At 37.5% G+C, this 72089-nt stretch overlaps 1 protein-coding gene and 2 long non-coding RNA genes across 3 annotated transcripts; all 3 read right to left on the bottom strand.

Annotated features, from left to right (window-relative positions):
• Window positions 1-34855: 34855 nt before the first annotated feature.
• LOC107777530 (uncharacterized) lies at window positions 34856-36426 on the bottom strand. The gene is made up of 3 exons (XR_001646199.2): window positions 36292-36426; window positions 35660-35786; window positions 34856-34973 (listed from the first exon to the last, which is right to left on the bottom strand). It is a non-coding gene; the product is annotated as an uncharacterized LOC107777530 (long non-coding RNA).
• Window positions 36427-41825: 5399 nt separating this feature from the next.
• LOC107777529 (uncharacterized) lies at window positions 41826-43675 on the bottom strand. Its single transcript, XR_001646198.2, has 2 exons — window positions 43481-43675; window positions 41826-42156 (listed from the first exon to the last, which is right to left on the bottom strand). It is a non-coding gene; the product is annotated as an uncharacterized LOC107777529 (long non-coding RNA).
• A 10492-nt stretch (window positions 43676-54167) lies between these two features.
• Window positions 54168-54998, bottom strand: LOC142165372 (uncharacterized). The gene has a single exon (XM_075223940.1). It carries the CDS (start codon window positions 54996-54998, stop codon window positions 54168-54170), a length of 831 nt encoding a protein of 276 aa, XP_075080041.1.
• Between the last annotated feature and the right edge of the window lie 17091 nt (window positions 54999-72089).

Below are 72089 nucleotides of genomic sequence, written 5' to 3'. Positions count from 1 at the left end.
GTAATGCCGGGTCAGTGGGCAATTTTTGAACCACTAGATTGGTACTTAAGCCCGGCATGTCGTCGTATGACCATGCAAAATGTTTTGAATTCAGTAAGTGCTTTGATTAGTTCTTCCCTGATGTTTGGTTCCATGTGGATGCTTATCTTAGCTTCCCTGATGTGATCCGCATCCCCTAGATTGATGGCTTCCGTGTCATTTGAGTTGGGCTCTTTTTTTCAAATTGGCTCAACTCTCTGTTAATTTCTTCGAAGGCTTCATCCTTATTGTATTCCGACTTATCATCACAATCTTGTACTATAAGTTCGAAATCAGATTGATTTTTTTTTAGACTAGGTTGAAGATCCGTCGTGCATGCCATGTCATTAGAACCAGTAGAAAGAGAACTGTTCAGAAGAGAAAAATAAGAAGAAAAATTAAAACAAAATAGGAATGAGGAAAAAAAACTTTCACTTTATTAAAATAAGGGATAACAAGGTTTCACACTTTGGTGAGCACAAGAAAGATCTGGATTACAACCCTGGAATAATCCAGACAACAAAAAAAAGAAAATCAGAGCCCACTACCAAGACTCCCTTCGTATAAGAAGAGGAGTAGCCATTCAATTGTTGATTTTTGCTTTCAACCCTACAAACTGCACATCTGCCTTATTGGACCCTTTTTCCAACACCATAACTGGCTTGTCATCCACCTTTTCCAACTATACCACCGCTTTCCCACTGGTTAACATTTCTTTTGAACCGACACGGATCATCATCACTGTTTGTGAGGGTTTCTTTAGCTTCCCTCCTTCGCGCATTAGCTCAATCATGTGGGTTTCAAGGTGTGCCGGCAACGGGTTCTGATTGATGTTGGGTGCCTCTGGTGTCTGAACCTCAATCTTGTTGGTGTCAATAAGATTCTGTACTGCATGTTTCAACTTCCAACATTTCTCGGTATCATGTCCGGGAGCCCCCGAACAATACTCACAGCTTACCGAGTGGTCCATATTTTTGGGAAGGGGATTTGGCAATCTGGGCTCAATAGGACTCAACAAGCCTAACTGCCTTAATTTGTGGAACACGGCAGTATAGGTTTCTCCCAACTCAGTGAATGTTCTTTGTATTCTTTCATTTCTGAAAGCCTGATTTCCCCGGAAACCTGCCCCTTGAGGGTTCCTGTAAGCTCTTGGCGGTGGATAGGTGTTTTGCGATGGTGTATGTGTGTTCTGGGGAGCCGGCGCGCGCCATTGCGGGCGAACCGGAGGCTGAGTGTATGTTTGGGCTTGGTTAATGGAAGAATGAGGCTCTGAAGGGTGATAGTAGTGTTGGGATGAATTGTGGTGGTAAGTTGATTGGCGAGGTCGTTGTTGATTATAGTAAGGCGGTGAACCTTTGGGTCCCGACCAAATTCCTGAATCAACTACCGCTGCTTCCTCTCTCTTCTTTCTTCTGATTTCTCCTACCCCGCCTTGAATAGCTTGAGTAGCTGCCTTAATTGCTGAATAGCTCATAATTTTATTTGTCTTGAGGCCTTCTTCCACCATACCTCCCATCTTCACTACCTCGTTGAATGATTTCCCTACCGCTGAAACCAAATGGGCATAGTAAGTTGGTTCCAAGGCTTGGAGGAAGTAGTCTACCATTTCACTCTCCTTCATAGGAGGATCCACTCTTGCTACCTGTTCTCTCCACCGGAAGCCATACTCTCTGAAACTTTCATTGTGTTTCTTCTCAAATTTTGTCAAAGATAGTCGATCTGGGATGATTTCCAGATTGTATTGGAAATGGTGTGCGAATGCCTGTGCTAGGTCATCCCAGGTGTACCATCTCCCATGGTCCTGGCGTGTATATCACTCCAAAGCTGATCCGCTTAAACTTTGACTGAAGTAAGTCATCAATAATTTGTCTTTTCCCCCAGCTCCTCGCATCTTGCTGCAGAAACCCCTTAAGTGGGCTACTGGGTCGTCGTGCCCATTGTATAGGTCAAATTTAGGCATCTTGAAGCCAACTGGTAATTGTACATTTGGGAACAAGCACAAATCCTTGTATGCTACACTGACTTGCCCACCTAACCCTCGCATGTCTCGGAAATATTGTTCTAGACTTTTGACCTTCCTGAACATCTCTTCTTGTTCATCATTTTTGGCTGGCTTGTCACTTTCGGTTGGGAGGTCAAAACGAGGAGTAGTTGAATGAATTTCGGAGGCTTTGAGGGTGGCCTCCGGGGGGTAATATTGGGTGTCCTAGGCCTGGAATGTAGGCTCATTAGGAGATTTGTGGAATGTAGCCGGGGGAGGTGCTACGAAAACAGGAGTCACAGGTGGAGGAAAGTATGAAACTGGTTTCGGAGGTGGAGACTGCGGTATCTGAGAGGTGGTTCCTCGGTAGTGTTGGTAAATGGGGAAATTTGGGGATAATTCAGTGGTAATATTATCCTGAGTTTGGGTCATTGATGGAGCAGGGTTAGTTGGGTAAGATGGGGGTAGCTGTCCTGTAGACCAGGCTTGGTACATCTCAGCCATTTGCTGCTTGAGTTTAAACATCTCTTCTTTCATTTTCCCGACATCCATCTCCTCTAGCTCAATACTTGTGTCAACATCTGGGATAGACATACTTTCGGGTATTGGTCCTTTTGATCTCGTGTGATAATGATAATATGCCAGTATACTCTTTAAAGAAACTAACTGCTTGAATTCTGAAAATGAACAAACTTGTTAGTTTTGAGAATTTAACACATATATAATTACACGTTGAGATGCAATGCTCCTAGACAAATATCCCCTTTCTATTATGCATTTGCTCGACTGCTTGTATCGTCCCAGCTTTCTTGAAAATTTTATTCACTTTTATTTTATTCTATTTTCTTATATATATATTTTATTGTGGTGGTCGAATCTTATAGAGATTGCCTACGTATCATGCCCCCGCATGAATCAGACATTGCGTAGTTCGGACCAGTAAAAGATAAGCAATACTAATCATTTTTTTTTCAATTTTCATATTGGGTTTCAAAGGTTTAAAAATGACCTGCAAACTTGAAAATCAAACGACCCACATATTATAATCAAAAGTTTTACAAACTCCAAAACAAACGGCCAGCTTCCTTTCTCCATTTGACAAATGCAACCAAACGGTTATTTTTGCAAATATGGCCCCTTCCAAATTTTGAGGCCGGAGAGGATTATTTTATGACACTTTACACACTTGTCCATTCTTTTACGAAAATAGCCTTTCGACAACTGAAAGATACTCTGAGGCTATTTTGGCAAGAACGGTTTAAGACGCGGCCGAAGCTGGCTCGGCTTATTATGACAAAATTCAAACGGTATTCACCTGACCGCTGACTCTTTGTTTTGTTTTTTCAAATTACAATAAAAACCAGGTGTTGCAACACGGCCCTTCAGCGCCTTGGGGACGAAGATTTTTTAAGGCTGTGTGGGTCAACTGGACCAAATTTTTAAAAAATGACCCAAAGGTGGCTGTTTATGCAAAGTCAGCCTTCCGGCGTCCCTTTCGGGAACATTCGGCTATGCCTTGATAAAACAGCGTCACCCGACTTCTTTATGACAAAATTAAAATTTGACATATTTTTTTTGGCTATTTTTTAGCAAAAGGGGAGGCTGGACACTGCCCGACTTATTTATGACAAAATTAAAATTTTGACACGTTTTTATTTATTTATTGGTTTTTGGCTTATTTTAGCAAAAAAGGGGGTTGGACCCGATGAGGGTTGCCTACGTATCTCACATCCGGTGAGAATCAAACCCGCGTAGTTCGGCCTAATTAACCGAACTATTTTAAAACAGGATTTTTTTTTCTTTTTCAGCAACAAATAACAAAACCACTTTCAAAGCACGACTCTTTTCATTTTCATTTTGAATTTTTCAGAAACAAATAAATAAAACTATTTTAAAAGTAAGACTCTTTTTCATTGTCATTTTCAGGGGAAGACAAACTATTTTCCTTTTTATATATTTTTTATATTTTTTTTTAAAAAAAATAAGACAGAACAACGACTTTTTTTTCTTTGCTTTTAGTAAAATAAACTAATAAAACATTTTTTTCATTTTCTCGAAATTTCGGTAGAGGTTTGACAATATTTAGGCATTGAGTTTTTTTTTAAAAAAAATAAACAATCAATTCCCTAACCGCTATTTCTTTTTTCATTTCAAAATATTGTTCTTGATATTCAAAAGTCAGTCAATACACAAGTCCGAATCAAATAAATGCGCAAGTAGGAGCAAGTAAGATGCATCAGGATGGTCATTTTCATTTTTGGTACACCTGTCCTAGACAGACCCAACCCCTATGTTGAGCCTCCAAAGTCAAATGCACGTGATGCAAACAAACGTTCCTACTAGGGACCCGACATGTAGCTGAGTTATTCTAAGTGAAAAACCTGAGGCATATTGTTCTAACCCTGGCTTACCCAAGTGGACAGCTTGAGCCGAAATGGGGGCAACGTACCGGGAGCACGAAAGTCTGCCCGGCCTAGTTACTTGTCCCAACTTCGTCTTATTTGGTATGACTTCTAACAGAAAGGTGGGCCACGCGCACGTGTACACCATAAATTTAGAAGACTCAGAAAGAAGAAGGGTTTCGTAGCAGTTTTATATACACAATTCAGATAATATTAAAGCGGTAAAAGCATCATTTAGCACATTAAGCATATATCATGTAAAAATCAGATAATAAATAAAGCCAACTATAACAGTTATTTTAAGCTCGAATTCTTGAACCCTGAACCAGTGGTTCTGGGTCTAGTCCCCAGCAGAGTCGCCAGAGCTGTCGCACCTCCTTTTTCCGCACCCGCGAGGGTGCAAGGGAGGTTTTTTTTCAATTAAAGGACAATCGAAACGGGATTTGTTTATTTATTTCAGAGTCGCCACTTGAGAGATTTAGGGTGTCCCAAGTCACCAATTTTAATCCCGAATCGAGGAAAAGAATGACTCCATATTACAATCTGCGCACCAGAAATCCGGATAAGGAATTCTGTTAACCCGGGAGAAGGTGTTAGGCATTCCCGAGTTCCGTGGTTCTAGCACGGTCGCTCAACTGTTATATTCGGCTTGATTATCTGATTTTATACAAATATGAACTTATGTGCAAAATTTTATCTTTTTACCGATTTCTTACTTATTGTTATTATTTTACGAGAATTGCAACGTCGTGGAAACATATCTCGAACCACGTTACATCAATGCACCCATAGTTGTTTGGCATATCTCGACTCGGTTGAAATTTGGATTTGGGTCACATAAATGTGCACCCGAGTTTAAGGAGATAACATTATTAAATACGCGCCTAAAGCGACTAGCACAGGGTTATTTTGAGAAAAGGCCGTGAAGTTCGCTAAGCGGCCGATCCCGAGTTCTAAGTAATTAACACATACATTTGTGAGGGCCCCGCAATCTATACATTTTACTAGGCGAGGCTCATCTCATTTATTTTAAATGGACAAATCCTAAAGCGACTACATCTTTTCTATTAAAATTAATCTCTAAAATAAATAAAGAAAATCCTAATTAATTACGAGCTTTTTTTTTTTAAGAAAGCATGGAATACTAATTGCTATATTAATACAAATATTGATGAACAAGAATTTTACTTAAAAAAAATTCGAAATTATAAATAAAATAAAAATTCGACAACTAATATTCAAAAGAATCAAATATAGTTAGATTGAAGCTCGCATTGTTATATATAAAAAAAACTATTGGAATTAATTATTCACAACCATTTGAAACTGGATTTAACCATAATTACTAAAGCTTAATAGAAAGTTTATTAGACTTAAACGTTCTTCTAATTTTATTTGAACTCAAATCATGCCTTAATACCTAATTCACGAAATTTAGTTCAAATTCATGTCTTAGCTAAGTTTAAGTACTTGTTCACGATTAACCTACTGTTGATAATCTTAGAACCTTCGTAGCTAGTGAATTAACCCGTTTTGCCAAGCCGATTCATTAAAGACTAACTTATGTTATTTTCTCTTATTCCAATTATTATTCAATAATACATAAAATAACCTAAATACAATCAATAAAAGGAACAGAGAAAAAGCGAAATTAAAACTTCAAAATTCGATTCTTCATATGTATTCATGCTTCCACATTTTTAGCTTGCAATAACTAGTATTACATTCGTGTACCTGGTATTGGAAAACAAGAGAAGATGAAGATGAGAAGCAGCAACAATAGTAACAATGCAGCACAGCAACGACAGTCCAGCAACACAGGAATAGACCAGTAACAGTAGGAATAGCAGAAAACCCAGGAGACTATAAACGACTCCAAGTATAGAGAAGAAGTAAAAGGCAGGAAGGTTCTGACTATTTCAGATACTAAGCGAGGCAATGAAACAGTAACTATTCTTTTTCAACTTCAAAACTCTCCAAAATGAATTCTGCCCCTGTATATTCAGTGTATCCAGAATGTATATAGGGTGTATACTTCTCACTCCGCCCCCTCTTTTTTTCTTCTCTCTATCTAGTTTTTCCTCTTTTTTTTCCACCCCTTCTTCCTAAATTTTCTCTTCTATTTATAGCAAAAGTTTCGAAATTTTCAGATTTTTTATTATTATTTTATTATTTTATTATTTAAAAGAAATCCCACTTACAAATTGCTTTTATTTTTTTAGAAAAAGAAATCCCACCTTTATTTACTTTTATTTTTAAAGTTCCAACTTTAATTACTTTATCTTATTTAAAATCCCACTTTTTATTTTTTTTAAAAGAGAATCTCACTTTATTTAACTTTTCTTTAAAAAACAAACCACTATATTTTCTTTTTCTTTTAAAAATGCTACTTTCAATTACTTTAAATTTTTTTAAATTTTCAGATACCTTTATATTTATTTTTTAATTCCAACCTTCTTTTACTTTTAAATTTTTTTTTAAAACTTTTTATTTTATTTTTTTAAATTTTCTACATTCTTTTACTTTTTTTAAAAAAATCATTCCCGAAATTATTATATATGTTTTTTAAAAAAAATAAAAATAAAAAAAAATAAAAAAAAATATTTTCGGATTTTTTTTATATATATAAAAAATAAAAAATAAAACTATTAATAGTGATAATTCACCTTTTATTTTTTATTTTTTTGGTTTTGTTTTGTGTTGGACAAAAATGAAGATGGGGTGTTGGGTTAATGGAGCGGACCGGGTCGACCCGGTTTGACACGGACCGGGTCATGGGGAAAGTTGGGCAATTATTTGGGCCTGTGGTTTGAAATTGAAGAAGTGACCCAATCCGATTTTTCTTTGTATTTTTGTTCTCTTTTCTTCTTTTATTTTTCTAAAACTAAATTATAAAAGTACTTAAATTATTATTAAGAACTAAATTAAGTTATAAAAGCGCAAATTAACTTCCAATAACAATTAACACACAATTAAGTAATAATTAAGCATAAAATTGTTCATTTGGACATTAAATGCTAAAAATGCAAAAGATGCCTATTTTTGTATTTTTTTTATTAATTTAACAAATAAACATGAATAGACAAACATACAAATAGTTACACAAAATATCACAAAAATTGCACACAAAGAAAAATTATTTTATTTTTTGAATTTTTTGGGAGTAATTCTCATATAGGGCAAAAATCACGTGCTTACAAAGGAATCTCAACTTCTGCAGGAATTACTGCTTCAGTGCCATATACCAACAAATAAGGAGTTGCTCCTACTGAAGTGCGAACAGTAGTGCGGTATCCCAATAATGCAAATGGTAATTTTTCATGCCATTGTCTTGAACCTTCTACCATTTTCCGAAGTATCTTCTTTATGTTTTTGTTGGCTGCCTCGACTGCTCCATTCGCCTTGGGCCGATATGGGGTAGAGTTGCGATGTGTAATCTTAAACTGTTGACATACTTCCTTCATTAAGTTGTTGTTAAGATTAGCACCGTTATCTGTGATGATCACCTTTGGGATTCCTAATCGACATATGATTTTTTAGTGGACAAAATCGACCACAGCTTTCTTGGTCACCGATTTGAATGTCTTGGCCTCAACCCATTTGGTAAAATAATCAATGGCTACCAGAATGAACCTGTGCCCATTGGATGCTGTCTGCTCAATTGGTCCAATCACATCCATGCCCCAGGCAACGAAGGGCCATGGTGCCGACATTGTGTGTAACTCGGATGGTGGAGAATGAATCAAATCTCCGTGTATCTGGCATTGATGACACTTGCGCACAAAACTGATACAATCTCGCTCCATGGTAAGCCAATAGTAACCAGCTCGGAGGATTTTCTTTGCCAACACATATCCACCCATGTGGGGTCCGCAAACTCCCGAATGTACTTCAGACATGACAGCTGTAGCTTGTCTGGCATCTATGCATCTTAATAATCCAAGATCTGGTGTTCTTTTATACAAAACTCCTCCGCTTAAGAAGAATTCATTTGCCAATCGCCTAATGGCCCTCTATATCTCCTGTGGCTTGTGTGGGATATATCCCCATTCTGATATACTCCTTGATGTCGTGGAACCACGGTTCACCGTCCAATTCCTCTTTAACCATATTGCAATAAGCCGTGCTGATCGTGGACTTGAATATGTATCGGATCTACATAAGCTTTGTCCGGATGGTGCAACATTGATGCCAGGGTAGCCAATGCATCGGCAACCTCATTATGGATTCTTGGAATATGTTGGAACTCCACTGATTGAAACCGCTGACAAAGATCATGTAAACATTGTCGGTATGGTATGAGCTTCAAGTCTCGGGTTTCCCATTCTCCTTGAATTTGATGTACCAAAAGATCCGAATCTCCCATGACTAAGATTTCTCGGATACCCATGTCTATGGCTAGCCTTAACCCCAAAATGCAAGCTTCATATTCAGCCATATTATTGGTGCAATAAAACTGCAATTGAGCCGTAACAGGATAGTGATGCCCTATTTCAGAAATGATTACAGCTCCTATCCCGACTCCTTTCATGTTAGCAGCCCCATCAAAGAAAAGTTTCCAGCCAGGTTTTTCAATCTGCTCCATCTCATCAATATGCATTATTTCTTCATCGGGAAAATAGGTTTTCAAAGGCTCGTACTCCTCGTCGACCGGGTTTTCAGCTAAATGATCAGTCAGTGCTTGGGCTTTCATTGCAGTCCGAGTCACATAGATGATGTCAAATTCTGTGAGCAATATCTGCCACTTTGCAAGTCTTCCCGTTGGCATAGGCTTTTGAAAAATATATTTCAATGGATCCAGACGAGAAATGAGGTAAGTAGTGTAGGATGACAAATAGTGTTTCAATTTTTGAGCTACCCAAGTCAGGGCGCAACTGGTCTTCTCCAGATGAGTATACTTAACCTCATAAGTTGTGAGCTTCTTGCTAAGGTAGTAGATGGCATGTTCTTTTCTGCCGGTGAGGTCATGTTGCCCCAATACACAACTAAATGAATTTTCCAAGACCGTCAAGTAAAGAATCAAATGTCTTTCTGGCTCTGGCGGGACCAACACGGGTGGGTTCGACAAGTACCCTTTTATTTTATCGAACGCTTCTTGACACTCATCGGTCCATTTGATCGCAGCATCCTTTTTCAACAATTTGAAAATTGGCTCACAGGTTGTTGTGAGCTGAGCAATAAACCTGCTGATGTAATTTAACCTTCCCAACAAACTCATTACTTCAGTTTTGTTCCTTGGAGGTGGCAATTCTTGGATGGCTTTGATTTTTAATGGGTCTAGCTCGATACCTCGTCGACTGACTATGAATCCCAGCAACTTTCCAGATGGAACTCCAAATGCGCATTTGGCATGGTTAAGCTTGAGGTTGTACCTGCGAAGTCTTAAGAAGAATTTCCTTAAGTCCCCAACGTGGTCAGATTGATGCTTTGATTTTATGATCACATCGTCCACGTATACCTCAATCTCTTTGTGTATCATATCATGAAACACTATGGTCATCGCTCTCATATAGGTTGCTCTGGCGTTCTTCAAACCGAATGGCATTACTCGGTAGCAATAAGTTCCCCATGGTGTGATGAATGCCGTCTTTTCTGAGTCTTCTTCATCCATTAGAATTTGATGATACCCGGCATAACAATCCACGAAAGATCCTATATCATGCTTGGCACAATTATCGATCAAAATATGGATATTGGGTAATGGGAAATTATCCTTTGGACTTGCTTTGTTGAGATTGCGGTAGTCGACGCATACTCTAATTTTGCCGTCTTTCTTTGGTACAGGAACGATATTAGCCAACCAAACAGGATATCGAGTGACTCGAATGACCTTTGCTTCCAACTGTTTGGCGATTTCTTCCTTAATTCTCACACTCATATCGGGCTTGAATTTTCTCAGCCTCTGCTTGACAGGAGGCACCGTTGGATCGGTGGGCAATTTGTGAACCACTAAATCAGTGCTCAGGCCCGGCATGTCGTCATATGACCATGCAAAAACATCTTTGAATTCTATGAGTGCTTTAATTAACTCTTCTCTGATCTTTGGTTCGAGATGGACACTTATTTTAGTTTCCCGGACATTACTCGTGTCCCCTATATTGATGTCTTCGGTATCACTCAAGTTAGGTTTGATTTTTTCCTCAAAGTGAATTAACTCTTTACTAATCTCTTCAAAAACATCTTCATCATATTCTGATTCATAATCACAATATATTTCTTGAATTATTACTTCGGAACCAGATTGATTTTTAAGACTGGGCTGAGGATTCCTCATGCATGCCATATCACTAGAGCCAGCGTAAAAAGAACTGTACAGAAAAAAGAAGAAATGGAGAAAGAAAACTATCAGGAATGATAATGAAAAAGGAAACTGTATTTTATTGGATGATGAAAGATAACAAGGTTTGCACACTTCAAACAAACTGTAAGATAAGCATTGGGATTACAATCGTGAGGTAACCCAAACAAACTGAAAGAAAATCAAAATAAACTACCAAGACTCCTTTCGAATGGGGAGAGGAGTGACTTTCCAATTATTAAGCTTTGTTTCTGGCCCAATGAATTGAACTTCTGCGTTGCTACACCCTTCTCCGCTTTCCAACATATTCACATCATCAAACAATTTCTCGAATCTTTTAATCAATTCCTCCTCAGGATTGACCCGGGATTTAGGAATTGTTGTTATCGGGCGATTTTTAGCACCAGTCTTGACAAAAGACTTTGATAGAGGTAGGACTGGTTTTGGAAGATCCCATGCCTAGTGTTTCAGCTTTCTGGCCTTTTTCACATCGGTGATAGTGGGTATAAATCCCAAACCAAATGTTCCCCAGTTCTCGGGGAGAGATACTGGTTGTATAATTCCTTGCAAAGATGAGCCTAGCCCTTTGCCGGGTATAAAACCATTTTTAACATTTCATAGGCTACCATGACTGACGCAGAGGTTATCTTTGGATTCGGAAGGTACTTCCCTTCTGGAATTTTCTCTACCGACACTGTATCGGACACTTGGTATACCCATGGTCCCTGGTCATTTTCTATTCCCTCGACCGGTACAATGGCACTGCTGCGAGTATTTAAACTTTCTTCCCCATGCACAACTATTTCCTGATGATCCCATTCAAACTTGACAGCCTGATATAGCGTTGACGGGACTGCTTTAGCAGCATGGATCCATGGTCGACCCAACAACAAGTTGTAAGAAACAGTTATGTCCAACACTTGAAATTCCATTGTGAATTCAACTGGCCCTATTGTTAGTTCCAACACTATGTCGCCAAATGAATCTCTGCTTCCACCGTCAAACCCCCGTATGCAAATACTATTCTTCTGGATCCTCTCCTCTTTAATTTTTAATTTGCTTAAAGTGGAGAGAGGGAAGATGTTTGCACTTGACCCATTGTCAACCAATACCCGGGTTACTATGGAATTTTCACATTTCACGGTGAGGTAAAGAGCTCTGTTGTGCTCGGTACCTTCCACAGGCAATTCATCGTCAGAAAATGTAATTCTGTTCGCCTCAAAGATTCTGTTGGCTATTCTTCCCAAATGATTTACAGAGATTTTCTCAGGAACATGAGCCTCATTCAGGATTTTCATCAAAGCCAGACGGTGCTCCTCTGAATGGATTAGTAATGACAACAATGAAATTTGAGCGGGCGTCTTCTTCAATTGATCCACAACAGAATAATCATGGAGTTTCATTTTTCTTAAAAACTCTTCCGCTTCTTCTTCCGTCACAGCTTTATTTGTTGGTGTTGGATTATTTTTAGTTTTTCTTAACTCTTCGGGCGTAAAACATCTTCCCGAACGAGTCAAGCCTTGCACCTCACACACTTCTTCCTTGACTTCTTTTCCCTTGTACATTACAGTCACCCGTTCATAGTTCCATGGGATGGCTTTGTTGTTGATGACTGGCAGCTGGGTTACAGGTGTGATAATAACCCGATCTGTATGGGCTCCTTCCACGAATACAATGGGTTTGTTAGCAACCCCTGGTACTATCACTTTCGGTCTTTCTTGTTTTGTGGAAACTTTGCTCGATGATCTCTCCTCGACTATCATAGATGGTTCATCACCATTTCTGTTCTGCTTAGGTACCGGCTTCTCCTCTGTTAACTGCTTATCTGGCTTGGCTTCATGAGACTTGATCATCATGACAGTTTGTGACGGCTTCTTTGTCTCCCCATCAGCTTGTATGATTTCTATCATATTGGCCTCTTAATGGGCTGGCATTGGATTTCTATTGATATTGGGAGCTTCGGGGGTTTGAACCTCGATTTTATTAGTATCAATCAGCTCTTGTATTGCATTTTTCAAATGCCAGCATTTCTCCGTATCATGGCCTGGTGCACCGGAGCAATACTCACAGATAATGGTGTAGTCCAGATTCTTTGGAGGAGGATTGGGTAGCTTGGATTGTATTGGTCTTAGCATGTCTAGCTGTCTCAGCCTGTGGAACAGACTAGTGTAAGACTCTCCCAATGGAGTGTAAGTTTTCTTTTTCTGTTCCCTTTCTCCCCTGAATGCTGGCCTAGGCCTGAAACCTGGTCCGGGATAGGCTCGTGGGTAAGTACCTGGTATGGTAGGAGCACGCCAATTAGCGTGAACAGGTGGTTGATTGTATGCTTGTGCATGGTTAATGGAAAAATGAGGTTCCGAATGGTGATAGTAGTGTTGAGATGAATTATGGTGGTGAGTTGATTGGTGAGGTCGATGTTGATTATAGTAAGGCGGTGAACCTCTTGGTCCTGACCAAATTCCTGAATCAACTACTGCTGCCTCTTCCCTCTTCTTTCTTCCGATTCCTCCTACCCCGCCTTGAATAGCTTGAGTAGTCGCCTTAATCGCTGAATAGCTCATGATTTTATTTGTCTTGAGGCCTTCTTCCACCATACCTCCCATCTTTACTACTTCGTTGAATGATTTCCCAACCGCTGAAACCAAATGGGCATAGTAAGTTGGTTCCAAGGCTTGGAGGAAGTAGTCTACCATTTCACTCTCCTTCATAGGAGGATCTACTCTTGCTGCCTGTTCTCTCCACCGAAAGCCATACTCTCTGAAACTTTCATTGTGTTTTTTCTCAAACTTTGTCAAAGATAGTCGATCTGGGATGATTTCCAGATTGTATTGGAAATGGTATGCGAATGCCTGTGCCAGGTCATCCCAGGTGTACCATCTCCCATGGTCCTGGCGTGTATACCACTCCAAAGCTGATCCGCTTAAACTTTGACTGAAGTAAGCCACCAATAATTCATCCTTTCCCCCAGCTCCTCGCATCTTGCTACAGAAACCCCTTAAGTGGGCTACTAGGTCGCCGTGCCCGTTGTATAGGTCAAATTTGGGCATCTTGAAGCCAACTGGTAATTGTACATTGGGGAATAAGCACAAATCTTTGTATGCTACACTGACTTGCCCACCTAATCCTCGCATGTCTCTGAACGATTGTTCTAGACTCTTGACCTTCCTGAACATCTCTTCTTGTTCAGCATTTTTAGCTGGCTTGTCAATTTCGGCTGGGAGATCAAAACGAGGAGCAGTTGAATGGATTTCGGAGGCTTTGAGGGTGGGCTCCGGGGGGTAATATTGGTTGTCCTAGGACTGGAATGTAGGCTCACTAGGAGATTTGTGGAATGTAGACGGGGGAGGTGCTACGAAAACAGGAGTCATAGGTGGAGGAAAATATGGAACTGGTTTCGGAGGTGGAGACTGCGGTGTCTGAGAGGTGGTGCCTCGGTAGTGCTGGTAAATGGGGAAATTTGGGGATAATTCAGTGGTAATATTATCCTGAGTTTGGGTCATTGATGGAGCAGGGTTAGTTGAGTAAGACGGGGGTAACTGTCCTGTAGACCAGGCTTGGTACATCTCAGCCATTTGCTGCTTGAGTTTAAACATCTCTTCTTTCATTTTCCCGACATCCATCTCCTCTAGCTCTATACCTGTGTCAACATCTGGGATAGACATACTTTCGGGTAGTGGTCCTTTTGATCTCGTGTGATAATGATAATATGTCAGTATACTCTTTAGATAAACTAACTGCTTGAATTCTGGAAATGAACAAACTTGTTAGTTTTGAGAGTTTAACACATATATAATTACACGTTGAGATGCAATGTTCCTAGACAAATATCCCCTTTCTATTATGCATTTGCTCGGCCGCTTGTGTCCTTCCAGCTTTCTTGAAATTTTTATTGTTACTCACTTTTATTTTATTTATTATATTCCTTTTATTGTGGTGGTCGAATCTTATAGAGATTGCCTACATATCATGCCCCCGCACGAATCAGACCTTGCGTAGTTCGGACATGAGGCAAACACTTTTATTCATTATTCAAAGATGAACAGACATTACATTTGAAAACTTTGTAAGAAAATGGCTTCAAACACACACACTTAAATCAAAATAAAAGATACAATTCTTAACATCTCACAACGTGCCCCACTTTCCACTTGTGTTTTAAATTAATAGATTATTTGCTCAATGTGGGGCTTGACCTGGATGACCTCCCAGTGTACGATACATCCTTTCCAACTCCATTGCTAGATGACGGGCAAAAATGGGTGCATGCTCTGTAAACCTTTCATAATCCATTCCTTGGCAGTTTACATAACTTTGAGAGGTGTAGACCGCCAGGTCATGGATTTGTGCCCTGAAATCTTGGAGACGTTGGTCTTGGTCCTGCAATTGCTGCTGGAGAGTGGTGGCTATATCTCTGACACGGTTTTCACGATCTAGAGCTGACTCTAATAGAGCTCGGAGTCTGGCCTGCTCTAATCTTGCATGCGCTCTTTCCCTGTCGATGTCTGCTTGTTGATGTTCTCTGTTGCATCTTCTTGCCTCTTCTAGTTGTGCACGAAGCTGATCTTCTGATCGTATCCAATGGTCTTTTTCCTTCTTGAATTGTGCCCTGTCTTCTTCGGATTGCCTTACTTGGCGTTCCTTATTAGATCTGGCCTCTTCATTTAATTGTTGGATCCTTTCTTTTGCTTTGTTCAACGCCCTTTCGTTTTCCGCAAGAATGGAATCATAATCTTGCATTCTTTCAAAAAGATTGGCGATGGTTTTTTGATCCTTCCAGCTCCTCTTTGGTGTCTCAGAAACTCTTTTCATTTTTTGGAATCGAGCATGAAGATTTTCATTCTCACAAGCTAGACTCTTCTTATCGCCTTCGGCTTCTTGTGCTTGCAAATCTTTCTCCAAACTGAGGCTTCTCAGATTTTCTTTTAGGGCATGGATAGTTGCTTTGTACCCTTTTTCCTTTTCTCCCCAGATCAACCGCTCTTGGATTTTATCATTGAAGTTTTGAACATGGGGCCTTTTGTTGGCCTTCTTAGCTCAGGCTCTGGTGCATCATCCACGCGAGACCGTTTTTCAAACCACCTTGCATATCCAGGATTTATCTCACCCTTTGTAGTGTCTGGGACTTGAGTATCACTTTTCAAGTATCGACATCCATTCCACATCTGCTGAAGTAGAGCCTCGGGAATAGTGGCTTCTGGGTGTAATTCGATTACTTGCATACTCAAATCTTCATCATCAGGAACTACTTGATATCTCCCTAGTTGTCTTAGGACTCTTAGTGGCGCATACGGCTGGATGCTTCTCAATCCCAATAGTAGCAGATAACTATTTGAGGTTGACATGTGTATCACTTCCTTCATCGGGAGTCATCCCAAAGTCCATTCAATCTGATTTGCCGTTAAAGCTTTTAGATGAGATACCCATGCTTCTATCCCTTCTGGAGCCTAATAATTTTTTATTCTTTCCTCATATTCTTGATGCAATTATCATTGTTTGACCCATACTGTATGATCTTGGGCTGTTGTTGGAGATGTTCAATCACCCACATTTGCAACAAAATTTTGCATCCTTCGAAGACTTTTGCTCCTGATTTACATAAAGTCAAAGCCCGATAAATGTCTGAGAGAATGATGGGGACAAGGGTGTGATTTTCTTTGGTGGTGAGGATTTGCACAACTTTCGCGGTGCGAATATCAATTGTTCGCTCTTTGTTTGGGAAGATCATGATTCCTAGAAAAGCCACCATGAAGGCAAAGCGACGGTGAATCTGCCAAGTGTCTTTGTTTTGCTTGTTAGTAAGGCTTTTCTCATGAATTTCGAACCCATCTGACTTTCCGAACCTTGAATACAAAAAGTTGAAGGAACAACATCCATTGATGACATTGCTTTTCCTGATTTGACTGCTGATGTTCAGAAGACCGAAGAATCGATGTACCGAAGGAGCCTTTGTGAATATCAGGCTTTGATTTCTTAGACTTCCGTCAAAACCAGCATATCCAGCTATCTCCTCTAATGTAGGAGTAAGCTCGAAGTCAGAGAAACGAAAGACATTGTGAACAGGGTCCCAAAAAGTTACTAACGCCGCAATCAGATCATCACGGGGTTTAACTTTCATAATATCCGTGAGATTTCCCAAATGCTTGACGACCCATTTTTGACCATCTTCGCCTAAATCATACCACCACATTTGAAGCTGAAATAGAAACTCTTCTGTATTCGTGGATGGGGGGTTTTGCGTGGTGCTCATTTTGTATCTGAAATTTAATTTAATAAAGTCAAGACTCACTAAAAAAATCATTTTCAAAATTTTTTATTTATTAAATACCTTTATTTCATGATTTAAAACTATTTTTTGGAATTGTTTTTTTAAAAACAACCCATTTTATTCCTCGGTTCTCACCATGATTTCATTTAAGCTGGTCAACAAGCATGTTCGAGGCAAATGAATGCACAAGTAGCAAGTAGGATGCATCAGGATGGTCTTTTTGTTTCGGGTTCACCTGTCCTAGACAGACTCAACCCCTGTGTTGAGTCTCCAAGGCCAAATGTACATGATGCAAATAGACGTTCCTACTAGGGATCCGGTACATGGCTGAGTTATTCTAGGTGAAAAACCTGAGGTTGATTGTTCTAAACCTGGCTTACCCAAACGGACAGTTTGAGCCGAAGCGGGGGCAACGTACCGGGAGCACGAAAGTCTACCCGGCCTAGTTACTTGTCCCAACTTCGTCTTATTTGGTATGACTTTAACAGAAAGGTGGGCCACGCGCATGTGTGCACCATAAATTCAGAAGACTCAGAAAGAAGGGGGTTTCGTAGCAATTGTATATGCACAATTCAAATAATATTAAAGCAGTAAAAAGCAACATTTAGCATATTAGCATATAAACAGGTGAAAATCATATAGTAAATAAAGCCAATTAACACAGATATTTTAAGCTCGAATTCTTTAAACCCTGAACCAATGGTTCTGGGTTACAGTTTACACTGTAGCCCTTAGTCCCCAGCAGAGTCGCCAGAGCTGTCACACATCCTTTTTACCGCGCCCGCGGGGCGCGTGGGGAGTTTTCTCCAATTTAAGGACAGTCGAAACGGGATTTATTTATTTTTGTTTCAGAGTCGCCACCTGGGAATTTTAAGGCGTTCCAAGTCACCAATTTTTAATCCCTGAATCGAGGAGAATATGACTCTGTTTATTATTCTGCGAACCAGAAATCCTGAGTAAGGAATTCTGTTAATCCGGAAGAAGGTGTTAGGCATTTCCGAATTCCGTGGTTCTAGCACGGTTGCTTAACTGTTTTTATTCTTGACTTATCTTGATTTTTACATTTATATTGCAGGATTTTGTCACCGCTTCTGTTTATTGTTTATAATTATATGACGAATTACGCGTACATATATTCGTATTATATACCTTTTATAATTACAGAGGATCGTGCCACGTATACGTGTACACAATAAAATTGTCCATGTTATAGTTTTTATTAAAAAATCATATGTTCAAAATTTAAATTAAAATCAGGAACATCATCACCCTTGTATTTAGACAATGAACTGCACATCTCGGGTTATATGAAATTATTTTAACATCCTTGGAAAAATCCTTTTCTTAAATATTCGCTCGAAATTGCGCGTACGTATAATCCAAATTTGCTTTTAAAAAATATAATCAGGGTACGCGAACGCATCCCTAATCGCGCCAAATATTTGTAATGGTATTATGGATTTCCCACAAATTGTTTATTATATTCATACATTTTTATGTTAAAATCATGAGAAACTCCCATTTTAGAGGCCCTTAAATTCTTTGAAAAGAATTCACAATCTATTAAATGTTTACAGCTGATTATATTTCCACATATGAATTATATTCTTCCGAGCCATTCAAATTTTAGGAGTAAAATAAACAAAGTATGATTAAGAATATCGTTTTTCTCGTAAATACAATATATATATATACCCAAAAATGAATTGCATATGAAACTAAAAAAAATGATTTATATATATATATATATATATATATACCCAAAAATGAATTGCATATGAAACTAAAAAAATGATTTATAAAGGGAAGAGATATTTTTGAAGAATTTTCATTATTTTTGATTTAATACAAATTCTATTTCTACTTACCATTGATATAAAATGTTGCAATTCGTGCTTATACATCTCATCTCATTCTCATATACTTATTTTTAATCTAATAGACGAAATTATTTTAATTAATTCTACTTACGATGGTAGATAGGCATCCAGTTGATAAGAAAGGAATTAATATACAAACCTGATTCAATAAAATTGTCTTACATGCAACCTAATTGTGTGTCGGAAACATTCATAACATTCTAACATCGTAACGAGTTATATCAAATCACTTTCACTAGTGGTTATACATACATCTGTTATCTTATACATGAAAACAACACCAACACCATTTTTTTACCTTATTCAACAATAGATGTTACTAGTGTAGTTTTCTTGATATTTCTACATTACTCTTTACTTAGCTAACAACACCAAAAGAAAAAAAAAATTTAAATATTGGCCAACATTCATGCCATATTCACTACCTTGACAACTTAATTATATCTTCCGTTAATGAAAATTTAGAAATCAACCTTATTACAACATTTATACCAACTTCAAGAAATGACATTTAACTTACAGTCATCCCGTCAACATATACTACTTATTTAATCATGAAACAAAGCTGAATTTTTAACTAAAGAGCTCAAATGAATAGAAGCTAGTATTACAATTCAAACTTTATTTATTGTCATGTTGAAACCCTTCACAACATAGGTTTTAGAAGATATGTACCTGGCAATGAAGGAAGAAGGAGTTAAGATTTCAGCAGTAGCAGTGGTAACAAATTCAGCAGAATAGCAGTATACAGCAAGTTTGAACAAGACCCGTTAACCCAGATGAACAGTGACAGAAACTTGAGAGAAAGATTTCAGATTCAAACTAAACAATATCCACAAAACAAACAATAGACAGATTCTAGAAGAATAACATTTTTTTTTAGATTTCAGTTTCTTCCTCTTTCGGATTCCTATTTCTGATTTTTCTGTTTCTGTCTTCTTCTCTTCTTCTATCCAGATTTTCCTCTATGTGTATGTATTTCTGTGTATATATCTAATGCTTTAAAAATCAGCCTCTCTTAAAAAAAAACTCTCTGAAAAACTGCCTTTCAAATCAGATTTTTTCTCTCCAAATTCCCTTTTAAAATCTGATCTCTTTTCAAATTTCCAGTCCTTGTACTTATACAGGTCTGTCCTATTTCCTTTTAGTGCTTCTTGGACCCCCTTCTTCTTTTAAAATCAAAAAGTTCCATTAAAAACTGCTTTTGAATAATTTAAATGATCTTATCCTGATTTTAAGCAGCCCCATTACCATTTGTTTCCCATTATCACTTTAAATAATAGCCATTAACTTCCACTTTCAGCACACTACTATTAACATATTATCCTCATTGTTTTAACTGTTTCATTCCCGGAAATGTCCCAGATTTCCTACTGTAATTACTGTCCCAGATTTTAACAAGTTATCTGAATTTAAACTTGTCTAGCAGCTAACAACCAATTCCTAATGATTAACCTCCTAATACAATTGTATTTACCCAACCTTTGTAAACTTGAATTCAGAACTAACATCATAACAACATTACACTGAAATTATTATAACAATTCAAACTGAACTTCAACATTGAACCAAGATCAAACAAACAGGAGCATTGTCAATATACTGACAATGCCCTGAAACTTAATGCTCAGAAATCAACATATACACAGCATTCATTTGAATTTACTGATTTATTAAACAAGAACCAACTGATTAACAATAACTAATTAACTGATTATAGCAAAATAATCCATCCAAAACAGGTTGTTTCAGTCAACATTTTCAGAAGCAGGATTTATAATACAACTAATCGACGAACTTAATCGAGTCGATTACACACATTGTAAACAAACATAACCAATAGAAACAATTCATTTATTTGATCAGACATACGGGTATGAGACAAAAATGACAGAATTAATCAAACAAAAATATGAAAAATTAACAGGTTATTAAAACAAACAAAAATACATGTAGAATACACAAAAGAAATAGAAAAATACCTCTGAACCTTCAAATTTATTCAGACTAGAACTCCACTTGGATTCGGATTTTGTTTGAAATCAAACAGACCTTAGTCGAAGTATTTTCAACTGAAAATACTTTGACTAAGGTCGATTAAACCTCAATCTTCTATTTAATTTGGGCAGAATCCAAAAATTGGTGTTTCTAGGGTTCTTGAAGGTTCGATTTGGGACTCAACCATTTCTGGTCAGATTCGAGGGGAACCAAATACGACACAAGGGTGAGGGAAGCCTAGGGGTCATTTGGTGTCACTTTGGAACGAAACTGGGTGAGTTCCTGTTTGGCTCGAATCTTCAAATGAAGATTCGAGAAGCTCTGAAGTGATTCGAGCCAAACAAACACCGGATCCATAACGAGGCATGCTAGGGGGTACTATGGTGTTAACTAGGGGCTGTTTAGTTTAGATCTGCGCTTGGCTCGAATCTTCAAATGAAGATTCGAGAACCTTCAGGGAGATTCGAGCCAAGCGGATAACATATTCGGATAGAGAGTGTTCAGGGGGTTCTGGGGTGTTAAGGTGGTGACCGGCGGCGTTGATGCCGCCGAGTTTCAGGCGATGGGATGCTAGGGTGGCTAGGGTTAGAGGTGAGTTTGAGGACGATGATGAACAGGGAAGGAGGGGGGGTGTTTGGCTAGGGGGGCCGGGGTAAGGATTTGGAGTTTATATAGGGGGAAGGTGGATTAATCTTGACCGTTGGATCAAAGAGAATAGATGGCCAGGATTAGTTCATTTAGCCAAACGATGTCGTTTGGTTTACTGCTGGGTCGGGTTGAATCGGGGCATTGGGTCGGGTAAGGGCTATGGTTTAAGGTGATGAGATCTCAACCGTTGGTTGGATTTGATCCAACGGTCTTTGATAAACTACGACCAAACGCTGTCGTTTTGACTCGTTTGAATTGGACCGGTACCTGGGCTGTTTGGATTGGGCTGTGGGGGGTAACTTGATTTGGGCCTGGATTTTAATCCAGGTCCGATTATATATATATATATATATATATATATATATATATATATATATATATATATATATATATATATATATATATATATTTTATTCCATTTTCTAATTCAAATTCCTAATTTTAATTATAAAATAATTTTATCCTCACAAAAAATATTAATTACTTTATAACAATTATTTAACACATAGACAAAACATTAATCACATAGTGAAATATTAAAACTAGAACAGACACATATTTTTGTGATTTTATTTTTTGAATCAATTATTAAATGCATAATTAAATCATAGATATGCATGAAACATGTATTTTTATTTTAATTTTTTGTTTAATTATAACAAAGCAAACATTTACGGATAAAACACAAACAATTAATAAACGCAAAATAATTTTCTAAAATTGCACACTAAAAGAAATTAATTTTATTTTTTGATTTATTTTGGAGTAGTTTTCGCGAGGCAAAAATCACGTGCTCACAGGTTGTTCTAAATCCAATTACTCCCTCCGTTTGATATTATATGAAGTAGTTTGACTCGTCACGAATTTTAAGAAAAAAGAAGAAACTTTTGAAATTTGTGATCTTAAAAGCTTAAGGGGTAAAAAGTTTGTGGGACCATAATATTTGTATGGCTATAAAAGCTTCTCATTAAGGGTAAATGGGTAAAATGAAAGAGTTTAAAATTGAATTATTTCCAAATTTAAAAATATGTCATTTGTTTTGGAACAGAAAAAAAGGAAAATAGCTCATTTAATATATAAATGGGAGTACTAGTTTGGTTGGTGAATTTTAAAACATGTCATAAGGTAATTTTCTTTTCATGATTGAGTGGACGTGGAACACAACATTAACTTCTGTAACGGTTCACACGTGAAAAGCAAGTCGTAGAGTGCAATGCAACTCTTCCATACACTAACTACGAAAGTCAGGGGCAAATGTTACCTTTGGTTTGGGTTGAACTGAATTTATAATATAAAGTATGAATTTGTACGTAAAAATTCACTAAGATTTTAACAAATATTAGATTTTAATTCATAATTTTAATAATATAATGAATGTAATGATAAAAAATTTAAAAGCTGAAACCTATTAAATTTTAATTTAAAGTTGTAGCATCTGATAAAAGCTACAGCTTCCGTTGAATGAAAAAACTAGCTGTAAACTCGACCGAGGGGTTAATTGATTATATTATATGTATGAAAAAGTAAGAATTAAACTTTTTTTGCCTTCTGATGCATGGCTCAAACATGAATGTAGTCACCAAAGCAAGATACCAATAGACTTTAGGTGTAAGAAAAGAATTATTTTAATTTAAAATAACATATAAAATTTATGTATTAAGGGATTCATAAGAGACAATGAAGAGCTTCATTTAATTATTTTTTTCTAATGTAATGAAGTCGTCGTATACGAAAAACAAAACATACGTCCCACGATTAATAGCCTATTTCGCCAAGCTTCTAAAATCAACTTATTTTGAGAAGTACTTTTCTCAAAAGTAATTTTTATAAAAGTGTTTTTAGTGAGAAATAGTTTGTGTTTGACTAATTAATTTGAAAAGCACTTTTGAGCAGTAATTAATATTTGGTCAAGCTTTTGAAAAATGCTTATAAGTATATTTTCCTCAAAAGTGTTTATCAGAAAAATGCTTTTGGAGCGAAACTACTTTTTCCTACTTCTCAAAAACTATTTCTGTTTCTCCTCAAAAGTACTTTTTTACTTCTGAAAGTTTAATCAAATGCGTTAATTTTTTACCAAAAGCACTTTTAACCTAAAAAGGTACTTTTGGCAAAAAAAAAAAAAAAAAAACTTGGTCAAATAAGACAACACTTTGGGATAGGTCCAGAGAACAAAGGACATAAGTCGTGACACCTTTACTCAATTTGACAATAAAGCTCAAGTCAAACAGAGGCGGCTCTTGGGAAAAAGGAAGAATATTTAAGGTATTGAAAATGACGGGAAATTGATATTAACTTAAAAAATATCAATATCTTCGTATACTATTATAATCAGAGAGTATCATTTCCTAAAACCCAATTCACAATCAAACCTTCGTTCAATAAATCTTCAAAAATGTCTAATATCATTTCGGCAGTACTTCTCTGAATATCAAATTAACTATTCAAGAGCATCCAGTCTATCTGTAGACATTTAAATTTTATTGGATTTAAATTCATAAAATAATTTGAATTATATTTTAAATTCAAGATATATTGGATCAAATAAATATTATGGGCTAATATAATTGAATTAATTATATAAGTCCAATATATATGAATTAAATAAATAAGTCTTAATCCATTGGACTAGCCCTTTTAATTGGGCTAAAGTGATGAGCTCATTTCATAAAGCCCAAGATGACATCTTCCTAGAGGCTCAATTTGGTGCCACGTGTCAAATGACGTGGCGCGTCAAGTCAAACGGAAGAGCCAATAGGATCATGCCACATGTCAAAATGACAAGGCATGCCAAGTCACACTAAAAGGCCAATGAAATCGTGCCACGTGTGCAAGTGACATGTTCTGGCCAATCAAATACAGTCATGTCACACTTCAATTTGATTGGTTGGAAAGAGTTTGTCTTATCACAACTATAAATAGGGGTCTTCATAACTCAGAAAAGATACCAGAAGTTATAACAAGCAGCAAGAAAGAGCTCGTGGATCAAACGCTGCAAATTCCTCCACAAGTTTCAAGCTTCAAGTTCAAGTTCAGGAAATCAAGTGCAAGTTCAAGAACGAAGAACAAATCAAGGTCAAGTTCAAGCAATCAAGCTCAAGAACAAGATCATCGTTCGAGGCAACAAATACATATTCAAGATCAAGCTCAAAGACCCTTGAATTTATTTACTATTGGAAGGAAGAATCAGAGGATTTATAGAGATTTTAACACTCAAATATTCGGAATAAAATACTACGATTGTTGCAATATTTTTTTGATATTGATTTTATTTTTCTCGACGCAATTTATTGTCTACAAATTCTGGCACGCCCAGTGGGACAATCTCTATCTCTCATCTCAACCTTTCAATCACTAAAGTTCAAGAACATTGAAATGGCTTCAAAGAAAATCAACTCCGGTTCAACTTTCACCAAGGCTGCTAACTCCAGGTTCTACGCTGATGTGGAAAGCATCCTCGATGTTACCTTTGGAAGCTTTGGACCAGTTATGAGGAGCAAAGCAAGCTCTTTAGGACAACAAGCACCCCAAGAGCCGTCCGCATCAACCCCTATTTTCGGATCTTCATCCTCAAAAGGAGCAAGATCTTCCACAAACGCATCTGAAGGAGGAAGCGATGTTGCTGAAAAGATCAAGAAAACTCTTGCTCTGCTTGACCTCTCCGGCTCCAAGCACTATGCCATGAAGGAAGATGATGATGCTTCAAGCGATGGATCCTCCCCACTTACACCACATAGCGTGAGCCAATAAAGGATCAATCTGTGTGAAAATCTATGCTACTCTCCGTCATCCACGACAATCATGCAAGCCATGGTGACAAACACTTCATCTATGGAGGAGCAGTTGGCAAACTTGACGAAAGCAATTGTTGGCTTGACCAAATGCATGCAAAATCAAGAGGCTAGAATTGACAAGCTAACAGACAGGGTGGGAATCTTGATGGAAGAAGAATCTACCCATGCACCCGGCAAGCTCCCAGAAGTTCTAGAGAGTGACTCTCCCCCAAGACAAGCAGCATCCACTAAGGTTATCCCTGTCTCATCTGAAGAGATTATTCAAATCGATCAACTGAAGGAGTTCATCGAAGGAACCATTAAGAACAAATATGAAGTTGCTGCCAAATCCTTTACATATGCAAAGCCGTACACCGCAAGGGTCGATATGTTGAAAATGCCTGCTGGCTATCAACCTCCGAAGTTTCAACAGTTTGATGGTAAAGGTAACCCAAAGCAACATGTTGCGCACTTCGCGGAGACGTGCAACAATGCTGAGACTTATGGAGATTACCTCATCAAGCAGTTTGTCCGCTCGCTAAAAGGAAATGCTTTTGACTGGTACACGGACCTCGAGGCTGGATCTATCGACAACTGGGATCAACTAGAGCAAGAATTCCTCAATCGTTTTTATAGCACAAGACGCACGATGAGTATGATAGAGCTTACAAATACTCGTCAACGAAAGGGGGAACCAGTTATCGACTTTATCAATCATTGGAGGAATGCAAGCCTCAACTGCAAAGACAGGCTTAGTGAGGCTTCAGGCATAGATATGTGCATCAAAGGCATGCATTGGAAATTGCGCTACATCTTGCAAGGTATCAAGCATGGAATATTTGAAGAACTTGCAACTCGTGCCCATGACATGGAATTGAGCATGGCCTCCGCTGGAAATGAAAGGCTGCCCATCTATGAACCTCGCAAAGGGAATGACAAGCAAGAAGTCAGGAAGTGGGGCAAGTTCGTACCCAAGTCTGAAAGCAAAGGAGTTATGAATGTCAACACGTTACCTATGAAGTTCACGACGAAGGTGAGCAAGAAGCAGAGTATGAAATCCACTTCTTTTCACAATAAGCCAAGTGGAAAGTTGACTCTAAAAGAAATGCAAGAGAAGGATATCCATTTCTAGATTCCGATGTGCCAGCTATCTTTGAAGAACTCCTTGAGTTAAATCTCATTGAGCTTCTAGAGATGAAGCGACCAAATAAAGTTGGGAAAACAAATGACCCAAACTACTACAAATATCACCGACTTGTAAGCCACCCTCTGGAGAAGTGCTTTGTTTTCAAGGATAAAGTCATGGATTTGGCTCCCGAAAAGAAGATTGTGCTTGAAGATGAGAAAGCAAGCGCTAATCAAGTCTCTATCACCTTTGGCTCATTCAATCTAGAGGAGTTATGCAGTTTAACAGGAATCAAAAATGAAGAATTACTGGAGAACAACAAAGTTGAAGACGACCAACCTGATGATGATGAAGGTTAGACATTGGTGACTCGTCATAGGCGCTACAAAAGGAGCCCACGAAAAGAATCAATAGAACAACCAACAAGGAAGATGATGGTAAAAAGACCAATGAAAAAGAATCCAGTTAGGCATTTGAAGAAACAAAAGTGGAGATGCACCACCCTCAAAAGCCACGACATCCAGTGACCTTGGAGGAGTTCTTACCAAGTTGGTTCCACACGAAGATTTCCTATGAGGGTATTGATGCCTCTTGTTGCCATGCTGACAAAGGGGAAGAAAAGAGTGATGACCTACCTTGGCGCCATCTTCGGAAAACCCATCGAGTCCACTCCTCAAAAAGTTAATGCTTGTGAGGAAAAGGTCACATTCACAAATGACAATCTTTTGCTAGGTGACACTCCTCATAACCGCCCCATTGTACCTGGTTGGATATATGCGCGACGAAAGGGTAAATCGAATTTTGGTTGATGGAGGATCCTCAGTGAACATTTTGCCAATACATACTATGAAAGAACTTGGTATTCCCATGAACGAACTCTCAGAAAGTCGTGTGATGATCCAATGGGAGCCGGGGCTGGCGTAGTATTTGTCACTTCCCAAGGTGAAGTCTTACCCTACTCCTTCACCTTGACACAAATCTGTTCCAACAATGTTGTCGAGTATCAAGCATTAATACTTGGGCTTGAAATGACTGTTGATATGAAGCAATTGCAATTGCAAGTCTTTGGTGACTCCTAGTTAGTGGTCAATCTATTTTGGGTAGTTACGAGGTCAAAAAGCCTGAACTACGCCCATATCATGATTACGCTAAAAAGTTGATGGGGTGGCTCGGGGATGTGACTATTCAGCATGTGCCAAGCAAAGAAAATAAGAAGGTTGATGATTTAGCTGCTCTAGCTTCATCATTAGCCCTGCCTGACCAAGCGCAAGTTACCATCTGCCAAAAATGGGTAGTACCGTCGCTAAATGAGGCTGAAGGTGAAGAAAACGAACTCAAGCATCTTGTCGCTGTTTCTGAAGTTGAGAAAGAAGAATGGTGACAACCCATTATCGACTACTTATGCTATGGGATACTTCCAGAAAATTCGAGGAGAAGGACTGAAATCCGTCGCCGCGCACCTCGCTTCCTTTACTACAAGGATACTCTATATAGAAGGTCATTCGAGGGAGTACTCTTGTGATGCCTAGGAGAAGAAGAAGCGCTCCAAGATTTGCAAGAGGCACATTCTGAGGTATGTGGGTCACACCACTCTGGACCAAAGCTCCACTTCCATATAAAAAGGATAGGATATTATTGGCCAACGATGGTAAAAGATTGTTTGGACTACGCCCGAAGATGCAAGGCTTGTCAATTCCATGCGAATTTTATTCATCAACCTCCTGAAGTGTTGCACCCGACTGTTGCATCCTGGCCATTTGACGCTTAGGGATTGGATGTTGTTGGACCACTGCCAAACTCCTCTAGTGGGCACCTATACATCTTAGCTGCAACTGACTACTTCTCAAAATGGGTTGAAGCTGTTGCTCTTAAGGAAGTAAAGAAGGAAAATGTTGCAAGTTTCATCCGAGTAAACCTTATTTATCGCTTTGTCATTCCTCGTTACATAATAACGGATAATGAAAAGCCATTCGATAATAGGTTGACGAGCAAGATTTGTGATCTCTTTGGCTTCAAGCAACATAACTCTTCGATGTACAATGCTGCCGCCAATGGTCTAGCTGAGGCATTCGACAAGACTCTATGCAACTTGTTAAAGAAAGTCGTCTCCAAATCCAAATGAGAATGAAATGACCATATGGAAGAAGCTCTATGGGCATATAGGACGACTCACCGCACACCAACATAGGCGACTCCTTATTTACTCGTTTATGGAGTCGAAGCCGTCTTGCCACTTGAGCGTCAAATACCTTCGTTACGACTAGCTATTCAAGAAGGGATCACTGATGAAGAAAATTCGGTTAGCAGAGTTGGAAGATCTTGATGAAAAGAGATTGGAAGCTCAACAGAGTCTTGAATGTTATCAAGCTCGACCATCTCGCGCCTTCAATAAATAGAGTTCGCCCGAGATCCTTTCAAGTAGGAGATCAAGTCATTGTCGTACGAAGACCCATAATTACTTCCCATAAACCTGTAGGGAAGTTCACTTCAAAATGGGATGGGCCATATGTCGTACAAGAACCTTACTCAAGTGGGGCCTACAAGCTGGTTGATGCAGATGGTATGAGGATCAACCCTATCAATGACAATTTTTTGAAGAAGTATTATCCTTGAAGTTGCAACACTCCTTGACGCACGAGCCTAAACTATATGTTGCTACACTCCTGGCTCGCAAGAGTATAAACTGTGTACAGCCCAAAAAAAAAAGTCCGTTAGGTTGAAAATCTCGAAAGAGGCGGCCTAGACAAAAGTTAGGATTTAAAAAAAAAAGAAAAAAAATCTACCCAGTCTAAACTACGATATGACTTAATCCTCTTCACCGAGGTACGTAGGCAGCTTAGAGTTTCATTCTAAGTTCAGTGGCATAAGTTAAAAAGATACATATTGCCCCAATTGTTGTTCGAATGAAGTATGAAGGAATGTAAGATCAAGCTGAAATGCCATCCTCCTACTGAACTTTGACCTCATTTGATTTAAAGGGGGCAACCCTCCATGGTAAATTGATATCTTCGATGGGCCGATTTTAGGAGGATGTCAAGTATTTGCATTGAAGTCCAGGGATTCTCTATGTCTTCAGGTTCGCCAAACCTTCAAGTTTGTTGGTCTCCAAGTCTCCCCTCTGCCTTAAAAAAAAAGGGGAAGAGAAGAGAGACATCAAAAGGAAACACAAGTATAAGGAAAGGATTGCTTGGCACAACGTTTCAAATTCATTGAGACTTGAACTCAAGATATTTGTGAGAATATAGATCTTAAATTTCAATTGATGGAAAGTAAGACATCTTCCGATCTCGAGGCTTCCATACCAAGATATGAATTTTTGTGAGACTGCGCAAATCTGGAATTAATGGCGTGGTGCAATGTAAAGTTGATTTCAAAATATTATCTGGGATGATTTCGAAGTTGTTTGATTGAGAATTTTGGATATATTCTAGATCTTGAAGTCTAGTTTTCAATAAATCAAAAGGTTCCTAATTTCGACGTTCCTACACCAAGATATGGATTTTTTTTGGTGAGACTGCGCAAATCTGGAATTGATAGCATGGTGTAATGTAAAGTTGATTTCAAAATATTACTTGGGATGATTCAATAGTTTTTTGATTGAGAGTTTTGGATATGTTCTAGGTCTTGAAGTCTAGTTTTCTAGAAATCAAACGGTTTGCAATTTTGATATTTCTACACCGAGATATGAATTGTTTAGTGAGACTGCGCAAATCTGGAATTGATAGCGTGGTGCAATATAAAGTTGATTTCAAAATATTATCTGGGACGATTCTGAAGTGGTTTGATTGAGAATTTTGGATATGTTTGAAATCTTGAAGTCTAGTTTTCTTGAAATCAAATTGTTTGCAATTTTGATATTTCTACACCGAGATATGAATTTTTTGGTGAGATTGCGCAAATCTGAAATTTTTAACATGGTGAAATCTAAAGTTGGTTTCAAAATATTATCCGGCGCGATTTTGAAGGTTTTTTATTCTGAGTATTGGATATATTTTAGATATTGAAGTCATCAAACAATTCATTATTTAGACTCTCCCACGACAAGATATGAATCATTTGTTACAAGCACGTAAAGCTGAAAATTATGCGACTAAGATAAAAGTCGAACAATGAAAAGCAAAAGAGAAGCTGAAATATTTAAGCCCTCGAAGTCTCCAAGTTGAAGTCTTCAAGTGTATTCAAGATGAAGTCCCTAATTTGAAATCTTCAACCTCGTTGGTCTTCAAGTTGAAGTCTTCAAATCTGCTGATCTTCAAGTTGAAATATTTAGGCCCTCCAAGTCTCAAAGTTGAAGTCTTCAAGTCCGTCGGTCTTCAAGTTGAAGTTTTCAAATTTGCTGATCTTCAAGTTGAAATATTTAGGCCCTTCAAGTCTCAAAGTTGAAGTCTTCAAATTCGCCGATCTTCAAATTCGCCGATCTTCAAGTTGAAATATTTAGGCCCTCCAAGTCTCAAAGTTGAAGTCTTCAAGTTCGTCGGTCTTCAAGTTTCAGTGTTCAAATTCGTCGGTCTTAAATTTGAATTGTTTAAGCCCTCCGAATCTTCGAGTTGAAGTCTGCAAAGTCCGCCAAATCTTCAAAGTTTTCCAAGTGTTCAAGTCGATGTCGTCTTCGAGTTGAAGCTTTATAACTTTCCAATCTTAAGGTGGACATATAAGTCCCTTTGCACCTTAAGTTGACCTCTTCGTGGGTTTGTCGTTAAAAGGAACTATAACTTCCCAATCTTAAGGTGTACATATGAGTCCCTTTGCACCTTAAGTTGGCCTCTTCGCGGGTTTGTCCTTAAAAGGAACTATAACTTTCCAATCTTAAGGTGGACATATGAGCCCTTTTGCACCTTAAGTTGGTCTCGCCGATAGTCGGGCCACCTTGAGAGTAATCTCTCCGGTAGTTGGGCCATTTTGAGAGTAATCTCTCCGGTAGTCGGGCCACATTGAGAGTAATCTCTCCGGTAGTCGGGCAACATTAAGATTAATCTCTCCGGTAGTCGGGCCATTTTGAGAGTAATCTCTCTGGTAGTCGGGCCACATTGAGAGTAATCTCTCCGGTAGTCAGGCTATTTTGAGAGTAATCTCTCCGGCAGTCGGGCCACATTGAGAGTAATCTCTCCGGTAGTCGGGCCATTTTTAAAGTAATCTCTCCGGTAGTCGGGCCACATTAAGAGTAATCTCTCCGGTAATCGGGCCATGAAAGTAATCCCTCCGATATTTGGGCAAGGATGAATACTCATCCACTCACACCCTAAGATTGTTTCCTTCATTCATGAATCATCTTGTTGAACAAGAACAAATCCTTCTCGTTTGACCTACAAAAAAAAGAAAAAAAAGGGCGACAAAACAAGAAAAGCACAAAAAAAGAAGAAGAAGAAATTACCTTCGCGTCAATGCTTTTGAGTCCACAAAATTAGACTCAATTAGCTTGCAAAAGCTACAAATTGATGCTCAACAATTATGAGCATATGGCTTTATATAGATCTTCATAGATGGCTTGCTATAACATATTGCCGATGTGGGATCGGATTAAAGGCGGCAAATTAATTTCCAACATGAATTTGGTGGCCAGACTTCCGTATCCAAATAGACGTCAATTAAAGGGCTAAAGTTATTTGATTTCGAATTGAAATTGGACAGTGGGTTTTCCAGCTATCAAAATCTAAAAAAGCTATTCTAAATTGGACAGTGGTCACGTGTGGTTATTAGATTCCATTAGCAAAAGGAATTATGATAATAAAATTACTTTGGTTCAAAATTTAAGATGTTATTTCTTAAATAAGAATTATGGTTCATTCATAAGTTCTTTACCTAATTGGACAAAATGACTTACCTCAAGTTACGTTTGAAGGAGGCATGGATAAGTAAATCCATGAAATCATTTACAAGGAAAAAAGGCGCTAATGGCCTTTGTTAATACTTCAAGCCTAGTCATTATATTGACATTCTCACAAGTCTTGAAGTAGGGGGCATTTGTAGACATTTAAATTTTATTAGATTTAAATACATAAAATAATTTGAATTATATTTTAAATTCAAGATATATTGGATCAAATAAATATTATGGGCTAATATAATTGAATCAATTATATAAGTTCAATATATATGGATTAAATAAATAAATTTTAATCCATTGGGCTAGCCCATTTAATTGGGATAAAGTGATGGGCCCACTTCATAAAGCCCAAGATGAGATCTTCCTAGAGGCCCAGTTTGGTGTCACGTGTCAAATGACGTGGTGCGCCAAGTCAAACAGAGGAGCCAATAGGATCATACCACGTGTCAAAATGACAAGGCATGCCAAGTCACACTAAAAGGCCAATGAAATCGTGCCACGTGTACAAGTGACATGTTCTGGCCAATCAAATACAATCATGTCACACTTCAATTTGATTGGTTGGAAAGAGTTTGTTCTTATCACAACTCTTCCCTCCTCACAACTATAAATAGTGGTCTTCATAACTCAGAAAAGACACCAGAAGTTATAACAAGAAGCAAGAAAGAGCTCGTGGATCAAACGCTGCAAATTCCTCCACAAGTTTCAAGCTTCAAGTTCAAGTTCAAGAACTCAAGTGCAAGTTCAAGAACGAAGAACAAATCAAGGTCAAGTTCAAGCAATCAAGCTCAAGCTTAAGAACAAGATCATCGTTCGAGGCAACAAATACATATTCAAGATCAAGTTTAAAGGCCCTTGAATTTATTTACTATTGGAAGGAAGAATCAGAGGATTCATAGAGATTGTAACACTCAAATATTCAAAATAAAATACTACGATTGTTGCAATATTTTTTTGATCTTGATTTTATTTTTCTCGACGTAATTTATTGTCTACACTATCCTCTTTCTTTCTCAATTTGAAGAAAGAATTATGTCCTCTTCTTTTTTATTGTACTCCATTAGACACGAACTAGTTGCCAAGTTAGGCTGCTCAATGAATAGTATATCTATCTTGATCCTTTTATTCACGACCAAAGTGTCAAGTTTGCACGCAGCTCAGTTATTTTACTGACAATTTGTGTCACGATCCAAACTCATGCTACGTATTGTCCATTTTGGACTTAGGCCTGCACGAATTTGTCCTTCTTGCTAGAGCACCCTGAGCCCCAAAAGCGCGCGTATGACAAAATCGTAAAAGAAAGAGATAAAATTAAGCTCAGAAGAGCTCCAATGGAGAAAAATCAGTAATCTTAGCTAAAAGAGAAGAGATAAGTGAGAATCTTCGAGAAGCACAATTGGGGAAAATGTAATTGAATATTCCACCTTACAAAAATGTCTAAATACCCTATATATACACGTGACTTTTCCTGCCCACTCACTCGACAGCTGGCAACAGTTGTCCACTAACTAACAACTACTAACATCTATTAACATCTAATATCTATTAACAAAACTAACCAACTGGAAAAGAGGAAGAAAATATATACAAGAGATAAATGTATAACTAATATCAATACCCCCCTCCCCCCTCAAGTTGGAAGGGAGGAATGCACTGCCAACTTGTTGAGTAGATCTGAATGTTTGATTCCAATTAAGGACTTAGTGAAAATGTCCGTGAGATGTTTGTTGGTAGACACATGGTGTAAAGAGATCAGCCCCTCTTGCATCTTGTTTCTAACAAAATAGTAGTCAACTTCTATGTGTTTTGTGTGTTCATGAAACATTGGATTTCTGGCTATCTGCAAGGCTGCTTGACGGTCACAAAACACTGGAATGGGAAGATTTATGGTACAGTCAGCACTTCAAGGAGTGTAACTAACCGAACTAGTTCACCCACAACTTATCTAGCTGCTCTACACTCTACTTCAGCTGAAGATAAGGATATGATGGACTGTTTCTATGATTTCCAACTAATTGGACTGTTTCCAAGTAACACAATGTAGCCATTGACTGACTTTCTAGTGTCAGGGCATGCTGCCCAATCTGAGTCACAAAAGGCTCTTATTCCATAATCCTTTCTGTTGGAAAAAGAATATTGTAGCAACACCTTTGGGAGGGTGCTACTTAGGAAACAAATCTAATGAACTACTTATAAAATATTAAAAAAGATATTAGTTAAAATATTCAGAATAATTTAGTAGCAGAAATAGGCCCATGCGAAAATGTTCAAAGTGCAATATTTTTTTTGTTTTGAAAATACACTTCATAATTTTATTTAAAATGAAATACAATGTCAAAATATCAACATAAGTGATATAACCCTTCTTGAACAATCAACAGATTAAAGCAACTTCCTAACAAATTTATACTTTCATTCAACATCACTGCAAGTTTGTATTGTACATATTTACAAGATAAAGTGTAAATTCAGCATATTACAAGACTTGAGTTATTAATACACACTAAAACAGCAAAACAAGTTACCAAATTTAAGTTGCAAGATTTTTAAATTCAAGTTACAAGATTTTGGTCTTTAAAATCCAACAAGCCTCCACATAACATACATAAATGTGACACACACACACACACACATATATATATATATCATGTACATGTCCCAAAACTATGCAAAACCAAGGTGCATATGCAAATGTGATCTCCATAAGTGCTCCCAAACGACTACTTCATAATGGCCGTCTTCAGATTTCATCCTGTACATTACCTACGATAGAAAATAACTATCGCTAAGCATAAAGCTTAGTGGAAACTTTGGACTTGGAGTCATTAAATTCTCCAATTCCCCTTTTTTGTCATAGTTAGCTCAATTTAACATAATTTAAAATAAGTTAACAAATATATCAAACATATCAAATATCAAACTTTAAAGTGTTTCCAAATATTAATAACAATATTCAAGAGTCGAGAAAGCATATACTATCAATCCAAGAGAGTTTACCAAATATCCATTTTTCGCCCAATATGTACGTCATGCTAGCACACTAAGTATAATCAAATATCAAGATGGACTGAAGCCCCAAATCAAGTAGGGTCAAAACCCAATAGTCAAGAGAATCAAGAGCCATATTAAAAATGGCTTCCTAGTTCGTACTTAACACAGACAAGTTCCATAATTTAAGACGAACTACAAATCCAAAGTCAAGATGGAAAAAGATCCAAATCAAGAGGCATGACAAGAGGAGTGACAAAGTCACTGCCACAAGAAGGACATAGTCCCAACAAGAATGCAAAATGATCAAACAATCTGTACAAATGGGCGATTTAGCAAATATGTGACAATACTTGATATAATACAAATATAAAAATATAAATTGAAAACAAGAAAAATAAATATTAGGTTATTTCAAAATATTCCAGCAAGCAAAAAGAGTACAAAGTTTATACACAAACCTTGGTGTTTTACCACAACACAGTTTAATCACAACTTGGGGACGTTCGAATCGTCTACGCCGTAAACAAACCAAATCCGTCCACTTCCTCAAACACTTTTCCTTTGATTTTTCAAGGGTTTATATACCTTAAATACATAATCAAATATCTAAATAAGTTCAGTGATTTAACATGTCAAACTAAACATGATATTGGTGAAAATTACCCAAAAATGTTTGAAACAAAAATTCTAGACAGTATCACTGTTTCGTGTTGTGGCTCGGTTTTGAAGATCTAAATGGATAATTTAGACTGTATAGTCTTCATAAAAGTTGTATATATATGTCATAGTGTTTCAGAACATCTTGAATCACCCCTATATCTATTTTATACAGAAAGGTATGCTACAAATACTAATAGTAGTACATGGAGTATTTCCAAAACTGAAAATCTGGGCAGCACCTGCCCTGTATTTTCTGATCCCTTTTCGGGTAAATACCAACAAAATTAGATTTTGGTTCCTTCATAAGAGTTTTATATCTATGAAATACCTTTCCAGAATGTCCTGGATCACTTAAATCAGAGCTTTTTACAAAAAGATATGTAGACAACACTGATAGCTATCTAGTTTAAAAATGAGTTTAGAAACTTACCACAAAAGAGAGGAGCAACTTAATCTTCACCAAAAAACGAATTTTGCTGGTTGATTTACTAGAAATTTATGGTGGTTTCATGAAGTGTCAAAGGCTAAGAAGGAGATAGGGTAGGTGGTTTTATTTCTTTGTCTTGCAAGAATGAAACAAGAGAGAAGAATATAGAAAGACAAGTCTTCCAAAGTTATATCTAAACTTTGGATAAATATAAAAAAATGTGGCTGCCCAAATTACTAATATCTTTAGATAAATACAAAAGGTTGACAGTCCAAAAACTTACATATATAATGTATTTAATAATAATTCATCAAAATAATATTAAGTGTTACACATAGCAACACCATAGAGCTTTTTTGTCAATATTAACACAACCTAAAGTAAGAAATTTTCATATATTGTTAATTTCACGTTTAGGAAGTAATAAAAATGCTCAATCGAAAATGCAAATATTAGTAAAAATTTGGGGTGTTACAACTCTCTCCCCCTTAAATATATTTCGTCCCAAAATTTACCTTGTACTAGTCCCGAAACAAATGTGGATATTGAACTCGCATATCCTCTTCTCGCTCCCAGGTAGCTTCCTCGCCTGAATGATTTTTCAAAAGAACCTTCACTAAGGGGATTCTCTTATTTCTAAGCTCTTTTATCTCATGTGCTAAGATTTAGATTGGTTTTTCTTCATATGTCAAATCAGGATTAACCTTAATAGACTCAATAGGAAGAACATGAGATGGATCTGAGCGGCATTTTCGAAGCATAGAAACATGAAAAACATTGTGGATCTTGCCTAATTTAGGTGGCAAAGCTAGCTTATATGCAACTGGACCAATTCTCTCAAGTATTTCATAAGGTCCAATGAATCGAGGACTAAGTTTACCTTTTTGGCCAAATCTCATAATCTTCTTCCATGGAGATACTTTTAAAAATACCTTATCGCCCGCCTGATGCTCAATTTCATGCCTTTTAAGATCAGCATAGGATTTTTGTCTATCTGAAGAAATTTTCAAACGATCCTTGATGATTTTCACCTTATCTTCAATTTGTTACGCAATCTCAGGACCCACCAATTTTCTTTCACCAACCTCGTTCCAACAAAGAGGCGTTCTACATTTTCTCCCATATAAAGCTTCATAAGGAGGCATGCCTATACTTGATTGGTAGCTATTATTGTAAGCAAATTGTATCAGAGCTAAGTATCTGTCATAACTACCCTCAAACTCAATAATGCAGGCTCAAAGCATATCCTCCAAGATTTGTATTACCCTCTTAGACTAGCCATCTGTTTGTGGATGGAAAGTGGTACTAAAATTCAACCTGGAACCCAAAGTTTCTTGCAAGCTAGACCAAAATCTGGATGCAAACCTTGGATCTCTGTCAGACACAATAGAAACAGGGATTCCATGCAGCCTCACAATCTCATTAGTGTATAATTCTGCCAAACGTTTCAGTGAGTAGTCCATTTTGATTGCCAAGAAATTAGCACTCTTAGTTAGTCTATCTACAATGACCCAAATTGCATCATGATTTCTTTGAGTGTGTGGAAGTTCAGAAACAAAGTCCATCATTATCCTTTCCCATTTCCATTTAGGTATTGACAAGGGTTGCAGTAACCCATCTAGGACTTGATGTTCAGCTTTTATTTGTTGACATACCAAACATTTAGAAATAAACTCTGCAATGTCTTTCTTCATAGCACTCCACGAGTAGTGCTCCTTAATGGTCCAATACATTTTAGTACTTCCAGGATGCATTGCATAAGGTGAACTATGTTCTTCAATTAAGATCTGCTTCCTCAATTCATCATCATTAGGAATACACAACCTATCTTTATAAAATAAGGTACCATCTTTCTTTAATGAAAAATCTGATTCTCTTCCATTTTGGACTTCTTCAACCCGTTTCACAAACTTCTCATCTAACTTCTGTGCCTCTTGGACCTGCTCAAAAGACTGGCTTGACTTGCAAATTAGAAATGATAGAACCATTAGAATTAATTGAAAGGCAAACATTCATGGCTCTTAATTCAAGAAGCAAAGGCAAATGACTTAGAGTTAAACTTGCAAGGGAATTGCGACTCAACGCATCTGCAACCACATTGGCTTTACCAGGATGATAATCAATCGTGCAATCATAATCTTTGATAAGTTCAAGCTATCTATGTTGTCTCAAATTTAACTCTTTTTGTGTACCCAAGTACATCAAACTCTTATGATCAGTAAATATGTGACACTTCTCTCCGTACAAGTAATGCCTCTAAATTTTTAAGGCAAAAACAATGGCAGCAAGTTCAATTACTTTCCCTTCTTGCATCAAAATACAACCCAAGCCACGATGAGATGCATCACTGTATACCACATAATCTTTCTCTTCAGCTGGCAAAGAAAGTATTGGAGCTTGTGTCAACAAGGATTTGAGCTTTTCAAAGCTCTCTTGACACTTGTCATCCCATAAAAACTTAGTATCTTTCCCCAAAAGTTTGGTCAAAGGAGAAACTATAATAGAGAAGCCCTTCACAAACCTCCTGTAGTATCCTACTAAACCTAAGAAACTTTTTATCTCAGTTGGAGTTTTAGGGAGTTTCCAATCAACGATAGCTTGAATCTTACTAGGATCAACCTTCACACCTTCAGCTGATACAATATGCCCCAAAAAAGTCACTTCACTCAGCCAAAATTCACATTTGGAAAGCTTCGCGTAGAGTTGCCTCTCTTTCAGAATTTGATATGCTTATCATGATCTTTTCTATCCTTGGAATGGTCTAAAATGTCATCAATAAACACCACCACAAATTGATCAAGATAAGGCTTGAATATATGGTTCATTAGATCCATAAATGCAGTAGGAGCATTTGTCAAACCAAATGGCATTACCAAAAAATCATAATGGCCATACCTGGTCCTAAAAACAGTTTTAGGGACATCTTGCTCCGTCACGCGCAATTGGTAATATCCAGACCTCAAGTCAATTTTTGAGAATAAGTTGGCACCCTTCAATTGGTCAAAAAAGTCATCGATTCTAGGTAGTGAGTATTTGTTCTTGATTGTTGCCTTGTTCAGCTGCCGGTAATCAACGCAAAGCCTAAGAGTGCCATCTTTCTTTTTCACAAATAAAACAGGAGCTCCCCAAGGCAAAATACTGGGACAGATAAAACCTTTCTCAAGAAGTTCTTGCAATTGAGCCTTTAACTCTTTTAATTCAGCTGGAGCCATTCTATAAGGAGTGATAGAAATAGGAGTAGTTCCAAGGAGAAGATTTATAGGAAATTCAATCTCCCTTTCTGGAGGCAACCCAGGAAGATCATCAGGAAATACATCAGGAAAGTCGCACACGGTTGGTATGTCCTTAAAACTTGGATTCACTAATCGTGTATCGACTATATGAGCAAGATATGCATCACAACCTTGACAAATCATCTTCCTTGCCAAAACCGCAGAAATAATATTAGATGTCAATGATCTTTCTCCTTGAACTACTACGTGTGAATATGCAGGAGTTCTAAAAGTCACTTGCTTCAACCTACAATCAACCAATGCATGGTGCCTATGGAGCCAATTCATACCAACAATAACATCATAGTCTTGGAAGGGCATTTCAAGCAAGTTGGTAGGGAAGACCAGATTTGAATCATGAATGGACAATCTCGGTAAATCCTATTAACAACAGCTTGATGACCTAATGGACTCATAACCAGCACATCAAAGTCAAGTCTAACAGATTTAACATTATCAGGAAATGTAAGTGATGAGCAAACATAAGAGTGCGAAGATCCAGGATCAAATAATGTAAAAACAGATATGCCAAATAAGTGAAATTTACCAACAACCACGTCTGGGCCATCCTGGTCATTCTTCTATCTCATAGCATAAACTCGTGCAGTAGCTCTCGACCCACTAGCCTGATTAGCTCCACTCGAACCCACTGCTTGCATATTTCGAGGTCTAGCACCACTATTAGCTTGAGAATGAGTAGTTACAGGCTTTTGAACTGAGCCTTCTATATATGTATAAGAAAGAGGATTAGGATTAGGACAATCCATCACTTTATGATCCATACTTCTACAATTAAAACAAGCACTAGAATCTCGTCTAAATGCTCCATAATGATTCTTCCCGCACTGTGCACAAGTAGGTGTATGAGTTTTGCTTTGGCCATAACTTGGAGTACTGGCAGTAGAAAAATTCGACTTATTCTGCTTATGATGTGATGATTTATGTGTACTTTCAGTCTTGGAATAGTCAAACCTTCCCTTCTTGGATGGACCGCCATAATCTGAATTACCCTTCCTAAGCCTGTTTTCTCTCATGCCAGCTTCTTCCTTGTCAATTCTTTCCCAAGTAAGTGCAGCTGAAATTAGCTTGGAAAAATCCTCAAGTTGTAAGATCGCCATAGATTTTCGAATGTAACCATTCAAACCTTCTTCAAATCTTCTACACTTGTCTCTTTCACCATCAATAATACCTCCAGCATAGCGAGAAAGCCTGAGAAAGTTTTGTTGATACTCTGCAATAGACATACTCCCTTGTCTTAAATTCAAAAACTCTTTCTTTTTAGCATCACAATAGATAGGAGGGACATATTTTGCACGAAATGATTTCACAAAGTCATCCCAAGTCAGCACTGGAGGTTTTGCTTTTGCATTTGGCACACTTACCCACCAATCATAGGCATATTTTTGTAAAGAGATATAGCATACTTAAATTTGGCAACATTAGTACACTCTAGTTGTTCAAAGACCCTCTCCATATGCTCGAGCCACTGTTCAACTACTGTGGGATCAGTAGTGCCTTCAAATTCAACTCCACCCATTTTCCTCATCTTCTCAAAATTAATTTCACTAGGTTCTGACATTGTCCAAGCCAAGTGACGAAGGAACTCAGCCATCTGCTAAAATGGAGGAGTTATAGATGGAGTATTATGATTGATCTTGGATTACTGCACACCTCATTTTCACTAACACGAGTATGATTTAGGTCAGACAACGGTTCCTCATCTCCTCTTTGAAGGTGAGGTGGAGCATTATAATGGGCTTGATTTTCGTCAACAGATTCACTAGCTCTATTCGAAGAGGATGCCATATTAGAATTCCTTTAAAAGATAAGATCACACTGCACTAGAGACATGTACATGATGCATATGCACAAGTAATATAACAAATTATATTACACAAGTATGCAAAAATTTATAATCTCCGATGTATTTTCAAGAAAGGAAATAACAACAATTACTAGGTCCGATCACAACAACAAAAAAATCCTAGAATCACAAACCTAGGCTCTGATACCAAAACTTGTAGCAACCCCTTTGGGAGGGTGATTCTTAGGAAACAAATCTAATGAACTACTTATAAAATATTAAAAAAGATATTAGTTAAAAATATTCAGAATAATTTAGTAGCGGAAATAGGCCCATGCAAAAAGGTTCAAAGTGCAATATTTTTTTTGTTTTGAAAATACACTTCATAATTTTATTTTAAATGAAATACAATGTCAAAATATCAACATAAGTGATATAACCCTTCTTGAACAATCAACAGATTAAAGCAACTTCCTAACAAATTTATACTTTCATTCAACATCACTGCAAGTTTGTATTATACATACTTACAAGACAAAGTGTAAATTTAGCATATTACAAGACTTGAGTTATTAACACACACAAAAACAGCGAAATAAGTTACCAAATTTAAATTACAAGATTTTGGTCTTAAAATCCAACAAGCCTCCAAATAACATACATAAATATATATATTATGTACATGTCCCAAAACTATGCAAAACCAAGGTGCATATGCAAATGTGATCTCCATAAGTGCTCCCAAAAGACTACTTCATAATGGCCGTCTTCAGATTTCATCCTGTACATTACCTACGATAGAAAATAACTATCACTAAGCATAAAGCTTAGTGACGTATAAACTTTGGGCTTGGAGTCCTTAAATTCTCCAATTCCCCTTTTCTGTCATAGTTAGCTCAATTTAACATAATTTAAAATAAGTTAACAAATATATCAAACATATCAAATATTAAACTTTAAAGTGTTTCCAAATATTAATAAGAATATTCAAGAGTCTAGAAAGCATATACTATCAATCCAAGAGAGTTTACCAAATATTCATTTTTCGCCCAATATGTATGTCATGCCATCACACTAAGCATAATCAAATATCAAGATGGACCGAAGCCCCAAATCAAGTAGGGTCAAAACTCAATAGTCAAGAGAATCAAGAACCATATTAAAAATGGCTTCCTAGTTCGTACTTAACACGGACAAGTTCCATAATTTAAGACAAACTACAAATCCAAAGTCAAGATGGAAAAAGATCCAAATCAAGAGGCATACCAAGAGGAGTGACAAAGTCACTGCCACAAGAAGGACATAGTCCCAACAAGAATGCAAAATGATCAAACAATCCGTACAAATGAGCGATTTAGCAAATATCTGACAATACTTGATATAATACGAATATAACAATATAAATTGAAAACAATAAAAAATAAATATTAGGTTATTTCAAAATATTCCAGCAAGCAAAAAGATTACAAAGTCTGTACACAAACTTTTGTGTTTTACCACAACACAGTTCAATCACAACTTGGGGACGTTCGAATCGTCTACGCCGTAAACAAACCAAATTCGTCAACTTCCTCAAACACTTTCCCTTTGATTTTTCAAGGGTTTATATACCTTAAATACATAATAAAATATCTAAATAAGTTCAGTGATTTAATATGTCAAACTAAACATGATATTGGTGAAAATTACCCAAAAATATTTGAAGCAGAAATTCTGGACAGTATCACTATTCCATGTTGTGGCTCGGTTTTGAAGATCTAAACGGATACACTAGACTGTATAGTCTTCATAAAAGTTGTAGATATATGTCGTAGTGTTTCGGAACATCTTGAATCACCCCCATATCTATTTTGTACAGAAAGTTATGCTACAATTACTAACAGTAGTTCATGGAGTATTTCCAAAACTGAAAATCTGGGCAGCACCTGCCCTGTACTTTCTGATCCCTTTTCGGGTAAATACCAGCAAAATTAAATTTTGGTTCCTTCATAAGAGGTATAGATCTATGAAATACCTTTCTATAAAGTCCTAGATTACTTAAATCGAAGCTTTGTACAAAACGATATGTAGAAAACACTGATAGCTATCTAGTGTAAAAACGAGTTTAGAAACTTACCACAAAAGAGAGGAGCAACTTAATCTTCACCAAAAAACGAATTTTGCTGGTTGATTTACTAGAAATTTATGGTGGTTTCATGAAGTTTTTAAAGGCTAAGAATGAGATAGGGTAAGTGGTTTTATTTCTTTGTCTTGGAAGAATGAAACAAGAGAGAAGGATATGGAAAGGCAAGTCTTTCAAAGTTATATCTAAACATTGGATAAGTATAAAAAATGTGGCTTTCCAAATTACTAATATCTTTAGATAAATACAAAAGGTTGGCAGCCCAAAAACTTAATTATATAATGTATTTAATAACAATTCATCAAAATAATATTAAGTGTTACACATAGCAACACCATGGAGCTTCTTTGTCAATATTAACACAACCTAAAGTAAGAAATTTTCATATATTGTCAATTTCACGTTTAGGAAGTTATAAAAATGCCCAATCAAGAATGCAAATATTATTAAAATTTTGAGTTGTTACAAATATCCACAGGCTTGGATCACCCTTTAGATATCTCAAAACATGGTATGGAGCTTTCAGATGACTTTCTCTAGGTAACTGCATGTATTGACTAAGGTGTTGGATACTGTAGATTATATCAAGCCTTGTATTTGTCAAAAAATTCAACTTACCTCCCAGTTTTCTGTAGTTGGAAGGGCCAATCAACAATAGACTTTCATCTGCCTTCAGCTTTATAGAAGGATCAAGAGGTGATGTTAGGCTGGAATATTGAGCACATTCAAACTCTTTCAGCAGATCCATAGTGAACTTTCTTTGAGATATTAACACTCCATCTTCTTTGTAGAGTACTTCCATCTCTAAGAAGTAGTGTAACCTTCCTAAATCATTTATCTTGAAAGTTTCATGCAGGAAACTCTTTAAAGAATCAATCTCTTCCTGGTGAGTCCCTGTTACAATAACATCATCTACATATACATCTAGCTACAAACACCACTAAAGATCCCTTATTTTTGTGAAACAAGGAGTAGTCCAATAGTGAGTGTGTGTATCCTTTGGAACATAAAGCTGCAGTCAATTTCTCATACCATTGCCTGCTTGCTTGCTTGAGTCCATATAGAGACTTATTCAACTTGCATACTAAACCTGACTTGTCTACTACTAGGCCCTGGGGCACCTCCATGTATACTTCCTCATGTAGATCTCCATGAAGTAAGGCATTGATTACATCTAATTAAAACATCTTTCTTCACAACAGTTCCTATTAGTGCTCTCACAGTTGTCATTTTTACAACAGGTGAGAATATTTCTGTGTAATCTATCCTTGCTTTCTGTGTGTATCCCTTTTCCACTAATCTATCCTTAAACCTCTCAATACTACCATTAGACTTATATTTTATTTTATACACCCACATACACCCTATTGCACTTTTACCAACTAACAATGGTACAAGACTCCATGTATTGTTGACCATCAAGGCCTCAAACTCTTGATTCATGGCTGACTGCCATGCATGGGTTACAACTGCCTCTTCAAAAGAAGTAGGTTCACATTCATGTGAAATATTTCTTACCAATTGTTGACTGTCAGAACTTAACACATTAAGAGAAATATATTATGCATTAGGTACATAAGTGGCAAAATAAAGAGAAGAGTTACAGTCATTTGAGAAATCAGTCTGTGGAGAGGATTGATTCTGTAGGTCATGTAGCTTAGGAAGAGAATAGTTATAGTCTTTTAGGTATGTAGGAATTTTGTGTGTTCTCGAGGGTCTAGTTTGTGTGGGGCCTAAATGATATTCTTGTTGGTTTGCAATGCTTGGACTATTTATATTGGGTGGAGATTCTTGGTATTCATTGTTAGGTGACATTTGTTCACTGTGGTTGAACTTTGTGAATTGTGTCCTGTTGGAGCTGGACTGTAGTGAAAACTGCCTATGTGAAGGCTCAGGTGACACTACATTGTGATGTTGGTTTGATGGATTTGAAGTTATTTCTCTGGGAGGAAAGAAATCAGAAGCTAAGTCTGTATTGACTCGAGGAAATAAAGGAAAAACTTTATTTGACTTAGAAAGCAAGGTGAAAGGAAAGACATCCTCATGGAAGACTACATCTCTTGAAACATGGATCCTCTTTGTGATTAAATTTAATACCTTGTATCCCTTTGTCCCAAAGGGGTACCCCACAAACACATGAGGCTGAGTTCTAGCTTCAAATTTGTCCCAATGAGTCTTAAGTGTGGTAGGGAAGCATAAACAACCAAAACTCTTGAGATGTGAATATGAGGGTTTTTTCTTATAGAGTAGCTCAAAAGTGCATTTGCCTTTGAGAGAAGAAGAAGGTAATCTATTTATTATGTAAGTGGAGGTAAGAATGCACTCTCCCCAATATTGTAAGGGTAGTTTTGATTGATACAATAGTGCTTTTGTTGTTTCTAGCAAGTACTTATGTTTTCTCTCCGCTACACCATTTTGTTAGGGTGTGTATGGACATGTTCTTTAATGAGTAACTTCCCAAGATTGAAAGAAAGAGGTAGTTTCCAAATTGATAAACTCAGTCACATTGTCTGTTCTTATAGTTTTGACAGAGGTGTTAAACTGAGCTTTCACCATAGCAAATAAAGCTTTTATGGTTTGTAGAGTATTGCTCTTACAACTCAACAGATGTGTCCATGTGCACCTACTATAATCATCTACAAGGGTGATGAAATACTTGTGTCTATCATGAGTTGTAATGTGATATGGTCCCCACAAATCAACACGTAATGTTTCAAAGATTTTAGTTGTAAGAGTGGTTCTTTCTGGAAAGGGTAGTCTGCTTTGTCTGGACATTGTGCATATAGGGCAAATAAAAAGTTGTGTAGGTGTGAATTTGACGGGTATCTCATTAATCCCCTTCATATTGGAAAATGAAATATGTCCTAGTCTATTGTGCCACAAAAGTTCAACCATGTTTCTATCAGATGTAGATGTGAAAGTAGAGATAGAGGTAGATATATTTGATAGAGAAATATTTGCTTTACTACTTGAAGATGAAGTATTAACACTGGAGTATTTATGTGAGTCAACATACCTTTTATTACAAGTATCATATGAAATAGGTAAACTAGATGCAACGGGAGGAACAAAATATGAATGAGGGTGTGCATTATTCTTATCAGGTATACTAGATGAAACTTGAGTAGGTATTGAAACATTCTTGTAGAGGTTTGAAATGTGATAGTATAGGCCATCAGAAGCCTTACCAATCTCCAGAGGCCTCTTCAGTGAAGGGGCATGCAGAAGAATACATGAAAATTTGGTAAAGATAACATAGTAATCAAACTGCACTGTCAAACAATGAATAGATATTAGGTTGAATTTGAAACTGGGTACAAAACGAACTCTTTTGAGTGTGAATTTAGGACTCAAAACCACATCACCTACTAGTGTCGCCTTCACTTTATATCCATAAAGCAGTGTGACTAGGAAAGGATAGACTAAGGTTTTGATATTAGTTAGAATGGATTTGTGGTATGTCATGTGATTTGTGGCCCCAGAATCAAGTATCCAAGAGTCAACATTTAGTTTAAAACATTCATATAAACGAACACAAGAATCAGAAGAAGTAGAGCAAGCTGAAATACCTGCAAAATTTACTGCTACATCCTTCATTCAGAATTGTCTTCTGTGCTTCCAGTTTGAAAATTTTCTAGAATGCTGATTAGTTGATTATACTGCTCTTTGGTCAAGTTTTTCATCACTCGTCCTTCTTCTTGAGTCTGTGGCCTTTCCCCATCTCCTAGGCTTGTGACCTTGTTACCATAATCTCCAAACACATTTGCAGCTACTCGTTTTCCCTTATTGAACTTAGAGTCTTGTGGATAACCATGAAGTTTGAAGCACCTATCCTTGGTATGCCCTGACTTCTTGCAATAATCACAGACTGGTCATGGCCTATTTATAGGGTAATTTCCTCTTAAGCTATTGCCCCCAGTCCCACTTGACTAGTTGTAGTTCATGTGGGAACTCCCTCCAGACCCGTTTCCTTGTTGACCATAACTTGTTCTGAAATTGTTGTTTGCTTCCATGTTCACACTCAAAGTACTAGAATCAATCATCAATTAATTGTTTGGCTTCATCTCCCTTTGTTTCTCCTCTTGGATTAGAATGGCAAATGCTTGTTCTAGGGAAGGTAAAGGGTTCATCATTAGAATGCTTCCCCTGACAACAGTGTAAACTTCATTTAATCCCATTAAAACTGAATTAACCTCATGTCCTGTTCAGCCTTATGCATACTCGCCTTGGCACCACATCTACACTGGCATTTGCATTGGGCATGAGCATTCAGGGTATTCAACTCTTCCCACAGCTTCTTCATCTTAGTATAGTATCCAGTAATGTCGAGTGTTCCTTGACTCAAATCATTGATTTTTTTCTACAATTGATAGAATTTTGACCCATTGGTTTGATCATACCTGTCCTCCAACTCTTCCCAAAGCTCTTTGGCATCGTTCACATACTGCAGGCTATCTGCTAAGTCCTTTGATAGAGAGTTCAAAATTCATGAAGTCACTACATTATCACACCGTTCCCATTGATAAAAGGTAGGGTCTTTTGAGTCTGGTTTCCCACACTTACCATTTATAAGTCTACTTTATTTTTCATAGAAAGAGCCCTAAGCACTCCTCGCCTCCATGATTTATACCCCGATCTATCAGAAACTACTGGTACAAGCATGGAACTTGCATTTTCGGATGGATGCATGTAAAGCAAATTAGTTGAATCAAGCAGCGAATTAGTGGAATCCGATGTGTTTTCCTCAATCTCCATGATTTTAATCGATGTGCGTATGCAGAAGCACCTCAATCACTGGATTTCTATGTCGATCTCAACTTTAGGGTTGGCCTCAGATCTCAATTGAAATAACATTGAACTTAGATTTTATGGACCCAAAAAGGACGAAATTGAGCTAGAGATTAGAACCTCTGCTCTGATACCATGACAAAATCATAAAAGAAAGAGATACCCTATATATTAGTAATCCAATGGAGGAAAATTAGTAATCCTAGCTAAGAGAGAAGTGAGAAGCTTTGAGAAGCATAATTGGGGAAAATGTAATTGAATATTCCACCTTACAAAAATGTCTAAATACCCTATATATACACATGACTTTTCATACCCACTCACTTGAGAGTTGGCAACAGTTGTCCACTAACTAACAATGACTAACATATATTAACATCTAATATCTGTTAACAAAACTAACCAACTGGAAAAGAGGAAGAAAATAAATACAAGAGATAAATGTATAACTAATCTCAATAGCGTACTATGTGAACTTGTACCATGCCTTATAATACTTTTCACTTTCCTCTCCCATTTCGATGTGGGGTTCGCCTAAGATGATATATGCACCCTTTCTTTAGAAATTTGCCAGCCTAGAAACCTGTCAGTCTTGCTTGACCTATCCTTATTAGCCCGCCGTCCGTCAAGGGCATCACATTCACCCCCCCCCCCCAAAGACTCAGCGTCTTCGCTAAGGTTTGTCCCACCGCCTTACTGGGGGAGATTCGACACTGATACCATATTTGTCATGGCCCAAACCCATGGCACGTATTGTCCGCTTTGGGCCTAGGCCCGCACGGATTTGTCTTTCGGGCTACGCCACTCCGAGCCCTAAATGCGCGTGTACCATGTGAACTTGTGTCATGTCTTATGAAGCTCTTTACTTTCCTCTTCCATTTCAATGTAGAATTCGCCTACAGTGACATGTACACCCCTTCTCAGAAGTTTGTCAGCCTATAAGCTTGTCAGTACTGTTTGACCCGCCTCCGTCAAAGACATCACAATATATTATTCATAACAGCACAAATATAGATAAGTTTGGCGCGAGGCTACACTCTTGGGTTAGTATATATCTTTGTCTTCCCGTTCTTTTTCATAGGTCAATTTCAAGGAATTCTCTATGCGTGATATCAATTTGTACTAAAGGCAAATTTTAAACAAGTAAAAAGGGACCACGTTGAAGGTCTAATGGGCGGCAACAAGTGTGGATGATGTTACTAATCTTGCTAACCTCCATGTGCCTTACTGACTTGTACAATTCTTCTAAATATTGGTCTTAATAAATCCAAGCTTAAAAAAGGATAAAGCAGAGGAAAAGTTCTCTCCTTTCTAACATATGCTGGCCCAGACAAGTTGAAGTTTGAATAGTATACACTAGTGATGGATTATGACCTGCACTCATGATTTCAATATGATATGCTTTAATTACACTCTTTCATAACAAATTGATTTTGATATCATCATATGGATTTCTATACCTTCCAATCAATCCGATCTCATCATATATAGCTTTAACGACCTCTCGTAATTTTGGGTGTTAACAGAATTTTAAGTCAATATATGGAGGGATTAGGTGCTTTTATCGTGGGAACAACATCATGAATCATAAATATGTTAATTTTCTTAGAGTTTTTATGTGTGTAAAAAAATTTAGGAAAAAATGATACTGTATAATCGTTCTTAAAATAATAGTCGAAAAAATATATATTTTTCGTATATATAAATATATATTAATTTTATATATTTTTACGGCTATCGAATATAATAATTGACCGCGAGCTAAAAGTGATCCTTTGCCCAAAAATACTTACACGATAAAATCACTTAGAAGGTAATTGCCAGAACTCTAATTTATAGCATTAATTGGTAACATATCTATATCTATATCTATATCTATACTATATTAAAAGCACGAAGGCCCTTAACGAAATGTCGTTCGTCTTTTTTACCCTTTTAAAATATAGTTCACATTGGACAAAATAGTCATTAGATCATTCTCCTAATATTTAGAAATAATTATTTAATTATTTTTCTAATATATAGGAGCATTTACTTAATTAGGAGTATTCATTTAATTATTTTCCTTATATTTAGAATTTACTTTTTTTAATTCTAGAATTATGTACTTTTCGATCCAAACTAGGAAAGTTTCATCCACTTTATAAGGTTTTGTTTTATTAATAAATTTTTTAAAATTTCAACTCCACTCGGATTAGGAGTACTATATTAAAGAGAAAAAAATATTTTAAAAAAAGGATTGAAAGAAAACAGGTGAAAGATCTCATGCATGTCAACAACGATGGAATTTTGTTCTTGTTTCCGGCTTTTGTTTCATTCACTTAATTATTGTAGTGTTTGTACAATTCGTATAGCTTAATTATTTTAGTGTCTGTATAATTCGTATAGCATTAGAAAACATCCAATTAAGAATTTAAATAATATTTTAATTTATTGACTTCAAAATATTAGACATCAATAATAATAAAACAAGGATTGAAATAACTCTTAAAATAGTATTTGTATATATGACACAAGAATAAATATTATTTTACTAAAAGTAATAATAGTAATAATGTATTAATAAATACATATAGAATATATAAATAATGTATTTGGTATCCTGTATTATTTTTTTAGAATATATAATGTATAATTAGGTGAATGACAAATAAAACAAATGAATTACAAATATTATAATTCTGTGATTCCACAAAGGTGTTTGTTGAACAAGTTTTATTCCAAAAACATCTAATACTGTACTATTAAAATAATTATTTAATTTTTAATATTTAAAACTTTAAAATTATCTAAAATTTTATTTAAATTTTCTATTTGAATTAAGTAGGACTCCTAATATTAGAAATTTAAAATTGAATAAGATTTTGCTTGCATTGTAATATCTATCTATTTATCTATACTATTATAAAACATAAAGGCTTTCATTTAATTTTATTTTATAATTCAGGACAGATAAATTTAATATTTATATAATTTTTAAGAATTTTATATTCATTGATATGGATACACGCGCAACGCGCGTACCCTATGACTAGTAGGAAAAAAGTAGCACGAAGGCCCTTAGCGAAATGTCGTTCGCCTTTTTTACCCTCTTAAAATATAGTTCATACTAGACAAAATAGTCATTTAATTATTTTCCTAAAATTGAGTTATTTAAAATCAACTAAAATTATGGCTATTAAATTATTCCTTATTTGAATAATGTAGGAACTCCTAATATTTAGGAAATTAAAGTTATTGAGTAAAATTATACTTACAAAAATACTTTTCTTAGCAATAAATTTGCAAAGTAAACTATATTAAAAGTTGAACTTTTAAGTTAATTATTTAAAATACGTAATATTAACCATATTAAAAATTATATTAGATGTTAAACTCTTTGCATTATACAAGACTTCTTAGATCAGCTAATATTAATTTTTTGTGATTTTTAAAATGTGGGCATTTTTTAGGAGTTTGAAATTTTAAAATATTTTGATCATTAACTCTTTCTTTATTTGAACTAAGTAAAAACTACTAATATGTACCAACTCAAAATATATGTAAATCCCTAACCCAACATTTTTAACTTTATAATATTTCTAATATACTACTTACCAAGTTAACCCATTCATACCAACTACTCAATTTTCTCTTCCTCCTTTATAATATCTGGTGATGAAAAGTTAATGATGTAAAGGTTAAACCTCAAGGTCTTTAAAATTGCATTCTTCCCAAACTCATGGAAAAAAATAAGGAATAAGAAGATTTGTCCAAAAAGATAATTTACTAATACAACTCTAAAGTTACATGATAATTTTATTACATTAATAATCTTGAACTTATAGTAAAAAATATTTCAGATTTTAAACGAGAAATAACGAGACGTGGTCAATAAGAGTAAATTGCACTAATAATTTTGAAAATATAACTGTCCAAAGTAAAATGTTATATCGATATTTTACTCTTTGAAAATAATTTTTTATTGAACAAAATTATAATTACAGTTAAATATAAAATTTTGGATGAGTTCATACTATGAATTTGAATAAAAATAAATTACTTTTTAAAAAACAAATAATTAAGTTCTTAGAACTAATAGCAAAATAAATTCAATTCACTTCTTTTTAAAACTATTGATATACAAAAAATTATTTTTCAAGTTGATAAAACTCATATGGTACATATATTTTAATTTTCATAAGAAAGATACCGGCGAAAAGAAAAATTACAGATAGAGAAAAATTGATTATATCAAGTTGGTTAAGTGCAAATTTGAAGCGATAAGGATAAAATATTAAAAGACAAAATGTATTTTAAATGAGTTGTATTTTTTCTTCATTCATTATTATAAAGAGTGACAACTGCCTATATTTTTTATATATTATTTCTTGTAAAATATTAACTCAATATTGGCGGAGCAAACGAGAAAACAAGAATAATAAGGAATTCGATGACTTATGTGATGACATATTACTTTTTTCTATTTTTTTATTTTACAACCCAGACATATTATGTAGTATATATAAGAAAGATAGAGAGAGATTTTTTTCCAAAATCGTATATTTATGAATATAGGATACACACGCAAAGCGCGTATCCTAAGACTAGTACTAATAAATAGTAAGTGACTTGCTATAACATATTTAATTACACTAACGATATAGAAAACTATTAAATTCATTTTCGTAAAATGTATGTATATAATAAGTCGTACATGCAACAAATGTATTATCATTATACTGGATTTGTCTCTGCGTCATTCCAAAAGTCTTTCTCACTATCATATGGGATTTCTTTGTCAAGTTTTTAAAATTATTTTATACCAATTACTACACACCCTTGTTGGATTATGATATTGTGAAATGACTTTTTATAGGCTCTTACCATTTAAAACAGAAAGAACCAAGAAAAATGTAGCACCCACCAAAAAGAAGCTTCACATGAATTCTCTAGCACTACCACCAAAAAGGACCCCAGAATTTGATCCACAGACAATTAAGTAGAAGACCAATGACTTTTAAAAAGGAAACAAGTGGTTTTGATTAGGACATGAATTGATGATGATGCTATTTAGCATGACTTTCCTTCTAATTTAACCCTTTCATTATCAATCCATTTATAAAAAAAACAACAAACCCAGTAAAATTTCAGCAGTGGAATCTGGGGAGTGTAATATGTACGCATAATTTACCCTTACCCAAGGAAGGTAGAGTAGTTGTTTCAGACAAACCTTCGACTCAAAAAAGATGAAAAAAATTAGGGGCAATAAGCAGTAACAACAACAAGATACTAAGAAAATTGAAGTGAAAGATAATAAGAAAATAACATGTAGTAATAGCAATAAACCTTGTGGTTCAGCCTTTCCCCGGACTCCCGCGCATAGCGGGAGCTTAGTGCACTGGGCTGTCCTTTTTTTTAATAGCAATCTAAGAGTAAGAAAAATATCATACTAACACTAATATTATCGGGATAGGAAAGAAAAAACGTTCGACTACCTATTAACTTTTTACCCTAATACTCGGCCTCAACGCTGTCATAATTATCAATCCATTTATGACACTTCCAAAAAGCCTCTCATACGATATATGTAGGTTCAGCTTCCTTGATCCCTCATAGTAATACAATTTTTTTAAAAGAAAATGTGGAAACTTCAAAAATAAAATAGAAAGAAAGAAAAAGTGAAACCTTAGAAGAAAAGGCACGCAACTGAAAATTGGGCTGCGTGGACCATCTTAACTAGCTGATTCTGTTAAGAGCTGGCCTACTTAGAGCGGCCCGTTGGAAATTGGACCAATGTGTTTGTACGTTTAAGCAAATGTCAATTTTAAGATACAAATATACAATGACACTCGTTTTTTTTTCCCAAAACAAAGACTTTACCTTTTTTTCCCCCAAAAACAAAGACTTTACATTACTGCATCAACGAACAACAAAGTTCAAATATACTCTTTGCATCCTGGGCAGTCCAAGTTGGGAAAAACTTCTCCCAGGAGATGCCCTTCAACAAAGAAATAGAAAATTTAGCTAAACTATGAGCTACTTTCTTTAACTTCCTTGGAATATAAAGAAACTCGACGTGATCTAACATACTTGATAGCTTCCAAATGTCTTCACACAACACTTCTATCTCCCATGAAGTAGCCACCTGTTTTTGGATCATATTAACAACATTCTTAGCATCAGATAAAATCTTCACACTTTTCCATCCAAGAGTAACAGCACATTCAAGTTCCTTTCTTATGGCAATCGCTTCAGCAGTCATGGTTTTTCCAACATATTGAATTGAGGATCCATGGGCGTGAAGCAGTTTTCCAAGGCTATTTAAAGCCGCGACACCAGTACTCGCATGTCTATCATCACACCGTAATCTTGCGTCTGTAAATAATAAAACATCATCTTGAAAATTTGTTAGTTTAGGCAGAAACTCATTTCCAGTTGAATGTCGTGCAACGAGGCAACTAGTTAATAGATCCTTATATTCTTCATACTCAAAAAGAGCTTTAGAAACAATATCAGTTGGCTCTAACATTTCCTGATTAAAGCACCAAGCATTCCTACCTTTCCAAATTTGCCACATAAGATTAACACTCAAATATAATAATTTAGTAGATTCAGGAAAGTGCTTAGCATTTAAGAACAAGTTGTACCACCATACAGAAAAGTCAGTTATGTTTTCAATATCAGGCCAATTAATAGGACTTTGTTTCCATACAAGCTGAGATCGGGGACATCTAAATAGCATATGTTCTATATCTTCATTTTGAAGACCACAAATCTTACACGTTTTATTCAGGTTCTGTAATCTTTTAGCTAAGGTATAATTAACGGGCAAAGAGTTAATCACACACTTTCTTAGAAAATGTTTAAGTTTACTTTTAATTTCTAAGTTCCACAAAGAATCCCAGAAGTTTTTAGGAAAAGAATGATAACTCGCCTGGGCTTCCGAGTTCCTAATAGTCTTATCGGCCAAACCCTTTGCTAAATAGTAACCTAACTTAACTTCATAGTTTCTAGATTTTGAGTGATGCCACAATAATCTATCATTAAGACCTATGATAGATATTGGTATAGACAAAATTGCATCTACATCTTCAGGTTCAAAGGTCGTACTTATCTTATGAAGTTTTCATGTATGCGTATCTTCATCAATTAAGTCGGCAACCTTAAGTTCTAAATTGTTTTGTATTTGAATACTTTTTGGATTAAAACCATTATTTCTTGGAATCCAAGGATCAGTCCAAACATTTATATTTTTCCATCAGAGATCCTCCACCTTAGTCCAATAACTAATAGATCTCTTCCCCACAAAATACTTCTCCAGATCCATGATCCTGTAGATGATGTAGAAACGCCAAGGAAAGTTGAGCGTGGAAGGTATTTGCTTTTAAGTACTCTTGTTAACAACGAATCCGGGTACGACAATATACGCCAAGCTTGTTTAGATAACAAAGCCATATTGAAAGCCTTTAAATCCCTAAATCCTAGCCCCCTCTTGATTTAGAATCACATAATCTTTCCCATTTCTCAATATGCATCTTCCTTTTATCCTCAGTTTGTCCCCACCAAAATTTAGAAAAAAGAGATGTAATCTCCTTGCACAGACCATCAGGGAGTTGACAAGGCATAGGAAGGGATTGCTGCAAGTACAGATTTAAGCATTACTTCTTTCCCTGTTGCACTTAAAAATATACCCTTCCATATTTTTATTTTTATCTTGACTCTCTCCTTAATAAACTCTAACAACTTTTTCTTTGAGCATCCCACGATAGCTGGTAATCCTAAATTCATACCCATCTCATTTCTTTGTTGTTGTCCAAGTAAGGAACATATCTCTACTTTCTCCTCCTCCAATACATTTCTACTAAAACAAATAGCTGATTTATCTAAATTAACCACTTGGCCAGAACTTTGCTCATACTTTCTTGGAATCTCAGTTACATGGACTGCATTGTGAGTGTTAGCTGAATAGGATATAAAAGAGTCATCTGCAAAAAATAAGTGAGTTAAGCTCGGCCCATGTCTATTTAACTTTAAACCTTGAATTTTATTTTGAGTTTCAGAAATCTTCAACAAAGTAGAGAAACCTTTTGCACATATTAAAAATAGATAATGTGATAGCAGATCTCCTTGTCGTATTCCTCTAGTCGGCCTAACTGATTCAACTACCTCCCCATTTATATTAAAACTATAGGTAGGGGTAAAAATACATTGCATAATCCATTCTACAAATTGTGAGCACATGATTTTTGCCCTATATGAATTAATTCCATAGATTCAAGAAAAATAAATTTTTCCATTATTTGCAATTTCGTAGATTTTTGTAGCATTTTTGTTATTGTTTGCATTTGTCTGTGCATGTTTATTTTATTTAATTCATGAAAATACAAAAAATACATTGCATTCGCATTTTAGAATCTAATTTTGCATGTTTGAATTAATTAGTAATTTAGTGTTTTATAAAAATGGAAAATCACAAAAAATAACTTATTTTTGCATTTTAAATTTTTAGTTTCGAATTTTGGTAGTTTTTCTTTGATTTGGTATTTAATTAGTTGTGGTAATTATTATTTAGAGTTAGTTAATTTAATTTGATAGGATAATTTGATTAGGAATTAATTTAGGTTTTATTTTAGGCCGACTAGAAGAAAAGGAATTTGGGCCAATATTAATTGAATTATCTCAGGCCCACACGCAGACCACCCGTTTAACCCAGGCCCAGACCCGCCTCACCCGACCCAGTCTCCTTGGACGACCAAACGACACCGTTTCATTTAAAACAAATCTTGGCCGTCGAGGTTTTCTAGATCCAACGGTGGGGAAGCTGGGGTCTTCGGGTATAAAACTATCCTAACGCACCCCCTACCCCCTCTCATCGTCCCCACACACACTCAGAGAAACCCTCACTGCATCCGTCGCAAGCCGCCTACCGGAAATCGCTTCCGCAGGTGGCGTTGCTCCAATCGACCCTATTTTTACACCATAGACTCCTCTCCTTCTCTTCTTTCCAAATCTCCAAACCCCTCCCTTGAATTTCAGCCCAACCTCTCGAATCTTGAATAAAAAAGAACGACTAAAACCCTAACTCATCCAATTGGCCCCAAAATAACACCCCTGAACCCCGTTTCACCCTCATTCCAGAAATCCACTCCGTTTCCATCGAATATTAGTGAAGCTCCTCGAATCTGGATTTGAAGGGACAACCCTAAAAGTCCAAAGGTCCGAATCGGCGAGGGTTAGAAGATTTTAGGCCTAAATCGATGTTACTCGTGTGTTTTTGATATTAAAAAAAACATACGATTAACTTCTGATCAGGCCAGAATCGATGAGTTGAAGGCTGTTCCTTATGCCCTTTTGTCCGGGTCCTCTTAGGCATATCTATTTTCTTCTTCTCAGTTCTCTTTCTTTTCTACTCCTTCGTTTCTTCTATTATTTGTTGTCCCGTTAGGTCTTTTGTGTTCGTTTATGGGCTGTTTATTAGGCATGTTATTTTAAACATATTAGGTGACTTAGCTTGATTAATTAGGTTAGTTTTATCTGGTAATTTCTTTAATTCTAGCCCAGTACTTGATTTGTGTTTTTGAAGTTGTTCAGACTCGTCTTTGTTATGAACATTTGTTTCAATCAATTCGACTTGGTCTGGGCTTGGGTTTATGCCTTTAATCTTCTAATTTACTGGTTTGGGCTGAGCTTGAATTAATTCAATTGGGTCGAATCAACCCATGACAGGTCTTGGTTAAAGGTAATTTCAGGGTCTTTAAAGGGTAGTTTGGGTAGTTTAGATTAGAGAATCTTTCATAACAAAAATAGGAAGCTTCTAGTGAGAGGTTTTTATTAAATTTCAGAAGTATAATAGGTTAGCTTGGGGAACAAGTCAGTAAATGAGGGGTCAAGTAGCTAAAAATGAGAATTAAAGAGGGAGGCAGAGGGCAAAGTTAAAATCCTAAGGTCTGCTCTAGTCCCTTGCATATAAAGGCATCATAAATTTGCCTTTCAAGGGGGACCCAAGAGAAAAAGGAAAGAAAAAATCCAAAATTTAAAAAAGGCTGAAAAATTGGAATGAAGTTACTGTTTCATTGAAAATCATCCTGCGATTTCGCAAGTTTTCAATTTCTGAAAAGGTTATCTAATTTTTCTAGTGTTAAAATGGATTGAAGTGGGTGTTTAAGGTTTACTTTGTGAAGTTGCTGTGGTTACTATTAGAGAGGGATTATGTTTACTGCTTTCATACTCCTTTTGGTTTGAGCTGATTTTGCTGGTGTTGATTCTGTTGTACTGCTACTGCTTGACTGCAAATTCTTCACATCGTTTGTTTGCTTTGCTCATTTCCAGGTATTCCTTGATCATATGGATGCCCTATGATGTAGCTCAAAGTATGGATTTGAAAAAAATAAGATAAATTTTTGATGCTGTGAATCTGAATCATCTTCTCTTCTTTCAATTTAGTAATTAACTTGTAATACTTGGTTTGAGAAAGATTCTGGTGGATGTATTTATTTAAGAGTGAGTTGTAATTGGAGTTTAGATCATGTTAATTGGTAAATGTTGTCTTCTTAGGATTTGGTCAACATATTCTGTTATTAGCATTAAATCTTGGCTTTGTGCGATCATCTTTGCTTTAGTATGGTTCTGTATATTTGGGAAATCAGGAGTTAGCATTATTGAGTTTGTACAAATTGGATAATCTTGCATTGCTGAGAGTTCGAAACTAGTTAGTAGACCATTAACTGGGTCATGCTTTGAGTCTGTTAGCGTAAGAATGTGTTGTATTTAACCTCTGATTGTTTTGTTAGGTAGTGATTGATGTCAAGTCTTTATTAATGGGTATCTAGGATAAGGGAAATGAGGTACAGGGGTACGTATGCCAACGTATGTACATTGAGTATGGAAATTGTGTTAGTATGCAGGGTATTAATTTGATGGTGTATAAGGCATGGTAAATATATCCTAGACAATTCATTTGACTTAATGTGGGTATTTGTTTGTTTAAGCAGCCATTGATATTTCGTTGTGTAAAAATGTTAAAGATCAGTAGCTTAATTCAGACTACATAGTGGCCATCTGGAGCCCAATTTCTAATGGAATTAATTTAGGCTAAAAGGAATTCGATCCTGAGTTCTCGTCCTTCAGTTGCAATATTTTCGAATTGGGCCTGTTACTGAGGTTTGGCCCAATCGTTTTAAAGTTGATGGTTCCCTAGTTACAGTACATTATTGGGCTCAGTTTTAAAAAGGAAATGGACCTTTGTTTACTTATTCCGTTTTTGAGTTTAAACTTTAACATAAAATACCTCTTGAGTTCCTTTGGGCTTTTTCTTTAATTAAGTTAGACTATCTCAAAAGTAGATTGGAGGTTTTCCATATTAGACAATAAAAATAGTTTATGGCCCTCCTAAATCTAGCTTGAATCCCCTTTAAAATTGAAATTGAGGTACGCCATGCCGAACAAAAATGACAATTGCATGGCCCTCATTTAATTAATCTTGTTTTGATCCTTAGAATTCGAGACGTGCCGTTTAGTTGAAATTCCATGGCCCTCGCAAAGTTGCAAATGCGTAGTCACTTTAGGCGTGTTATTTTAACAATTTACCTTTCTAAACTCGGGTGCGCATTTATGTGACCCAAATCCAAATCTCAATAATGTTATATAAAATGTGTTGCGGACTATGGGTGCATTTATGTGACGTGGTTCAAGACATATTTTAAGTGACGTTGCAATCTTCCTAAAATGAATAAAAACGGTTAAAAAGTTAAAAATGCGCATAGGTTTAAAAGTGTACTAAAATCAGATAGTAAGCCAATTATAACAGTTGAGCGACCGTGCTAGAACCACAGAACTCGGGAATGCCTAACACCTTCTCCCGGGTTAACAAAATTCCTTACCCGGATTTCTGGTTCGCGAACTATAATACAGAGTCAACCTTTTCCTCGACTCGGGATTTGCACCGGTGACTTCGGACACCATAAGATTATCCCAAGTGGCGACTCTGTTTCTTAATAAATAAATCCCGTTTCGATTGTCCTTTAATTGAAAAAACTCCCTATATACTCCCTTCTCGGGGGTGTAGGTAAAAAGGAGTTATGGCAGCTTTGGCAACTCTGCTGGGGACCGAACCCAGAATCTCTGGTTCAGGGTTCAAGAACTCGAGCTTAGATGAATTATTACTTTTGGTTTTATTGGTTATCTGAATTTATTACATGTTTGAGCCTAATGTGCTAAATGTTGATTTTTACCGCTTTGATATTATCTGAACTGTATATATAAACTGCTACAAAACCTCTCTATTCTCTCTCCCGAGGAGTGCACGCTGGTCGTGACTTCTTTCTGTTAGTGTCATATCCCGAATAGAACGAGGTTCAGACAAGTTGCAAAGCCGGATGATCTTTTGGTTACCGGTACGCAGCCCCCCCTCGGCTCGAGTTGTCCGCTCGGGTAAGCCAGGTCTAGAACAAATCAACCCAGGTTTTTTAAAATCTAGTATAACAATACCTCATGTCGGATCTCTAGTAGGAACGTTTGCTTGCATCATGTGCATTTTGACTTTGGAGACTCAACACAGGGGTTGGGTCTGTCTAGGACAGGTGTACCTGAAATGAAAAGACCATCCTGATGCATCTTACTTGCTACTTGTGCATTTATTTGCTTCGGAGTCGAATGCTCCCGGCTTTTGAATAATAGGAGAAAGTTGAAAAAAAAGAACAACAGTGTGAGGGCTAAATAAGATAATCACCTGTTTTGAAAAAAATCAATGTCCAAATGGTACTGAAACTCTGCCGAAATTTTGAAAAAAAAATGTTTTATTTTGGGGAAAAAAGAGAAGAGAAAAACAAAGAGTTGGTTTTTGTTTTAAAGTTGCCCGAACTATGCCAGTTAGATTCTCACAGGGTGTGGGATACGTAGGCAATCCTCATCGGGTCCAACTTCCCTTTTGCAAAAATAGCCCAAAAGAACAAGAAATTTTACTTTTATTTGAAAATAATTAGGGTGATGTCATTCTTGTCAAAAATAGCCGAATGTCCCTAAAAGGGCGCCGGAAGGCTGCTTTTGCAAGAACAACCGCCTGTGGTCATCTTTCAAGGTTTTCGCCGGTTAGCCAACACAGCCTTAAAATCTTCGTCTTCGAGGTGTTGAAAGGCCGTATTTGCAAAACCCGATATTATTTTTAATTTGAAAAAAAGAAAAAAAGTGTCAACTTTGTATTTGAGTCAAATGAGTCTTGATCTTTGCTTAATCACCCAAATAAATGTGCAGAATGAGCACGAGTCCAAGTTTGTCGATAGCAGTCAGGAACAAGATCCCTTTGGAGTTGCATATGTGGTGGGAGGATCTGGGAAAATCGGAGCAAGATAAGGTCAATCTACATTTGGGAGGTCTCACCGGGTTGTTAAAGATCAGACCTAGAGGAGACATCATAAAGGCTTTGGTTACGTTTTGGGACCCGACCCATAACGTATTTCACTTCTCGGATTTTGAACTCACCCCAACCTTGGAAGAGATAGCAGGTTATATGGAAAGTACTGAAGGGCTGAGGCATAAGTATCTAATCGCTCCAAGAGCCGTTAACTCTCACAAATTCATGGATTTGCTAAAAGTAAGCAAGGGAGTCCTGTACTCCGAGTTGGAGGGTGGTTTTTCCACTTTGCATTTTATATACCAGAAGTACGGGCATGTAGGAGGGTTCAACGATCCGGAAAGCGGGGTTTGTAGCAAAGGGAACCGAACAAAATGGGATGAGCATAGGCGTTTCGCCTTCATGGTAGCTTTCTTAGGCCTTGTGGTGTATCCCCAAAAAGACGGGAATATCGATTTGCGAGTGGCTGGAGTCGTCAAGGTCCTGATTACCAATGCCAAGAGCACTTTTGCCCCTATGATAGTGTCTGAGATATACCGAGATCTCACAGCTTGTAAAGCTGGGGCAGATTTTTCGAGGGATTCAATTTTCTATTACAGATGTGGATGATCGAGCACCTGTGTCATCGCCCTCAGTATATGAGTTACGGATCCACAGAGAAAGGTTGCATTGAAGAGTCTGACACAAGGATTGTAGGGTTCAAGCTGCCAGTGAGGTTTGGAGATTGGGTATCCCGCCTTCGTTCCATCACTATGGGACAAATAGAATGGACACTAGGTTGGCTTCCTGTTGAAGAAATTGTGTATATGCCCGCCACTGGTCCTTACTTCCTCCTAATGGGTCTGCGAGGTATTCAGCCCTACGCTCCTTACCGGGTGATGAGACAGTTGGGAAGGTGTCAGGTGATGCACCCAGATGAAGATATTAGTGTTTATGTGGTCGAGGTTAGTTCCGACGACCAATTTCATTAAGAAACAGTTCGTTCTATTTGGAACAAATGCCAGTATTTGACGGTGAACACTAGAGTGCGTGACCTATCTAGAGGCAAAGTATCACCCGCCTATCTTGCCTGGTATAGAAAGAAGAACACTGCAAGGGCCGAACCAGAAAGACCAGCCAAAAGGCCTCGCATTCAGGAATTCGTTGAGGTGTCGCAATAACAGTGGGCTTGGTTGGCCAAAGAGAATGAGTACAGGGTCACAATAGGAAAGTTGGAGAAACAAGTCAAAGAACTTCAATTCGAGAATAGCTTGCAAGCCGCGATGGATGAAGGTGAAAAAGAAAGTTAGCCAAAGAAAACGAGGCCCTTCGAGCCCAAATTCAGAAAATGAAAGTAGCGGCAGAAAACCCCGCCCGAAGTGCCAAAAATGAAAAACTTATAGGTAGTCTGAGGCAGAAAGTGAGTGACTATAGTTTTGATTTGAACAAAGCAGAAAGTGAACTAGCTAAAATTCGAAAGCAATTGGCTAAAAAAGCGGATGAATGAGCATGCCTGGTTAAGCAATTGAAAGAAAAGTACGACAATGAGGTCGCTGGATTAAAGAAAAGGGTCATCGCCACGGAAAACAAAATGATCAAGCAGGCGAAAGACTTTAAGGTAGAAAGAGAACATTGTTATACAACATTGGCACAATTAGAAATGGATTTACAACAACTTCAAGGGCAGAGTCATGTGGCCGGGCAAACTTTGGAAGCCAGGGCCCAGCAGATCGGGCGTTTGTTACAAGAAAAAGGTGTCATAAGAGAGAGAATTAGAAACATCGCCGATTACATTATTGTGAAGTGCCAAGCCTGTGAGGATATGACTCAGACCACCTTCTTCGCGGCAGTGATGACATTTGTTAAACAGATAATGAGTGACTTGGATCAACTTCAAAGGGATCTCGCATATAGGCCCGCGTCTAGATAGAATGATGTCCCGCGGGCACCAGGAACATTAATGTATTCATGATTTTTCATTTGAGTCTGTTAGAGTCTGTCATTTATGTTGAGTCTGTATTTTCTTTCTACTGGAGTCTGTCAGTTGTTTTCGAGTCTGTATTTTCTTTGTTGGAGTATGATAGTTTATATTTGGAATCCGTATTTCGTCTTTGCATCAGAGTCTGTTAGTTTCTTTTGGAGTCTGTTGATTTTGAGTCTTTGTAATCAAAGCATTTGCTTTTTATGAAAATTGAAAATCCCAAAATGTTTTATTATTTACTTTTACACTTATCTCCCAGAACTACGCTCTCTAATTCATGCGGGGTCATGATACGTAGGCAATCTCCCTAGGATTCGACCATAACCAAAAGAAAAAGAGAGAAGAAAAAGAAAAAAGAGAGGAAAAACAAGAGAGAAAAAGAAAAGAAAGAGAGAAGAATAAGAAAACCAAGAGAAAGAAACAATGGCAAAACAAGAAGGAAGTGAGAGGATAAAAACAAAGAAAAAGCAAAGTCCAGAATGAAAAAGAGAAAAAAAGGGAAAAGAGAAATTGCAAATGGAAATAAGGAAAGGCCGGGATGACGCAAGTAGTCGATCAAATGAATAATAGAAACGGTTAACTGCTTAGGTGCATTCATTCCCCAAATGTGCAGTTACCAATTGTTAAAGCCCTAATCACTAACAAGGTTGTTGTTGATATACTGAGTCCAGGCAGGTGGTTAGTTGATTGGCATTCTGGCAACTCACCCCTACATCACCCGATCAAAAGACAAACTAAATATGGCCAACCAAGAATCGGAGGCAAGTATTGTTGATCCGTCAAAAGAGGCGGAAAAATTGGATGTTAATGCGATGAAGGAAGAGATGTATAAGTTAAAGAAACAAATGGCTGAAATGTACCAGGACTGGGTAAAGAGGCACCCACCACCGGTCTATCCCGCCAACCCTGCTTATATCCCACCCTTGGCTCAACCTCAGGAACCTCCCACTGTGAATTCGTCTCCCGCTTTCCCCCTCTACCAACAATGCTATGGCACCACTTCCCATACATCACAAGCTCCACCACCCAAACAAGTCCCACACCCCCCTCTACCAGTCACGCCTGTTTTTGTGGCACCTCCACCTGCTGCATTACACCGGTCTTCCAGTGAGCCTCTATTCCAGACTCACGACAACCAGTATTATCCCCCTGAGCCCACCTTCAAAGTCCCGGAACCATATTCTCACACCCCTCATCTTGATCTCCCGGCAGAGACCAAGAAGCCACCCAAAAATCCCGAACATGAGGAGATGATCAGAAAGGTCAAAAGCTTGGAACAATTGTTCAGAGATATGAGGGGTTTGGGAGGTCAAGTAAGCATGGCCTATAAGGATTTATGTCTGTTCCCAGATGTTCAGTTACCAGCGGGGTTCAAGATGCCTAAGTTTGATCTGTACGACGGGCATGGTGACCCAGTAGCACACTTAAGAGAATTTTGTAGCAAGATGAGAGGAGCAGGCAGGAGAGATGAATTACTGATGGCCTATTTCAGCCAATGTCTGAGTGGATCGACATTGGAATAATATACTAGATAAGATCACAATAGGTGGTACACATGGGACGATTTGGCCCAAGCCTTCGCCTGCCATTTTCAGTACAATCTTGAAATTATCCTAGACCATCTATCATTGATGAAGATTGAGAAAAAGCTTAGTGAGAGTTTCCGGGAATATGGATTCCGTTGGAGGGATCAAGTCGCAAGGGTTGACCCTCTAATGAAAGAAAGCGAGATGGTTGATTATTTCTTGTAGGCCTTGGAGCCCACTTATTTTGGTTATTTGGTGTCAGCAGTGGGCAAGTCCTTTAATGAGGTTGTAAAAATGGGAGGCATGGTTGAGGAGGGATTCAAGTCCAACAAGATCATGAGTTATTCAGCAATCAAAGCGACCACCCAGGCCATTCAAAATGGTACTAGAGGTGTACTTGGGAAAAAGAAGAAAGAGGATGTTGCGACAGTTGAGTCAGGAGCTTGGGTCGGACCCAGCGGCCCTTCAAGTTACTACAACCAGCCTCGACCCTATCACCAAACTTACCCCCACACTCCATATAGCCCACCACAACACTATTACCCACCACCAGATCATCATTTTTCCATCCATCATGCACAAAAATACCCTCAACCTCCCACGCACGTGCAATGGCATGAGCCAACTCCACAAAGTACCTATCCAGCTCCACAAAATGCCTACCCACCCCCAAGAGCCTACCGAAATCCCCCCCAGAACAGGTTTTCGGCCCAATCAGGCCACCAAGAATGAGAGGTTGCAGAAGAAGAAGACTTTTACTCCATTGGGAGAATCCTATACCAGTTTGTTCCGCAGGTTGAGACAATTTGGTATGCTGAGTCCGATTGAACCAAAATTGCCAAATCCTGAGGAATCTTGATCACTCTGTGAGTTGTGAATGTTCTGGTGCCCCGTGGCATGACACAGAGAAGTGTTGACAATTGAAAATAGCTATTCAAGAGCTCATTGACACTAATCGGATCGAGGTCCAAGCTCCGGAGGACCTAATATCAACCAGAACCCATTGCCAGCTCATCAAGAGACGAATATGGAGATAGTGCATAAGGAAAGGGAGCCTAAGAAGCCTTCGCAAACTGTCATGATAATTCGGTCCAGTGATGCCAGGCCGTTCGAAAAGTCAACAAGTGAGAAGTCTGCGATCAAGTTGAATGGGGCAAATAGTGAACCATCTGTGGTGGTCAAGGAGGGGTCCTCAAGTGACGTCGCAGGAAAACATGAAAGAGCGAAAGTGGTTGTGCCAGGAGTGGCGAACAAGTCTGTGGTAATTGTGGAAGGCGCCAGCACAGATCCTGTCATTATCAAGCCGGTAACTCAATTACCAATAGTCAACAGCAAGACGATCCCGTGGAATTATGAACGAGTGACAGTGACTTACATGGGGAAAGAGGTTAAAGAAGAAGTTTGTGAGACCCATGGTTTGACTCGATCGGGGATATGCTTTGCCCCTGAAGAGTTGAGAAAAGCTAAGATCTCCAAAGATAACACAGCATTGGCGAAGAAAGCTGTGACTGAGGAAGAAGCAGAGGAGTTCTTGAGAAAGATGAAAGTGCAGGATTATTCCATTGTGGAGCAGTTGAGGAAGACACCGGCTCAGTGTTTATTATTATCATTATTGATCCATTCAGACGAGCACCGTCGGGCTTTGATGAAGATCCTGAATGAGGCCCACATTCCTGACAAAATCTTAGTAAACAACTTGGAAAAGATAGCTAACAAGATATTTGAGGTGAATATAGTCACTTTTTCTGATGATGAGTTGCCCATGGAGGGTACCGAGCACAATAGAGCCCTCTATCTGACAGTGAAATGCGAAGACTCCGTGGTTACTCGAGTGCTGGTTGACAATGGTTCCAGCGCAAACATTTGCCCTCTCTCCACTCTGAATAAGTTGAAGGTGTATGATGAAAGAATTCACAAGAACAGTATCTACGTTCGGGGATTTAACGGTGGGGGAAAAGATTCAGTCGGGGACATAGTGCTCGAGCTTACAATAGGGCTAGTTGAATTTACCATGGAGTTCCAGGTGCTCTATGTGGCTGTTTCTTACAATATGCTATTAGGTTGACCTTGGATTCATGTTGCCAAAGCGGTCCCGTCTACTCTGCATCAAATGATCAAGTTTGAATGGGATAGACAAGAAATCGTTGTGCACGGCGAAGATAATTGGGGTGTTCCCAGTGATGCCATTGTTCCGTTCATAGAGTTCGAGGACGACAAGGGGCCATGGGTTTATCAGGTTTTTGACACGGTATCGGTAGAGAAAATTTCAAAATGGAAGTGCGTTCCAACCCGAGGGTAGCTGCCGCATCAGTCATGTAGCTATCGAAATGTTGAAAAATAGTTTTGTACTGGGCAAGGGTTTGGGTGCATCTCTGCAAGGTATCGTACAACCGGTATCCCTCCCCAAAAACTTGGATATGTTTGGTTTGGGGTTCAAGCCCACAATTGCGGACGTGAAAAGAGCTAGAAAGTTGAAACAGAGGGCCTCAGTCCTCCCAAAGCCCATCCCACAGCTCTTCAGGTCATTTGTTAGGCCTGGCACCAAGAAACGCCTAGTGGCAATAGTTCCTAGTTCAGTGGTTGATGTAGATAGAGATTTGATTGAAAAGTTCGAGAGGTTATTCGCCGATGTGATTATGTTGGAAGCTGGAGAGGGCTCGAGTAAAGTGGATGTGCAGTTTGTTGGGCCTAGTGCAAAGATTAACAATTAGGAAGCTACTCCTCTCCCCACCATGAAGGAGTTTTGGTAGTTTGCTTTAATTTTCTTTCAGTTTATCTGGATTATTCCAGGGTTGTAATTCAAATTCTAGGTTCCATCCGTTTGGATGTATAAACCTTGTTATCTTTAATTTCAATGAAATGCAATTTCCCTTTTTCTTCCTTCCTGATAGTTTTATTTTTGTTTTTCTTTTCTTCCTTGTACAGTTCTTTTTATGCTGGCTTCAATGATATGACATGCATGAGGAATCTCCGGTCCAGTCTTAAAAGCCAATCTAATTCTGAAATAGTAATCTAAGAAATAAAGTGTGATGGTGAATCGGAATATGACGAGGATAAAGCCTTTGAAGAGATTAGTAAAGAACTAAGCCATTTTGAAGAAAAACCCAAGCCTAACCTGAGTGATACAGAAGAAATCAATTTAGGGGACCAAGATAATGCCCGGGAAACTTAAATAAGTGTCCATCTTGAACCACAACTCAGAGAGGAGATAATTAAAGCACTATTCGAGTATAAAGATGTTTTTGCATGGTCCTATGATGACATGCCGGGTCTAAGCACTGACTTGGTGGTTCACAAATTTCCACTTACCCGACATTCCCCCTGTCAAGCAGAAGCTGAGAAAATTTAAAACTGATATGAGTGTGAAGATTAAGGAAGAGGTCACCAAACAGTTTGAGGCCAAGGTCATTCGGGTCACCCGGTACTCCACCTGGTTAGCCAATGTTGTGCCTGTGCCGAAGAAGGATGACAAAACCAGGGTGTGTATTGATTATCAAGATCTCAACAAGGCAAGTCCCAAGGATAACTTCCCATTGCCGAACAACCATATATTGATCGATAATTGTGCCAAACATGAGATTGGTTCTTTCGTGGATTGTTATGCGGGCTACCACCAAATCTTAATGGATGAGGAGGACGAAGAAAAGACGGCATTCATCACGCCATGGGGAACGTACTGCTATCAGGTCATGCCATTTGGTTTGAAAAATGCTGGGGCAACCTACATGAGGGCAATGATGACCATATTCCACGACATGATACATATGGAGATCGAGGTTTATGTGGATGATGTGATTATAAAGTCTAGAAAGCAGTCTGACCATGTCAGAGATTTGAGAAAGTTCTTCCAAAGGCTTCGCAGGTACAATCTCAAGCTCAATCCCGCAAAATATGCGTTCGGTGTTCTGTCTGGAAAGTTGTTGGGATTCATAGTCAGCCATCGAGGTATTGAATTAGACCCGTCAAATATCAAAGCTATCCAGGAATTGCCACCCCCAAAGAACAAGATTGAGGTGATGAGTCTGTTGGGGAGATTGAATTACATCAGCAGGTTTATTGCTCAGATCACGACAACTTATGAGCCTATCTTCAAATTGTTAAATAAGGATGTTGCGGTCAAGTGTATAGATGAATGTCAGGAAGCATTTGATAAGATAAAAGGGTATTTGTCAAACCCACTTGTGTTGGTCCCGCCAAAACCAGGGAGACCTTTGATTCTGTATTTGACGGTCTTGGACAATTCATTTGGTTGTGTGTTGGGTCAGCATGACATTACCGACAGGAAGTAGCAGTCCATCTATTATCTCATCAAGAAGTTCACATCTTACGAGGTTAAGTACACTCATCTTAAGAGGACGTGTTGCGCCCTCACTTGGGTGGCACAGAAGTTGAAGCACTATTTGTCATCTTACACTACTTACCTCATCTCTCGTTTGGATTCGTTAAAGTATATCTTTCAGAAGCCTATGCCTATAGGGAGGCTCGCAAAGTGGCAGATTTTTCTCACAGAATTTGACATTGTCTATGTGACTCGGACTGCGATGAAAGCACAAGCATTGGCCGACCATTTGGCTGAGAATCCTGTGGATGAAGAATATGAACCTTTGAAGACATATTTCCCTGATGAGGAGGTAATGCACATTGATGAATTGGAACAGATTGCAAAGCCAGGATGGAAACTTTTCTTTGATGGGGCTGCTAACAGGAAAGGCGTTGGGATATGAGCGGTACTTGTTTCTGAAACAGGGCATCACTACCCTGTTACGGCTCAGCTTTGGTTCTGCTGTACTAACAACATGGCTGAGTACGAGGCATGCATTTTGGGTTTGAGGATAGCTGTGGATATGGGTATCCAGGAAGTCTTGGTCTTGGGCGACTCGGACCTTCTAGTACACCAGATTCAGGGAGAATGGGAAACACGAGATTTAATACTCATACCGTACCGACAGTGCTTGTAGGATCTTTGTCAACGGTTCTAATCAATAGAGTTCAGGCATATTCCAAGGATTCACAATGAGGTCGCTGATGCTTTGGCTACTCTGGCGTCAATGTTGCACCATCCCGATAAGGCTTATATGGATCCTTTGCAGATTCAGATCCACGATCAAGATGCTTATTGTAATGTGGTGGAAGAAGAGCTCGATAAGGATCCTTGGTCTCACGATATCAAGGAATACATCAGGGTGGGGGTGTATCCAATACAAGCCACAGGTGATCAAAAGAGAACAATTAGGCGGTTGGCAAACGGTTTTTTCTTCAGTGGATGGGTTCTGTACAAAAGGACTCCATATCTTGGCCTACTGAGATGCATAGATGCTAGGCCGGCTACAACTATTATGACCGAAGTACATTCTGGAGTCTGTGGATCGCACATGAGTGGATACGTGTTGGCAAAGAAGATTCTCCGAGCAGGTTATTAATCACTCACTATGGAGCGAGATTGTATCAGTTTCGTGCGTAAATGTCATCAGTGCCAAGTGCATGGAGATTTGATTCATTCTCCACCATCTGAATTACACACGATGACTGCACCGTGACCTTTTTTTGCATGGGGCATGGATGTCATTGGACCAATTGAGTCATCATTATCAAACGGGTATAAGTTCATTCTGGTGGCCATAGACTACTTCACCAAGTGGGTAGAGGCTAAAATATTCAAGTCTGTAACCAAGAAGGCGGTGGTTGATTTTGTGCACTTAAATATCATTTGCCAGTTTGGGATACCAAAGGTGATCATTACAGACAATGGGGCTAATCTCAATAGTCATCTGATAAAAGTGGTATGTCAGCAGTTCAAAATTACACATCGCAATTCTACCCCGTACCGCCCTAAGGCAAACGGAGCAGTTGAGGCGGCCAACAAGAATATAAATAAGATACTTCGAAAAATGGTGGAGGGTTCTAGGCAGTGGCATGAAAAGTTGTTGTTTGCATTGCTGGGTTATCGTACTACTGTCCGTACTTCAGTAGGGGCGACTCCTTATTTGTTGGTGTATGGCACCGAAGCACTGACACCCGCAGAAGTGGAAATTCCATCCCTTCAAATTGTCGTGGAGGCTAAGATTGATGATGATGAGTGGGTCAAAACCCGCTTGGAACAATTGAGTCTGATTGATGAGAAAAGATTAGCAGCAGTATGTCATGGCTAGTTGTATCAACAGAGAATGGCCAGAGCATATAATAAGAAAGTGCGTCCACGGAAGTTTGAAGTGGGTCAGTTAGTATTAAGACGTATCCTTCCACATCACGCTGAGGCCAAAGACAAGTTCGCTCCAAACTGACAGGGGCCATTCATCATAACTAGAGTGTTGTCAAATGGCGCTTTGTATTTAACAGATATAGAAGGCAAGTGTGTCGAAATGTCCATCAATTCCGATGCAGTCAAAAGATACTATGTATGCTTTTCTATGGTTAATTTATATTTGTTTGTACTTGGAATATTTTTGAAGATTTGGAATGACGAAGACATTTTGTTCTGCTATCTAAACACTTTATCCTTTGTTACCCCCTTTGAGCCGTATTTATTTTCTTTCATACCCCTCTTTCGGAAACAGTAGCAAATATCAGAAACACAAGCGTGAAAGATAAGTAAAGGAAGAAGAGAAAAAGAGAGAGAAAAAAGAAAAGAGAAAGAAAAAAAAGAGAAAAAAAGAAGAAAAACAACAAAAAGAGAAAAGAAAGCAAAAAAGAGAAAGAAAAGAAAGAGAAAAGAGAAAATCACAACAACAAAGTAATTTCTATGACATGAACTACGTTCGACCTGATTCTTTTTAAGGATACGTAAGCAGCCTCACGGTTCGGTCCCATCAAAATAAAAATGCAAAAGTCCCCAATCAAGAAACTGGGGCAGAAGTTGTGGTTTTTGTCAGAAATCTGATTCCGAAAGTTGTAATTTTGGACCCATTCGAATTGTTTTGAGCCTTTGATATCCTTTCTTACTAACCCTATCCAAAATCCCACGTTACGGCCAAAGAAAGACCTTCCGATCAGTCTTCGAGA

Source organism: Nicotiana tabacum, chromosome 10, assembly GCF_000715075.1.
Source record: "Nicotiana tabacum cultivar K326 chromosome 10, ASM71507v2, whole genome shotgun sequence".
In the NCBI taxonomy this organism is placed as follows: domain Eukaryota; kingdom Viridiplantae; phylum Streptophyta; class Magnoliopsida; order Solanales; family Solanaceae; genus Nicotiana; species Nicotiana tabacum.
The sequence above is the reverse complement of the archived record's forward strand: the minus strand, read 5'-3'. Positions and strand labels throughout refer to the sequence as shown.

Bases quoted from the DNA above. Each gene is read 5' to 3' on its own strand.
- LOC142165372 (XM_075223940.1), bottom strand. From the start codon at position 54,998: ATGCTATTTAGATGTCCCCGATCTCAGCTTGTATGGAAACAAAGTCCT.